Consider the following 72,089-nt stretch of genomic DNA (forward strand, 5'->3'; position numbering starts at 1 on the left):
CATATATGTTTTATCCCCTGAGAAGAAGACTGGTCAGACGCAACAGTATCTGCATGTTACGTATCTGCATGTTACGTATCTGCATGTTACGTATCTACATGTTACGTATCTACATGTTACGTATCTACATGTTACGTATCTGCATGTTACGTATCTACATGTTACGTATCTACATGTTACGTATCTGCATGTTACGTATCTGCATGTTACGTATCTACATGTTATGGATCTACATGTTAAGTATTGTTGCGTTTTGACCAGTTGTTCCTCCCAGGGAATTCAAGTTGCTGTTCACTCCCAAGCTCTTTTTATGACACATAACGCTGAGTAGAAGAACCACCAGAGACAGAATAGGTATTTTGTAATTTTATTTCCAAAGCCTTTGGAAATAAACTTGAGACCAAATCCCGTACAGAAGCGCTCACTAGCACAGCTACAATGGTCTAATCCAACATACGGAAAACTTCTCTTCTATAACGTCTCTCTTGCCCCCACCCTCCTTGTCCCTTCCTCCACAGCTGGGCAAAGGGAAAGATAAGAGAAAGGGATTTATTGCTACTCCCCCTCTCTCTCTCCTCACCCCACGTCCCTTTTGTTTATTATCTAAAGTCGGCTTTAGACAAGAAGCAGAGAAGATCTCCCCCTTCACATTCCTAAAAGTTGGCACGCAGTACTTGCAGACAACCAAAAGATGACAAATAAAGAACACTAGCTGTTTTGTAATATGACTATGAAAATAAAGAAGTAACACACAAATATAGATATATGTAATTATCTGCCTCCAGTTAGCTAAGTTTGAAGCAAAGATTGTAGTACTTTGCACAGTGTTACATGTTTTAAAGCATCATCTTGATCGATAGTTTTGAAGCCCAAATACCTTCAGTATCGTAGCGTTTTCAATTAATTGGTACCACGGTACTTTATCAGTACCGCCAGTCACTACTGGTCCCACCTTTCCTAAAAATAATGTTCATAAACAACTTAAATCCTTGTCCAGATATTTACTGACATATAATATTCATATTTAAATACTTTTTACTGCAAATGGATATCACCTCCAAATATCGTTTCTAATAATCTGTATCGGCCCTGATCTCTAATATAAAGCATGCACACAAGAGCAAAACGTCATATTTTAATCACCGATTGACGCAAAGCTGATTTCTAATTTCCTACTTTTGATCTCCACTCGGCAGCAAAGACTTCTTCACACAAATCGATTACATTTGGACGTTCTGGTGAAGCTCTGTGCTTAAAAGTCTTGACACGGCCCCGTGTGGCGTTAAATACTGTTGTGACAGCAAGACATCACCCCATTAGCTACCATGGCTCCTCGTTCCACTCGCTTAATTGTCTCCCACGCCATCAAACAGTTGGAGTCGCCATCTGTGGAGAGGAAGTGCCCGCACTAAAGTGGTGAGCACGCTGCACTCACCTGTTGTTAGACAGGTAGAGTTCACCACATGGCCTTTGAAGCATTCCCATGTACTTCAGCAGGAACATCTTCATGTTGTGGTTTAGGTTTATTTCCAACATGCATACATGGACAGTGTGATTCATCACATGTTTCACACATTCTCATTTTTTCCTTAAATCATGTCGGAAAAGGAGCAGGAAGACGTTGAGTTTATTGAACCAGTTTCCATCTCAAAGCAGTTATTAACACACATTATACAAAACCCTAAACCAGTGAAGTTGGCACGTTGTGTAATTCGCAGTGTTGGGTTAGTTACTGGAAACCAGTAACTAGTTACAGTTACTAGTTACTTTATTTCAAAAGTAACTCAGTTAATAACTCAGTTACTTACAGCAAAAAGTAACGTGTTACTGTGAAAAGTAACTATTTAGTTACTTTTTTTGTTTTTTGTTATGGCTCCCTTTAATGTCCTTTTAGCCGTCATTTCAGTACTGTTATTGCACTGGAGAATAATACAATCTGTTGATCAACTTGACAAGTATTTGCATCACCGAACTCTGCTAAGCAATGTGGTCTACATACAACACACAAAGACAAAGATATGTTTCAAAGGGTCAATTTATTTCAGGCCAGAACAAATTGACAAAACTATTTTAATTAGCTGCAACTTAACATACATAAGTAACAAACTGCATAATAACAACATGTCACAACATAGCTGTAAACCTGGCTTCACCCAAGGAAGGCACACATGACATACACAAAGCCTAACCTGGCATTTTTTTTCTCTCAAGGAATTGTGAAATAAAATCATGTCTTCATGAGATCAACACTGTACTGAAGCCCAGAACAATCTACGCATTTCCCCAGTTTTAGTTTAGAGATAAGGAAAGATTGGCCTGGCCCACTAGGATCCCTCTTTATGTTTGTGAACTTTATAGTCTATACATTTAGAGTGATGTGATAATCAAACACTCTAGAAGTCTAGAATGAAAGAGTATATAAGAGAATTGACAGAGTGTGTGTACCTTCAGTGATGAATGATGAGCAGAGGCAGAGTTTGGAGTGTTTTCTTTAGCTCGCTTTCCATATTTATGTACTCACTGTCCAGGTACGTGAAAATGTTTTCCGTGCCATTTGCTGTTTGACGCCGGTATCATGCTAAGTAGCTGCCTGAAAACGGGTGACTCCACTGTAGAAATAGCCTGCATGTCTTCTAGCACATACGCTGCAATAGCTCTATCAATGTTGCCCTGGCTAGCAGTGCCTCCGTTAAAATCCTTAAGTGGAGGTGAAGTGATATCGGAGTCTGTGTCTCTCTTTACTAGCTTCGTCGAAGCATGTTGCTTTTGTAGCTGTTTCAGCAGATTTGAATTGCTGTTTTGGGCAATATTCTCGGGCGCGGTCACTGCTGCTGCTCACTGCTCCCCTCACCTCCCAGGGGGTGATCAAGGGTGATGGGTCAAATGCAGAGAATCATTTCGCCACACCTAGTGTGTGTGTGACAATCATTGGCACTTTAACTATAAGTAGATAGGAGCTTTGATCCAAGACACAACTTACATTTAACTAAAATGTTCTTTTCTTTGTGCTCGACAAAAGAAAAGTATTGAGAATGTCTCCATGTTAAGAAACTCGACTTCTGGCTTCGCCATGATGTCTTGTTAGTTGTTATTAGAGTAGCATATGTGTGTGTGTGTGTGTGTGTGCGTGGCCCTTTAAGATATGACAGCATGTGAGTGAATGCAGTTGCTCTAGCTTGGTGGATGGCTACATGCAAGACACCAATAAAGTCACAAAGTTGCAACAAACCGCCGGCCTCATCATTCACCCTCGAGTCCGGAGCTGTAAAGACCCACTGCCGGGTAAAGTGAAGGTTGTTAGCCCCGAAGTACATAGGCCCTGGAGGAACGTCTCCCCTGCGTTCCTCAACTACGTCCCCACCCACACAAAGCGCGCCTATTCTATTCCTCGTGACACAGAAGGACGACACCGCAGCACTCCAATAAAACACACTCAGATCTTCTGTTTCTAGCCGATACTACATCAAAAATAACGTAAAATAACGCAGTAACGCATCATGTAGTAACGGTAACTGAGTTACTGAATATAAAAAATAACGCGTTAGATTACTAGTTACCGCCGAAACTAACTTTGTAACGCGTTAGTCCCAACACTGGTAATTCGTAAATAAAAACAGAATACAATGATTTGCAAATCCTTTTCAACTTATATTCAATTGAATAGACTGCAAAGACAAGATATTTAACTTTCAAACTGAGAAACGTCCTTTTTTTGTGTGCAAATAATCATTAACTTAGAATTTAATGGCAGCAACACATTGCAAAAAAGTTGGCACAGGGGCATTTTTACCACTGTGTTACATGGCCTTTCCTTTTAACAACACTCAGTAAACGTTTGGGAACTGAGGAGACACATTTTTTAAGCTTCTCAGGTGAATTCTTTCCCATTCTTGCTTGATGTACAGCTTAAGTTGTTCAACAGTCCGGGGGTCTCCGTTGTGGTATTTTAGGCTTCACACATTTTCAATGGGAGACAGGTCTGGACTACAGGCAGGCCAGTCTAGTACCCGCACTCTTTTACTATGAAGCCACGTTGTTGTAACACAGGGCTTGGCATTGTCTTGCTGAAATAAGCAGGGGCGTCCATGTTAACGTTGCTTGGATGGCAACATATGTTGCTCCAAGACCTGTATGTACCTTTCAGCATTAATGGTGCCTTCACAGATGTGTAAGTTACCCATGCCTTGGGCACTAATACACCCCCATACCATCACAGATGCTGACTTTTACACTTTGACCCTAGAACAATCCGGATGGTTCTTTTCCTCTTTGGTCCGGAGGACACAACGTCCACAGTTTCCAAAAACAATTTGAAATATGGACTTTTCCAGTTTGCATCAGTCCATCTTAGATGAGCTCGAGCACAACCAATGTCGGCAGCGTTTCTGGGTGTTGTTGATAAATGGCTTTGGCTTCGCATAGTAGAGTTTTAACTTGCACTTACAGATGTAGCGACCAACTGTAGCTACTGACAGTGGTTTTCTGAAGTGTTCCTGAGCCCATGTGGTGATATCATTTACACACTGATGTCGCCTTTTGATGCAGTACCACCTAAGGGATCAAAGGTGTGTAATATCATCTCTTACGTGCAGTGATTTCTCCAGATTCTCTGAACCTTTTGATGATATTACGGACCGTAGATGGTGAAATCCCTCAATTCCTTGCAATAGCTGGTTGAGAAACGTTGCTCTTAAATTGTTTGACAATTTGTTGACAAAGTGGTGACCCTCGCCCCATCCTTGTTTGTGAATGACTGAGCATTTCATGGAAGCTGCTTTTATACCCAATCATGGCACCCACCTGTTCCCAATTAACCTGTTCACCTGTGGGATGTTCCAAATAAGTGTTTGATGAGCATTCTTCAACTTTCTGTCTTTTTTGCCACTTGTGCCAGCTTTTTTGAAACATGTTGCAGGCATTAAATTCCAAATGAGCTAATATTTGCAAAAAATAACACATTTTTCAAGTTGGAACATTAAGTATCTTGACTTTGCAGTCTATTCAATTGAATATAAGTTGAAAAGGATTTGCAAATCATTGTATTCTGTTTTTATTTACCATTTACACAACGTGCCAACTTCACTGGTTTTGGGTTTTGTGCATGAACCTTTCCTGTTCTCATTTTGCAATTATACCTAAAACAATGAATGAGATTACGATTTACATTTTTGCACTTACTGTATTATAACAATAGTTGGGGAAAAAATTGTATTTTCATATTTGTTATATTTAAAATAGAACAATCCTGTTTGCTTCCGGCATAAAGTAGGACAACTTTTTACAGAGTTCACAACGAATCTGAGTGTTAATCCAAATTTCCCGCTGAATATAATCAGGCTTTTGACGTTATTCCTTGCCGGGATGAAGCTCTTTTGTGGAACTTGTGATTCAAGCCTACAGAAATTAGTTGTGATTGATCAACCTGAATTCCAGACTATAAACCGCTACTTTTTTCCTACACTTTGAACCCTGCAACTGATAAAACGGTGCGACTGATTTATGGCTTTTTCTCCGCTGACGGCCTTAATGCAATTAGTTTTCATTAAACATAAGCGAAGACACCGAAAATGTGTGTTATTGTTTGTGCTATGGCGCCATCTTCTGGACAAGTTCACTCACTGCAGCTGCAGCTGGTTGAATGCCTACAATTGTTTCCTGCTGTTTGAAGCTTTGAACCGGAAGTAGAAGAACCATTCAGTCTTCTAGACGTCCATAGCATTTCTACTCGAAAAGATTCTTCATTCAACACTCCAAGCAATGTTTGTAAGTTTTACAATATAACTAAAACAATTCCTACTTACTAAACCGTCCCATGTGTGATGTCTGTAGGAGTGTTTCCATGCATATTTGTACGTGCTATTGTTTTGTATTCAAGCTAGCGTCGTTAGCATTAGCTAATATGCTAACACGTTTACGAGTGTCCGTCTTGGTATGATAAACTTATAATGGCATTCTTTTTGTGTTGTTTCAGTTTCACAAATTCCTCTGTAAATTCACCAAAATGTTACCGTGGAGTTATTGAGTCTGTTTAGCTGATTGGAGAGCTAGCTTGCGCAGCTAGTGGTTCCATGACGATGACTTATGTTTTGTTTGATCAGCCGTTTTACTGCCGTGTTACAGACACCGTTTGGAAACAATGAAGATATGTAAATAAACATTTACAAAATATTTCTGTGTAAATAACTCATTTCTCAACGTTTATATGTGCAGCTTATAGTTCGGTGCGGATAAATAATGGATAAATAAATCATTTTCTACCGCTTGTCCCTTTTTTTTTTTTTTACCATAAAAACAGCAGTACTGTTTTTCCATTTACAGTAAAGTACACAAAATTTTTAAAAAAGGCAGCTCAGTTGCCAGAATTTTTACTGTAAAATGTACATTTGTTTTTTTACTGTATATAAAAAAACCTGCAATTTTACAGTAAAATTTTGGCACCTGAGCTGCCTTTTTTTAAACCATAAAAACAGCAGTACTGTTTTTCCATTTACAGTAAAGTACACACAATTTTAAAAAGGCAGCTCAGTTGCCAGAATTTTACTGTAAAATGTACATTTGTTTTTTTTACTGTATATAAAAAACCCTGCAATTTTACAGTAAAATTTTGGCACCTGAGCTGCCTTTTTTTTTTTTTTACCAGAAAAACAGCAGTACTGTTTTTCCATTTACAGTAAAGTTCACAACATTTAAAAAAAAAAGGCAGCTCAGTTGCCAGAATTGTACTGTAAAATGTACATTTGTTTTTTTACTGTATATAAAAAAAACTGCAATTTTACAGTAAAATGTTGGCACCTGAGCTGCCTTTTTTTTTTTTACCATAAAAACAGCAGTACTGTTTTTCCATTTACAGTAAAGTACACACAATTTTAAAAAAAGACAGCTCAGTTGCCAGAATTTTACTGTAAAATGTACATTTGTTTTTTCCTGTATATAAAAAAACCCTGCAATTTTACAGTAAAATTTTGGCACCTGAGCTGCCTTTTTATTTAATTTTTTTTACCATAAAAACAGCAGTACTGTTTTTCCATTTACAGTAAAGTACACAAAATTTAAAAAAAAGGCAGCTCAGTTGCCAGAATTTTACTGTAAAATGTACATTTGTTTTTTTTTACTGTATATAAAAAAACCTGCAATTTTACAGTAACATTTTGGCACCTGAGCTGCCTTTTTTTTTTAACCATAAAAACAGCAGTACTGTTTTTCCATTTACAGTAAAGTACACAAAATTTTTAAAAAAGCAGCTCAGTTGCCAGAATTTTACTGTAAAATGTACAGTTGTTTTTTTTACTGTATATAAAAAACCTGCTATTTCACAGTAAAATGTTGGCACCTGAGCTGCCTTTTTATTAAAATTTTTTTTACCATAAAAACAGCAGTACTGTTTTTCCATTTACAGTAAAATACACAACATTTTGAGGTGACATTATTGCAACTTACCAAACAAAAAACAAACTGGCAGCTCAGTTGCCAGAATTTTACTGTAAAATGTACATTTGTTTTTGTTACAGTATATATAAAAAAACTGCAATTTTACAGTAAAATTTTGGCACCTGAGCTGCCAGCTTGTTTATTTTTATTTTTATTTTTTTACCGCAAATCAACAACAGTAGATTTTTCGGTGTATTACTGTACATGCCAAAACGGCACTACAGTTTATTACAGTAAAAAAAGTACTTTTTTTTTTTCATTTAGAGAAAAATGCTGTATAAACCACAGTAAATTTCACAATTTTACCATGAAATCTATTGCTACTTTTACATTATTATTAGTATTTATTTCTATTAAAACAATGGTTTGAATGTTTGATCATATATTTTTGCATAATTAGACAATATTTAAGTTAACATAATTTGCGATTACATGGAGTACATGTTTTTTTTCTCCCCAAATAGAGAGAAATAATACATTTAGTAAGAAAAGTTACAGTACTTTATTGATACATGTTAGTTCCAGGTTTTCGAGGGCCAAATAAAATGAACACACATCTGGCCCCCGGGCCTTGAGTTTGGCACCTGTGATCTAAAAAAACCCCACAATGGCAATAATCACGTTAATTTGCAGGTCAATCTATCATCCAACTACACTCTTAGAAATAAAAGTGCTAAGTAGAACCATATAAGGTTCTTCGGCTCGTCCTCATAGGAGAACCCTTTTTGGCTCCAGGTAGAACCTTTTTATAAAGGTTCCAACTGGAACCCTTTTGGAGGGTTCTACCTAGAACCCAACATGAAGGGTTATACCTAGAACTGTGTGTGCAAGGTTCCACCCAGAACCCCCCATGAGAGGTTCTACAAAGAACCCACGCAGGGAGTTCCACTAAGAACCCTTTCATGTTTCAAGGGTTTCATCTAGAACCCACACAGGGAGTTCCACTAAGAACCCTTTCGTATTTTAAGGGTTTCATCTAGAACCCACACAGGGAGTTCCACTAAGAACCCTTTCGTATTTCAAGGGTTTCATCTAGAACCCACACAGGGAGTTCCACTAAGAACCCTTTCGTATTTCAAGGGTTTCATCTAGAACCCACACAGGGAGTTCCACTAAGAACCCTTTCGTATTTCAAGGGTTTCATCTAGAACCCACACAGGGAGTTCCACTAAGAACCCTTTCTTTGTCAAGGGTTTCATCTAGAACCCATGCAGGGAGTTCCACTAAGAACCCTTTTATGTTTCAAGGGTTTCATCTAGAACCCATGCAGGGAGTTCCACTAAGAACCCTTTCATGTTTCAAGGGTTTCATCTAGAACCCACACAGGGAGTTCCACTAAGAACCCTTTCATGTTTCAAGGGTTTCATCTAGACCTGACATAGGGGGATCTAAAAACATCCCTTTTCAAAGGTTTTCTCCGATAACCGTCTTGTCTTCTGAGGGTTCTATAAAGAACCATGTTGTATTCTACAGATCAGTTTAGTTCATATTATATTGTGGTCATTTATCATGTTGACATTGAACAAACATTCAAAACATTTTAATGAGAAAAACATTTATTTAAAGATAGTCCAACAAAACAGGAGAGGCTGTGTAGGTCCCAGGGGAGAACAGGTCAAAAGTCAGCATAGGTCCAGTGGAATCTGCAACATGACAGGCCAGACACATCATGCTGTCCTCAGTAGGTGAATTTGTGTAAATAAATCTCCAGCAAAGGTGACATGGCAGAAAGAGACACACAATAGTTTTAGTTCAATCAATCCAAGGTGCCCTTACTGCATTTACTGCGCCTTATTGTAAGCTATCTACAAACAATAAAATAATGCATGGTCCAATGAAAAGAATCAGTGTACATACTGTATGTACTAATTGTGACAGTGGAACAGAATCATGAGAAAGTGAGGGAATCCCACAAAGTTTTCACATTGATTTAAATAATGTTGAAATACTTTTCAGTGTTATGTAATAAGTACTCAAAATGTTACGTATTGTAACAATAATGGAAATCTAGAGACGTCACTATGCCAAAATCAAACAAAATGTATTGGTCCAAAATATGTATTAAATAAGGGATATTTTTTTATCAATATGTACAAACAAAGAGCAGCAGCAGGAATTTGACCATTAACAAGAACATAAAACATGAAATCCCATGCTGCAACACATCTACTCACTACTCCCCACTTCCGACACAGTTGTATAGTCTCTTCACTGAAATGGGTACAACACTGTGGTCCTTGATCCCCAACACAAATCTTTCAATGAAAATAAGAGTTTTTCTCAGTTCCTTTGGGTACTGGACAGCAAAAACAAAATAGAGTGACATTAATGCACTCATAGCATATGCTTTGTCCATGCTGCTGTCCTCAGTCAAAACCTGTATACCATCCAGGTATAGGGTTATCCTTTGTGCCTGCAAAGGGTTCCCCTCGTGTGTGTTATGGAGCATGATTGCTGGAGTAGGCACGCTTGGCTCCTATGCAATAAAAAGAGATACATGTCAGTAAATAAAGCCTGCTGTGAAAACAGCAAAATGACTCAATGTTGCCATAATATGGATAATGCCAATTCCTAAATCTTGACCTTAAATGCAGTATTTACCTCCAGTAGAGTGTATAGAAAGGATGCTGCATCCCTAATGAGTCCTGAGGAAATAAAATTATTCTGTAGTATTTTTTGTTTTCAGAAATACAGATTGTGGCTCCTATAGATACACATATAGGCCTAGATGCCTCGTCTTACTGAATCATCCAGGCAGGTATTGATTGCCCTCTGGCAGCAGTCCTTTAGGCACATAGATGCTCTTTGAACCATCTTCGTTGCCATTCGAACCAGCTCTGTGACCATTCTGCGATCAGCTTCTACAAGGAATTGCTCCTTCATCTCCCACAGAAGCTGTAAGGAGGGATGCAAAGTGTCATCTCAAAATACTTGATGATCATAAATGAAATAATACACATACAATTAAATATGGTCAATTCAATGCTTGAAGATACCAACTATTTTAGGAAGCTTCAGTGCGGGAAACTTTTCGATGATTTCCTCTGCCTTGGCAGTTGCCATGAAGGTCTTTCGGTATGCATTGGTTCGTCTCATTCTCTCCTTTAAAGAGTTTAGATCTGGGTGTACCTTAAGCATCTCTGTAGACATTTCATTGATATGAGCTTCAATGCTCCTTTCATCCTCTCTACATTCTTCACTCTCCTGAGCCTATATGCATTCAAGAAAAATGACAAGCAATATAGTAAGAGGTAACCATTAAGATGAGGTGTACATTTTTTTTAAAGTTATATAATATGGAAGAATCATCCTCTCTGTAACCTTCGTCTTGTGTTATCTTTCTGCTACCACTATGTTGGAGACCAAGGTCAAGCCCAGTCTCCCTGCTCCACCTACCCGCACATTAGTGTGTGCTCAACATGGATGTATTAGATCCATGGTGCTCACCAGCCCACCCATCCCTCCAAAGACGAGCTAGATGGCGACCGCAACGCCGCTACCGACAACGTTAAAGCTCCTTCTAACATTGACAATTTATACTATAATATTTCATTAAAATAACAACTACGATAACCTTTTTAGAATGATTTAAGATTAATTGTACAGATATATTGTAACCTATTTCGTTATGGCAGCTCTCAGCAGAGCTTTGTCAGGTATTGTATTGTTTGACCACAATACAATTTGTTTGTTTGTTTTCTACAAGAAAACAAACAAATAAGCAAACGAACAAAACATAACAAGAAACAAATGCTTAGTCCACCTTTTACCATAAAAGTCCTCAGCTAGGGTCAAGCATGCTGAAATAAGATATTATATTTAGCTCACCTTGATTCTCAGAAGTTTCTTCTGTTCTCTCTCCTGTTCTTCTTTGTTCTGTTCTGTTCACAGTAATCACTATTGGTATGTCACACCTGGTTTGTAGGCAGGGAAGACCAGACCATGTGGTGCAATCCATGGGGCAACCAGCTCTTAACTCACACATGACAGCCACCATCATGCCAGCTCCCTGGCCCAACACACCAAACCTTGCCCTTTCCCCTGGGAGATCAGGGTTCAATTCCCAGCATCAACAAACCCTGATGTAGTAGCCTAAAAGTCAGCATTACAGTGTGATTTTTGCATCAGTAAAGGCTTGGCCTCTGACATCAAAGACCGTTGTCTATCAATGAACTTATGTGCAGCTTCACAACTGGACTAAGCCAGTCAGCAGGGTACAGCAGCCATGGGATGAGTCCGATCATGGAAAAGTATGAGGAGGAGAGATACATGAGTAAAATTGTCTGTAAAATAAGTGTTTAATATTTTTTAAATTGTCTGTCACTAATCCACACATCACCTCAGTATGCATTAACATGGTCACTCTGCATCAACCAGGCCTTGAACTCACAACTTCCAACTGTATCCCTAGATCACCTGACTTGTAACAAACTTTCAAAAGTCTTTGTCCAGTGAGTCGTATAGCTCACTTAGATGCCCCAGAAAGAGGGGTTATATCCTTGCTGCAGGGATCACCTTGCTAGTTCTTTGCTGTGTGTCATTTCCTCCTGAAGAAGGGAGTAGTGTAACTAAACTGAATAAACACAATTATAACTGCTGTGCAGCGATGGGTCTGGTCCGGGCGATTTTTGGCAAATTAAGGCAATTCTGAGCAACAAACAGGAGAACAGGAAGGCAATTGACATTGTAATGTTCCTTTTGCACCAGTTGAGGCTAAAATCCACAACAATAGAACCAAAGACTGTGGTCTATCATGCTGAGCTAATTGGCAAGTGACAATTCAACAGTGGCTTCACAAATTGATTAAGCTATTCACTGTTGTGCATGCAGATTTGAAACCACTGTAAATATATAAGTTATCAAGACAAAAATCTGCCCTGCGATGAGGGGGCGACTTGTCTAGGGTGTACCCCGCCTTCCGCCCGATTGTAGTTGAGATAGGCTCCAGCGCCCCCCGCGACCCCAAAGGGAATAAGCGGTAGAAAATGGATGGATGGATGGAAGACAAAAATCTGAAAATACACATATTGCATCTAGACACAATGGAGATATTGGTAATTAGATTTTTTAATTGATTCGATTTGCTCCATAAGTTAATAACTGATGTTTAATCTATCATGACTCTAAAATGTATATGTTTGCTTCACAAAGACCATCTGGCATTTTCATGAGCTGTCATCACCACCTTTGTCAGGGCTTGAACCCAGGTTCTTTGGCACCAAGAACCAGCTCCTAAATCACTGAGCTATTTCTCAAATGGAATCACCAGCCAGACAGCAGTTGTCAAGGCAGATTTCAAAAATGGTCCTCCCAGTCACAGCTAATCTTTGCCTGAGTCAACAAGATTTGCTGATGAAGATCTTGCTTTCTTATAATTAATGGTTGTGGAAATAAATTGGTAACAGAACATTTCAGTTATAGGACTGCCATTATTTGTATGTCTGATCATAAGGTGTAAGGTAATAGACTAGTATGGTGGACCTGATGACTGAAGGCAGCCAGCTGGTTAGCTCAGTCACTATTGCCAGTGACTTTAGACTGGGTGGCAGGTGTTCAAATCCCAAGATGGGCAATTATGTTACAGTTTGATCAACAGGATCTGGGGAAGAAGAGTTTGCTTTAAAATAAACAAAAAAATTGAATATGAAAAGTATTTGTATCAGTAGTCACAAGGAAATGTATTTTGCACCATTATTGGCAAATGTTATCAGGAAGTATGTCCCTGGTGACACAGGATGCTTACCCATGCTTTCAACAATCCCTGAAGAACTCTTTCTTCCAAAAACGGTTCTCTGGATCAAAATAGTTCTTACTGGAACCCTTAGTGTTAGTGAGAACCCTTTTAAAACCAATTATTCAGAAAAGGGGTTTTAAAGGGTTCTCTGGATCAAAATGGTTCTTACTGGAACCATTAGCGTTACCAAGAACCCTTGAAAAACCCTTTCTTCAGGAAAGGGTTTTTCAGAAGCAAATGGTTCCAGTTAGAACCTCAGCCCTTGTAGAAGAACCCTTTTGGAACCCTTATTTCTAAGAGTGTACTTAAAGCAGGGGTCGGCAACCCAAAATGTTGAAAAAGCCATATTGGACCAAAAATACAAAAAACAAATCTGTCTGGAGCCACAAAAAATTAAAAAGTCTTATATAAGTGTTATAATGAAGACAACACATGACCTAAATGTCTATATTAGCTATATTAGCCTACTATCAAAATGACTGTGTGTCACAGGCTGAAGCAAATCTTCGTTGACAGAAATGTTGAAATGTAAAATTTATTTTACACATTTTACAACATTAAAAAACATCAGTAAATCAGAGGCTACTCAGAGGGTGAAATAACTCCTGGAAATGAGTGTCTTAGAATGGCCAAAGGTATAGATGTGTGTGTCCAAGTTAAAGGAAACGACAGGCTGTCTTCTTTTAATTGATTTATTACAATCTTTGGCAAGCTAGGTAATGTTTGCTGTGGTCTGGAACAATATGGCACACAAACAATGCAGCCAATATTACATACAGATAATGTGTCATGGACATGGAAAAGTAAATTATATACAACGAGGATAAAAGTAAAGGAAATTAAATGAGCTCAAATGTAGCTACAAATGAGGCATAATGATGCAATATGTACATACATCTAGCCTAAATAGCATGTTAGCATTGATTAGCTTGGCAGTCATGCACTGACCGAATATGCCTGATTAGCACTCCGACAAGTCAATAACATCAACAAAGCTCACCTTTGTGCATTCACACACAGTATAAAACATTTGGTGGACAAAATGAGACAAAGAAGGAGTGGAAGATTTTACATGTAAACAAACTGTTGCGTCACGGTCCACACTGTGGTGAGTTCAAGAACCCGCTGAAATTAGTAGGACGAAACGATGTTCACCAAATAGTGTCAAACATATTAAACAGTGGTAGTTCTAACAATTGGGAAGGTTTGAGTCATTTTTGTCTTCAAACAAAAAACATACTAAAACAAAAATAGTATTTTTTCTCCATCTTTTTCCATTATCAGTCCTTTTTTAAAAATGCTGGAGAGCCGCGGGTTGCTGACCCCCGACTTAAAGGATCTGAATCTAAGTCGAGACAATATTTCATCACTGTTGTCTGATGCCAATCCTCTTATTCTGAAAATATCGGACCTCACCTTCAAAAAACTCCTCCGCATGTTTATCATTATAGCCGTCTTTGTGTGTACCTTCAAAAACCGACCTATGTGACTATAAAGGTGCAGAACTGAACACTGCAGGGCAATAACAAAACACGTGTGTGTGTGTGTGTGTGTGTGTGTGTGTGTGTGTGTGTGTGTGTGTGTGTGTGTGTGTGTGCCTCACCATCCTTGTGTGGACATACACTTGACAAACTACCCTTTCTGTGAGGACCTTTTGACTTGTGAGGACATTTGCCTGCTCCTCACAACTACAGAAGTACAAATTTATTTTACTTTGTGTGTTTTGCATTCTGAAGTGAGGTTGCAACTCTCTACTCCCATCTAGGGATCGATATATGTTTTTCATCATTCTAGCTATAGTGGAAAGGGGGGCCCTCACAACCTACTAACCAAACATGGGTCCACACAAAGTAGGCAAGACATGTCTGTGTGTGTGTGTGTGTGTGTGTGTGTGTGTGTGTGTGTGTGTTTTCTGGCAATGCTTACTTAATGGGGACATGGCTCTGTTTACACAGTCCCCTTTAGGGGACCTCTGACGGTACGGGGACAAAAAAACAGGTACCCTAAAGGGTAACCTTTTTAAATGATAGTCAGATCCATTCTGAAGATGCCTAAGTGATGTTTAAGCTTTGGCCCATAAACATACTTGTGTAGAGGGGAGGAGTATATTTACAGCTAGAATTCACCAAGTCAAGTATTTCATGGATGCCACCCGATCGCCTCCCTAGGAAGGTGTTTAGGGCACGTCCGACCGGTAGGAGGCCACGGGGAAGACCCAGGACACGTTGGGAAGACTATGTCTCCCGGCTGGCCTGGGAACGCCTCGGGATCCCCCGGGAGGAGCTGGACGAAGTGGCTGGGGAGAGGGAAGTCTGGGCTTCCCTGCTTAGGCTGCTGCCCCCGCGACCCGACCTCGGATAAGCGGAAGAAGATGGATGGATGGATGGAAGTATTTCATATATATATATATATATATATATATATATATATATATATATATATATATATATATATATATATATATATATATATATATATACATCCTGAAAATATGCAAACAAAACTGTTTAGATAATTGATACTTCAAACTTGCATAAATAAATCTTAAGGAATAAAGTTAAAGTTAAAGTTAAAGTACCAATGATTGTCACACACACACTAGGTGTGCCGAAATTATTCTCTGCATTTGACCCATCACCCTTGATCACCCCCTGGGAGGTGAGGGGAGCAGTGAGCAGCAGCGGGAATCATTTTTGGTGATTTAACCCCCAATTCCAACCCTTGATGCTGAGTGCCAAGCAGGGAGGTAATGGGTCCCATTTGTATAGTCTTTGGTATGACTCGGCCGGGATTTGAACTCCCAACCTACCGATCTCAGGACGGACACTCTAACCACTAGGCCACTGATATAACATAACTTGGCTTCTGAGAGCTTCAAAATGTAATGAATAAAATGCTAAAGTTGTTGATAAACAAGCAATTATTTTAATAATTAAATATGGTCATTTTAAATGAATTATTATGATCATTGAAAATTAATTATTTCAAATATATTTATTTTAATGTATAACTCTATGGCTGGATGTAATAAGGAGTCAGAAAAAATACAAATAAAAATACAATTAGTTTTGATGTTTTTAGCAAAATATAATAAAAATGTATTTAGTTTTTTTTTAAAAATTAATAAATATATTTATTTTTAGATAAGATAAACATAATAATTAGAGATGTCCGATAATAAATGCGTTAAAATGTAATATCGGAAATTATCGGTATTGTTTTTTTTATTATCGGTATCGTTTTTTCATTTTTTATTTAATCAACATAAAAAACACAAGATACACTTACAATTAGTGCACCAAACCAAAAAACCTCCCTCCCCCATTTACACTCATTCACACAAAAGGGTTGTTTCTTTCTGTTATTAATATTCTGGATCCTACATTATATATCAATATATATCAATACAGTCTGCAAGACTCTGCAACATCGCGTGAACATCGGGGGCGGTACCTCTGGATTGGCAGACCGGGGTGGTGGTTCCTCTCTTTAAGAAGGGGAACCGGAGGGTGTGTTCCAACTATCGTGGGATCACACTCCTCAGCCTTCCCGGTAAGGTCTATTCAGGTGTACTGGAGAGGAGGCTACGCCGGATAGTCGAACCTCGGATTCAGGAGGAACAGTGTGGTTTTCGTCCTGGTCGTGGAACTGTGGACCAGCTCTATACTCTCGGCAGGGTCCTTAAGGGTGCATGGGAGTTTGCCCAACCAGTCTACATGTGCTTTGTGGACTTGGAGAAGGCATTCGACCGTGTCCCTCGGGAAGTCCTGTGGGGAGTGCTCAGAGAGTATGTGGTATCGGACTGTCTGATTGTGGCGGTCCGCTCCCTGTATGATCAGTGTCAGAGCTTGGTCCGCATTGCCGGCAGTAAGTCGGACACGTTTCCAGTGAGGGTTGGACTCCGCCAAGGCTGCCCTTTGTCACCCATTCTGTTCATAACTTTTATGGACAGAATTTCTAGGCGCAGTCAAGGCGTTGAGGGGATCCGGTTTGGTGGCTGCAGGATTAGGTCTCTGCTTTTTGCAGATGATGTGGTCCTGATGGCTTCATCTGGCCAGGATCTTCAGCTCTCACTGGATCGGTTCGCAGCCGAGTGTGAAGCGACTGGGATGGGAATCAGCACCTCCAAGTCCGAGTCCATGGTTCTCGCCCGGAAAAGGGTGGAGTGCCATCTCCGGGTTGGGGAGGAGATCTTGCCCCAAGTGGAGGAGTTCAAGTACCTCGGAGTCTTGTTCACGAGTGGGGAAAGAGTGGATCGTGAGATCGACAGGCGGATCGGTGCGGCGTCTTCAGTAATGCGGACGCTGTATCGATCCGTTGTGGTGAAGAAGGAGCTGAGCCGGAAGGCAAAGCTCTCGATTTACCGGTCGATCTACGTTCCCATCCTCACCTATGGTCATGAGCTTTGGGTTATGACCGAAAGGACAAGATCACGGGTACAAGCGGCCGAAATGAGTTTCCTCCGCCGGGTGGTGGGTCTCTCCCTTAGAGATAGGTTGAGAAGCTCTGTCATCCGGGGGGAGCTCAAAGTAAAGCCGCTGCTCCTCCACATCGAGAGGAGCCAGATGAGGTGGTTCGGGCATCTGGTCAGGATGCCACCCGAACGCCTCCCTAGGAAGGTGTTTCGGGCACGTCCGACTGGTAGGAGGCCACGGGGAAGACCCAGGACACGCTGGGAAGACTCTGTCTCCCGGCTGGCCTGGGAACGCCTCGGGATCTCCCGGGAGGAGCTGGACGAAGTGGCTGGGGAGAGGGAAGTCTGGGCTTCCCTGCTTAGGCTGCTGCCCCCGCGACCCGACCTCGGATAAGCGGAAGAAGATGGATGGATGGATGGACAGTCTGCAAGGGATACAGTCCGTAAGCACACATGATTGTGCGTGCTGCTGGTCCACTACTAACCTTTAACAGTTAATTTTACTCATTTTCATCAATTACTAGTTTCTATGTAACTGTTTTTATGTTGTTTTACTTTCTTTTTTATTGAAGAAAATGTTTTTAATTTATTCATCTTGTTTTATTTTATTATTATTTTTAAAAAGTACCTTATCTTCACCATACCTGGTTGTCCAAATTAGGCATAATAGTGTGTTAATTCCACGACTGTATATATCGGTTGATATCGGTATCGGTAATTAAAGAGCCATTATCGGACATCCCTAATAATAATACAATTTATCTCTAGTCTGGATGATTTAGTTCTTGTCACCCTGTTGTCCTCCCGTCTCTTCCCTGAGGATGGCTCCATGAGCTGGGCAAACGCCTGGAGATGCCCTGCGTCAACAACACGGTCGGCAGCTCGTACATCACCGCCCTCTACTTCACCCTCAGCAGCCTGACCAGCGTCGGCTTTGGCAACGTGTGCGCCAACACGGACGCCGAGAAGATCTTCTCCATCTGCACCATGCTCATCGGCGGTATGCCGGACACCTCCTATGGAATAACGTGATTAGGCAGGCACGCTGTTTATATCGTGGGAAAGCGGACGTGAAAAAAGGCTGTCCTCACTCAGGTCCGCGTGGAACTGGAGGGGGCGTGGCCTCCAGCTCTGTCAAAACTGTCGCACTTACAAATCTGATGTCATCTCTCACATCTAATGCAACTTTGACTGTCAATACTGTCCCACTGACACATATGATGTTATATTTCAAATCTGATGCAACTTTCACTGTCAATATTGTCCCACTGACACATCGGATGTCCTCTCTCACGTCTGATGTAACTTTGACTGTCAATACTGTCCCACTGACACATCTGTTATCTCTCACATCTAATGCAACTTTGACTGTCAATACTGTCCCACTGACACATATGATGTTATATTTCAAATCTGATGCAACTTTCACTGTCAATATTGTCCCACTGACACATCTGATGTCATCGCTCACATCTGATGCAACTTGGACTGTCAATATTGTCCCACTTACACATCTGATGTCATCTTTCAAGTCTGATGCAAATTTGACTGTCAATACTGTCCCACTGACACATCGGATGTCCTCTCTCACGTTTAATGCAACTTTTACTGTCAATACTGTCCCACTGACACATCGGATGTCCTCTCTCACGTCTGATGTAACTTTGACTGTCAATACTGTCCCACTGACACATATGTTATCTCTCACATCTAATGAAACTTTGACTGTCAATACTGTCCCACTAACACATCTGTCATTTCTCACATCTGATGCAACTTTGACTGTCAATACTGTCCCACTGTCACATCTGATGTCATCTCTCACGTCTGATGCAACTTTGACCGTCAATACTATCCCACTGACACATCTGATGTCATCTCTCACATCTGATGCAACTTTGACTGTCAATGCTGTCCTACCTACACATCTGATGTCATCTCTCACGTCTGATGCAACTTTGACTGTCAATACTGTCCCACTGACATATCTGTTATTTCTCATGTCTGAGGCAACTTTGACCGTCAATACTGTCCCACTGACACGTCGGATGTCATCTCTCACATATATTGCAACTTTAACCGTTAATACTAGCCCACTGACACATCTGATGTCATCTTTCACCTATGATGCAACTTTGACTGTCACCTTGGTGAGACTGCTGACGTCAGATGTGTAAGTGGGACAGTATTGACAGTCAAAGTTGCATCAGATGTGAGAGATGACCTCAGATGTGTCAGTGGGACAGTATTGATTGTCAAAGTTGCATCGGATGTGAGAGATGACCTCAGATGTGTCAGTGAGACAGTATTGATTGTCAAAGTTTAATCGGATGTGAGAGATGACCTCAGATGTGTCAGTGGGACAGTATTGATTTTCAGCCGGAGCTGTAGGCCACGCCCCCTCCAGCTCCGGCTGAAAATCGGGAGATTTCCGGGAGAATATTTGTCCCGGGAGGTTTTCGGGAGAGGTGCTGAATTTCGGGAGTCTCCCGGAAGATTCGGGAGGGTTGGCAAGTATGCCCATAAAACATGTTTACTGTGTGTGTGTGTGTGTGTGTGTGTGTGTGTGTGTGTGTGTGTGTGTGTGTGTGTGTGTGCAGTAAAGCAGGTATGACAGCAGTGCCCAGAGGACTAATGGGTGCCTGAGTGAGGAGACAAAAAGCATAATGAGATAAGAGTTCTCAGGATGAGCCCACATTACAACGCCGTTAATCCCCGCCTTTTAATATTCATGGGAGGTGACACGCCTCCCCGACTTCCTGTTTCCTATCTCTGCGGACCCCAGCTGTGTCGTTTCTGCCTTTGCATCCGTTTCACGCTGCAGGAGATTAGAGAAGACAAAGCAGGCCGGAGCTAATTGAAAACTAATGCAACTGTCTCCGTGGTAACCAGCACGGAGGCGGTGCTCTCTGCTGGCAGCAGCTGGGAGGTCACTGAGACGCAGGCCTTTGGAATGATTTGCCGTCTCCAACGCGTATGAACGTGATTTGTGTCTCTGAACGCACCCTCATTCTTTCCCCCCAGGCCTTCTTCTACATCATGGAAATAGTTGAGAGCTAACATTTATTTTCATACTTTGTTTTAACTGACCAGCATTGTTTGAAATGTTGGTACTGTATCCACTATTGCAACTTTGACTGTCAATACTGTCCCACTGACACATCGAATGTCCTCTCTCACGTCTGATGCAACTTTGACTGTCAATACTGTCCCACTGACACATCGGATGTCCTCTCTCACATCTGATGCAACTTTGACTGTCAATACCGTCCCACTGACACATCTGATGCAACTTTGACTGTCAATACTGTCCCACTGACACATCTGTTATCTCTCATGTCTGATGCAACTTTGACTGTCAATACTGTCCCACTGACACATCGGATGTCCTCTCTCACGTCTGATGCAACTTTGACTGTCAATACTGTCCCACTGACACATCGGATGTCCTCTCTCACATCTGATGCAACTTTGACTGTCAATACCGTCCCACTGACACATCTGATGCAACTTTGACTGTCAATACTGTCCCACTGACACATCTGTTATCTCTCATGTCTGATGCAACTTTGACTGTCAATACTGTCCCACTGACACATTGGATGTCATCTCTCACATCTGATGCAACTTTGACGGCCAATACTGTCCCACTGACACATCTGTTATCGCTCATGTCTGATGCAACTTTGACTGTCAATACTGTCCCACTGACACATCTGTTATCGCTCATGTCTGATGCAACTTTGACTGTCAATACTGTCCCACTGACACATCTGATGTCATGTCTCACATCTGATTTAACTTTGACTGTCAAGACTGTCCCACTTACACATCTGATGTCATCTCTCACATCTGATGCAACTTTGACTGTCAATACTGTCCCACTGACACATCCGATGTCCTCTCTCACATCTGATGCAACTTTGACTGTCAATACCGTCCCACTGACACATCTGATGCAACTTTGACTGTCAATACTGTCCCACTGACACATCTGTTATCGCTCATGTCTGATGCAACTTTGACTGTCAATACTGTCCCACTGACACATCTGATGTCATGTCTCACATCTGATTTAACTTTGACTGTCAAGACTGTCCCACTTACACATCTGATGTCATCTCTCACGTCTGATGCAACTTTGACTGTCAATACTGTCCCACTGACACATTGGCTGTCATTTCTCACATCTGATGCAACTTTGACTGTCAATACTGTCCCACTGACACATCGGATGTCCTCTCTCACGTCTGATGCAACTTTGACTGTCAATACTGTCCCACTGACACATCGGATGTCCTATCTCACGTCTGATGCAACTTTGACTGTCAATACTGTCCCACTGACACATCTGATGTCATTTTTCAAATCTGATGCAACTTTGACTGTCAATACCGTCCCACTGACACATCTGATGCAACTTTGACTGTCAATACTGTCCCACTGACACATCTGTTATCTCTCATGTTTGATGCAACTTTGACCGTCAATACTGTCCCACTGACACATTGGATGTCATCTCTCACATCTGATGCAACTTTGACCGTCAATACTGTCCCACTGACACATCTGTTATCGCTCATGTCTGATACAACTTTGACTGTCAATACTGTCCCACTTACACATCTGATGTCATCTCTCACGTCTGATGCAACTTTGACTGTCAATACTGTCCCACTGACACATTGGATGTCATCTCTCACATCTGATGCAACTTTGACTGTCAATACTGTCCCACTGACACATCGGATGTCCTCTCTCACGTCTGATGCAACTTTGACCGTCAATACTGTCCCACTGACACATCGGATGTCCTATCTCACGTCTGATGCAACTTTGACTGTCAATACTGTCCCACTGACACATCTGATGTCATATTTCAAATCTGATGCAACTTTGACTGTCAATACCGTCCCACTGACACATCTGATGCAACTTTGACTGTCAATACTGTCCCACTGACACATCTGTTATCTCTCATGTCTGATGCAACTTTGACTGTCAATACTGTCCCACTGACACATTGGATGTCATCTCTCACATTTGATGCAACTTTGACCGTCAATACTGTCCCACTGACACATCTGTTATCGCTCATGTCTGATGCAACTTTGACCGTCAATACTGTCCCACTGACACATCTGATGTCATCTCTCACGTCTGATGCAACTTTGACTGTCAATACTGTCCCACTGACCCATTGGATGTCATCTCTCACATCTGATACAACTTTGACTGTCAATACTGTCCCACTGACACATCGGATGTCCTCTCTCACGTCTGATGCAACTTTGACTGTCAATACTGTCCCACTGACACATCGGATGTCCTATCTCACGTCTGATGCAACTTTGACTGTCAATACTGTCCCACTGACACATCTGTTATCGCTCATGTCTGATGCAACTTTGACTGTCAATACTGTCCCACTGACACATTTGATGTCATGTCTCACATCTGATTTAACTTTGACTGTCAAGACTGTCCCAATTACACATCTGATGTCATCTCTCACATCTGATGCAACTTTGACTGTCAATACTGTCCCACTGACACATTGGATGTCATCTCTCACATCTGATGCGACTTTGATTGTCAATACTGTCCCACTGTCACATCGGATGTCCTCTCTTACGTCTGATGCAACTTTGACCGTCAATACTGTCCCACTGACACATCGGATGTCCTCTCTCACGTCTGATGCAACTTTGACTGTCAATACTGTCCCACTGACATATCTGTTATTTCTCATGTTTGAGGCAACTTTGATCGTCAATACTGTCCCACTGACACATCTGATGTCATCTCTCACATCTGATACAACTTTGACTGTCAATACTGTCACACTGACACATCTGTTATATCTCACATCTGATGCAACTTTGACTGTCAATACTGTCCCACTGACACATCGGATGTCCTCTTTCACGCCTGATGCAACTTTGACTGTCAATACTGTCCCACTGACACATCAGATGTCCTCTCTCACATCTGAAGCAACTTTGACCATCAATACTGTCCCACTGACACATCCGATGTCCTCTCTCACATCTGAAGCAACTTTGACCGTCAATACTGTCCCACTGACACATCGGATATCCTCTCTCACGTCTGATGCAACTTTGACTGTCAATACTGTCCCACTGACACGTCTGATGTCATCTCTCACGTCTCATACAACTTTGACTGTCAATACTGCTCTACTGACACAACTGAGGTCATCTCTCACATCTGATGCAACTTTGACTTTCAATACTGTCCCACTGACACATCTGATGTCATCTCTCACATGTGATGCAACTTTGACTGTCAATACTGTCCCACTGACACATCGGATGTCCTCTCTCACATCTGATACAACTTTGACTGTCAATACTGTCTCACAGACACATCTGATATTATCTCTCACATCTGATGTACTTTGACTGTCAATACAGTCCCACTGACACATCTGATGCAACTTTGACTGTCAATACTGTCATACTGTCCCATTGACATATCCGTTATTTCTCACATCTGATGCAACTTTGACTGTCAATATTGTCCCACTGACACATCTGATGTCAACTTTCACATCTGATGCACCTTTGACTGTCAATACTGTCTAATTTACACATCTGATGTCATCTCTCTCATCTGATGCAACTTTGACTGTCAATACTGTCCCACTTGCACATCTGATGTCAGCAGACAGCAGGCAATAAATGATAAATGATAAATGGGTTGTACTTGTATAGCGCTTTTCTACCTTCAAGGTACTCAAAGCGCTTTGACACTACTTCCACATTTACCCATTCACACACACATTCACACACTGATGGCGGGAGCTGCCATGCAAGGCGCTAACCAGCACCCATCAGGAGCAAGGGTGAAGTGTCTTGCTCAGGACACAACGGACATGACGAGGTTGGTACTAGGTGGGGATTGAACCAGCGACCCTCGGGTCGCGCACGGCCATTCTTCCACTGCGCCACGCCGTCCAATGTGACATTATATGTGTAAGTTGGATAGTATCAACAGTCAAAGTTGCATCAGACATGAGAGATAAGATCAGATGTGTCAGTAGGACAGTATTGATTATCAAAGTTGCATCGGATGTGAGAGATGACATGTCTCAAATCAGTTTTGCTCCAAAAACATTTTAGCCAGAGTCACAGGCACACGGGTAGCATTGTAATTATCGCCGCTTTTACTTTGAAAATCAAATTTTTGGTGTCTGCAAATTCTATTTACTGGTTATTTTTATGTTTGTCATTAAATATGAAATGAAAATTAAACCGTTTTTTTATTATTAGTCATTACTTTTCAACACCAAAAAAAAAAAAAAAATTTTATCATTTTTTTAATCCGCACTTGAAAATACAATTCAATCAAACCAGTCAATTTATGAAAAGAGAATTCAACTACCAAAACATACACTGATCACTTTTGTACACGTGACGTTTTAGGGACAAGCGGTCGTAAATGGATGTATTTGCAAATTTTCAAATTAGAAATAAAAAAAACTTTTCACATTGTCATTATTGGGTATTTTGTGTGGAATTTTGAGGACAAAAATTAATTTATTCCGTTTTGAAACAAGACTGTAACATATCATGTGTAAAAAGGTAAGCCCTTGGAGTACCAGCAGATGACTTTTACTCTTGTAATGTAAAATAACTAGCACGACGTGCAACCGTTAAAAATACGTCTTTATTCGAAGGAGGTTATTGAGGAATGCCTTTCATTAAACGAGTTTGTCAAGTAAAACTGTAAAATCTATTGGTCAATAATAACCTTCACAAACATCATGGCGTCATGCACCGTCAGGCAACAATTGAGCAATATTGCATTTGTGTAAAAAAAAAAGAGAAGAAGATACAATAATCAATGGCAACAAACAAGAGTGGGAATTCTTCGCCTGAGGCAACGTTGCATCACACATTAAGTCAGTAACAAACAGCATTGATGAAACGCCTGATGGACAATTAGCCAACAGCATCTTATTGACTACACAATCTTGAAAAAGCCTTTTCAGGAGTGGAACTACTGCTCAGTCTGCCTCCAGTCTTGCCTTTTCTTTGCCTTTTGTGGAGAATGCATATATGTTTAAGAGTTCTTTCTCTATTCATAGCCATGTTTGGATCAGCTAGTATTTTTCCTTTGTATATTCTACCAGTTTCTCTTGTCTTCAGAGGTCTGTTTAGTGTCTTAAACCATCGGAATGTGAATACAACCCCCAATTCTTCCTTATCAGTGTTACGAGAGGGAGAGGTGGGGGATTTCTCTGTGTGCAAGAAGTGGGCTCTTCCGTTTTGAGTGTTAGATCAACTAGAGTAGCTGATATGAATGTATTGATTAAGGTGATCTCCTGAAATGTCAGTAAAACTTGATAATATTCCTATTCTGTCTTGATGGTCCTTCTTACTCAGCATATATGTCATCAAAAGAACTTGGGATTGACCAGTAATTTAGATTCGCTGGGAGGAAGAGCTGGTCGACGCAACACTTTCCTCGCCTTAAACCCCAGTTTCTCATGTCCTGGGATTAACTGTACATTAAGATTAAGATAAGTTTATTTCAAAAGGGACAATGCAATTTCATAAAACACATGACTACACATTGTTAAAAAAGCCAGAATTAGCCAGAAGGAAAGTTTTCATCTGTAGTCCCCTGGCCATGATGTAAAAAAGGCAGTAAATTTACAATTTCAAAGAAAAAGAGAGATAAAATAAAAATTTATAACAGCATCAAAACAGGCTCATCTTTTAGTGCACATCTGATGTCATCGCTCACGTCTGATGCAACTTTGACAGTCAATACTGTCCCACTGACACATCGGATGTCATCTCTCACATCTGATGCAACTTTGACTGTCAATACTGTCCCACTGACACATCTGATGTCATCGCTCACATCTGATGCAACTCTGACTGTCAATACAGTTCCACTGACACATCTGATGTCTCTCACATTTGATGCAACTTTGACTGTCAATACTGTCCCACTGACACATCGGATGTCATCTCTCACATCTGATGCAACTTTGACTGTCAATACTGTCCCACTTACACATCTGATGTCATCTCTCACTTCTGATGTAACTTTGACTGTCAATACTGTCCCACTGACCCAACTGATGTCATCTCTCACATCTGATGCAACTTTGACTGTCAATACTGTCCCACTGACACATCCGTTATCTCTCACATCTGATGCAACTTTGACTGTCAATACTGTCCCACTGACACATCTGATGTCATCTCTCACATCTGATGCAATTTTGACTGTTAATACAGTCCCACTGACACATCTGTTATCTCACATTTGATGCAACTTTGATTGTCAATACTGTCCCACTGACACATCTGATGTCATCTCTCACATCTGATGCAACTTTGATTGTCAATACTGTCCCACTTACACATCGGATGTCCTCTCTCACATCTGATGCAACTTTGACTGTCAATACTGTCCCACTGACACATCTGAGGTCATCGCTCACATCTGATGCAACTTTGACTGTCAATACTGTCCCACTGACACATCCGTTATCTCTCACATTTGATGCAACTTTGACCGTCAATACTGTCCCACTGACACATCTGATGTCATCTCTCACATCTGATGCAACTTTGATTGTCAATACTGTCCCACTTACACATCGGATGTCCTCTCTCACATCTGATGCAACTTTGACTGTCAATACTGTCCCACTGACACATCTGAGGTCATCGCTCACATCTGATGCAACTTTGACTGTCAATACTGTCCCACTGACACATCCGTTATCTCTCACATTTGATGCAACTTTGACCGTTAATACTGTCCCACTGACACATCTGATGTCATCTCTCACATCTGATGCAACTTTGATTGTCAATACTGTCCCACTTACACATCGGATGTCCTCTCTCACATCTGATGCAACTTTGACTGTCAATACTGTCCCACTGACACATCTGAGGTCATCGCTCACATCTGATGCAACTTTGACTGTCAATACTGTCCCACTGACACATCCGTTATCTCTCACATTTGATGCAACTTTGACCGTCAATTCTGTCCCACTGACACATCGGATGTCCTCTCTCACATCTGATGCAACTTTGACTGTCAATACTGTCCCACTGACACATCTGATGTTATATTTCAAATCTGATGCAATTTTGACCGTCAATACTGTCCCACTGACACATCTGAGGTCATCTCTCACATCTGATGCAACTTTGACTGTTAATACTGTCCCACTGACACATCTGTTATCTCTCACATTTGATGCAACTTTGACTGTCAATACTGTCCCACTGACACATCGGATGTCCTCTCTCACATCTGATGCAACTTTGACCGTCAATACTGTCCCACTGACACATCTGATGTTATATTTCAAATCTGATGCAACTTTGACTGTCAATACTGTCCCACTGACACATCTGAGGTCATCCCTCACATCTGATGCAACTTTGACCGTCAATACTGTCCCCCTGACACATCTGTTATCTACATCTGTTATCTCTCACATTTGATACAACTTTGACTGTCAATACTGTCCCACTGACACATCGGATGTCCTCTCTCACATCTGATGCAACTTTGACTGTCAATACTGTACCACTGACGCATCTGATGTTATATTTCAAATCTGATGCTACTTTGACAGTCAATACTGTCCCACTGACACATCTGAGGTCATCTCTCACATCTGATGCAACTTTGACAGTCAATACTGTCCCACTGACACATCTGTTGTATTTAAAATCTGATGCAACTTTGACCGTCAATACTGTCCCACTGACACATCTGAGGTCGTCTTTCACATCTGCTACAACTTTGACTATCAATACTGTCCCACTGCCACATCGGAGGTCATTTTTCACGTCGGATGCAACTTTGTTTGTCAATACTAGGCGTTGATAACATGACATCATTTTCTCCTTGTTTATTTCTGAAAAACTTTTGGATTTACTGTAACACTGATGAATGATATGCTAAACATGCATTTGTAAAAATAAAGGCTTCCACTCTATTAGCTGCCTCCCCAAATCTACGCTTGAGATTCATCCGGCCACTAAATGAGTACGTATGGTATTTATCTTCGTGAAAACTGCGCATCTAAGCCTTGCTGAAACCCCTCCCCCCCACTTCATTCATTTATTTTGTGTCGCCCCTGCAGGCAAAAAGCAGGGCGCAGCATTGTTGAGGAGGCGGAGCCCTGCACGTCACTTGCTGCACAACACTGCTAGTCACGTCGCAGCGCGTCAGCGTGTGTACCTTTTCTGTGTTTTTTACACTTTGGAAAAGTGCTAACTCAACATGAGTCCCGGAAAGACAACAGACCAGCGTGGAAAGAAGAAGGGAATGGCAGTAGATTAAATTTTTTTTTAAATTAAATAATATATGCAAGGAGTACATTAATGGCGCTCACAAGTATGGAAGAATTGACAAAACAGGTTTCGTACCACGGCAAGTTTTAATTGTGATGAGACAGGACTTTTCTGGAAAAAGATGCATATATATATATATATATATATATATATATATATATATATATATATATACACATGTGTGTGTGTGTGTGTGTGTGTGTATATGTATATGTATGTATGTAAATATATATGTGTGTATATATATAGATATCTATATATACATATATATGTAAATGTATAGATTTAGATATATATACACATATATTTACATATATACATATATATGTATATGTATATATGTGTGTGTATATATGTGTGTATATGTACATATGTATATGTATATATGTGTGTGTGTGTATAAATTTAAAAAAAAAAATATATATATATACACATATATATATATATATATATATACATACATATATATATACATACACATATATATATACATATATATATATATATATATATATATATATATATATATATATATATATTTTTTTTTTTTATTTATTTATTTATACACACACACATATATACATATACATATGTACACATATATACATATATACACACACATATATACATATATATATAAGTATTAAATGTTTGGGTAAAATTGTATTCAACAAAACCAGTTTTCTTTTAAGTAATATAGAAATTTATCACAGCTGTTTTTTGTATTTTATGGAGGAATATAGTTAATCATAGAACTGGCTTCCAATGTTATTAAAAAAGTATTGAATTTGAATCGAATCATTACCCCAAGAATCAAATTGAATCGAATCTTGTGGTGCCTAAAGATTCACAGCTTTCTCTCTCTCTCTCTAGCACCTTATTGAAGTTGTAAGGGAGTGAGGTCTGGCCCCCGTGACACTAGGGCCGCAATCAACAACCCGCGGCCCTGTGGCTCTTTAGTGCCACCCTAGTGGCTCCTTGGAGCTTTCTCAAAAGTGTATGAAAACGGAAAAAATGAGGGGGAAAAAAATATATTTTTGTTTTAATTTGGTTTCTGTAGGAGGACAAACATGACACAAACCTTCCTAATTCTTAGAAATCCCACTGTTTATATTGAACATGCTTCACTGATGAGAGTATTTGGCCAGTGTGGTTTTGTACTGCTAGTTTCAGCAGTCCTTGAACTCACTGTAGTCTGTTTACATACACAACTTTCTCCGACGCTGCCACAGAAAGTTTTTTGCCACTCCTTCTTTGTCTCATTTTGTCCACCAAACGTTTTATGCTGTGCGTGAATGCACAAAGGTGAACTTTGTTGATTTTATTGACTTGTGTGGCGTGCTAATCAGACGTATTTGGTCAGTGAATGACTGCCAAGCTAATACATGCTAACATGCTATTTTGGCTAGTTGTATGTACATATTGCATCATTATTCCTCGTTTGTAGGTATATTTGAGCTCATTTAATTTCCTTGACTTATGTCCTCTGTGTATTTAATTTATATTTGCATGTCTCATGACACATTATCTGGATGTAATATTGGCTGCATTTCTCATAGTTGTTTGTGTGCCATGTTGTTCCAGACAACCCAGCTTGCAAAGATTGTAATAAATCCATCTAAACCAGTAATTTCCAGGAGTTCTCTCGCCCTCTGAGAAGTTTTACTAATGTTTTCCAATGTTGTAAAAATGTGTAGAATAAATATTACTTATCACTTATATAAGACTTTTAAAATAATTTGGATAGTAGGCTAATATCGCTAATATAGACACTTAATCATTTGTTGTCTTCATTATAACACTTATACAAGACTTTTTTTAAAGTCATTTTGATAGTAGGCTAATATAGTTAATATAGACACTTCTTTTCTTTCTTTCTTTCTTTAGTTTATTTCGAACATGAACACACTTACTACATCATAATACATCACACAATTTCATATCATTTCATTTTACATCATGCCCGAAAAGGAGTAGGAAGAAGCAAAGCTTATTTAATCCTACCCCTTTCCCACTTCAGAGCATTTACAAATATATAGAATCATTTACTGACCTTTTTATATAATAAAATAACATCTATGAATTAGTATACAACAGTTTTGTAATATGTAATTAATTAATTAATTCAGTCATTATTAACATACTGAGATGAAGAATATCTTATTTTCAATAAGGTTGAAAGTATTTCTCATAATTCTTCTTCTTTGTACTTTGTAAGCACTATTATTTTGAACAACCTCTTAAACTGGATCATATGAGTACAATTTTTAAATTCTTTACTTAATCCATTCCATAATTTAATTCCACATACTGATATGCTAAAAGTTCTAAGTGTTGTACGTGCATATAAATGTTTTAAATTATTTTTTCCTCTAAGGTTATATTTCTCCTCTTTAGTTGAGAAGAATTGTTGTACATTCTTTGGTAGCAGGTTATAGTTTGCTTTGTACATCATTTTAGCTGTTTAAAATTTTACCAAATCACCGAACTTTAATATTTTTGACTCAATAAATAAATGTTCTCTATATCCAACATTATGTATTATTCTAACTGATCTTTTTTGTAACACGGTTAGCGAATGTAGCGCACATTTGTAGTTATTTCCCCATATTTCTGCACAATAACTCAGATATGGTAACACTAGCGAGCAGTAGAGAATATGAAGTGATTTGTGGCCCAGGACATATTTTGCTTTATTCATTATTGAAATGTTTTTTGCCATCTTATGTTGTATGTTTTGTAAATGAGATTTCCAGTTCATTTGATCATCTATTAATACTCCCAAAAATCTAGTTTCTTTTACCCTTTCTATGTCTACTCCGTCTATTTGTATTTGTGTATGATGCTCTTTTCTACTATTACCAAATAGCATTATTTTAGTTTTACTGAGATTCATTTCTTCTGTTATTATTTGTAATATCTTCTGTGTGCTCTCTCCTGAACAGGAAGCAGTTGTGTCGTCTGCAAATAAAACTAACTTTAATTCCTTCGTAACCTTACAAATGTCGTTTATATAAAGATTAAACAATCTTGGTCCCGGTATTGATCCCTGGGGTACACCACAGGATATATCTAGCCGTGTTGACATATTTTCACCCATCTTCACATATTGCTTCCTGTTGGTTAAATAACTTCTTACCCAATTCAAGACCAAACCTCTGATGCCAAATCGTTCTAATTTTCGTATTAAAATATCATGATTAATGTGTTGTCTTCATTATAACACTTATATAAGACTTTTAAAATCATTTTGATAATAGTTTAATATAGGACTCTCACACTATTATGTTAGATCCACTATGGACTGGACTCTCACACTATTATGTTAGATCCACTATGGACTGGACTCTCACTATTATGTTAATAATAATAATAATAACTGGGATTTATATAGCGCTTTTCTAAGTACCCAAAGTCGCTTTACATGTAGAACCCATCAAACATTCACACCTGGTGGTGGTAAGCTACTTTCATAGCCACAGCTGCCCTGGGGTAGACTGACGGAAGCGTGGCTGCAATTTGCGCCAACGGCCCCTCCGACCACCACCTATCATTCATCATTCAATTCACCGGTGTGAGTGGCACCGGGGGCAACGGGTGAAGTGTCCCGCCCAAGGACACAACGGCAGCAATTTTTGGTAAGAGGCGGGGAGCGAACCTGCAACCCTCAGGTTTCTGGCACGGTTGCTCTACCCACTACGCCATGCCGCCCATGTTAGATCTACTATGGACTGGACTCTCACACTATTATGTTAGATCCACTATGGACTGGACTCTCACACTATTATGTTAGATCCACTATGGACTGGACTCTCACACTATTATGTTAGATCCACTATGGACTGGACTCTCACTATTATGTTAGATCCACTATGGACTGGACTCTCACACTATTATGTTAGATCCACTATGGACTGGACTCTCACTATTATGTTAGATCCACTGTGGACTGGACTCTCTCTCACTATTATGTTAGATCCACTATGGACTGGACTCTCTCTCACTATTATGTTAGATCCACTATGGACTGGACTCTCACTATTATGTTAGATCCACTATGGACTGGACTCTCACACTATTATGTTAGATCAACTATGGACCCGACTCTCACACTATTATGTTAGATCCACTATGGACTGGACACTCACAATATTATGTTAGATCCACTATGGACTGGACTCTCACTATTATGTTAGATCCACCATGGACGGGATTCTCACTATTGTGTTAGATCCACTATGGACTGGACTCTCACACTATTATGTTAGATCAACTATGGAATGGACTCTCACACTATTATGTTAGATCCACTATGGACTGGACTCTTACAATATTATGTTAGATCCACTATGGACTGGACTCTCACTATTGTGTTAGAGCCACTATGGACTGGACTCTCACTATTATGTCAGATCCACTATGGACTGGACTCTCACTATTATGTTAGATCCACTATGGACTGGACTCTCACACTATTATGTTAGATCCACTATGGACTGGACTCTCACAATATTATGTTAGATCCACTATGGACTGGACTCTCACTATTATGTTAGATCCACTATGGACTGGACTCTCACACTATTATGTTAGATTCACTATGGACTGGACTCTCACACTATTATGTTAGATCCACTATGGACTGGACTCTCACACTATTATGTTAGATCCACTATGGACTGGACTCTCACTACTATGTTAGATCCACTATGGACTGGACTCTCACACTATTATGTTAGATCCACTATGGACTGGACTCTCACTATTATGTTAGATCCACTATGGACTGGACTCTCTCTCACTATTATGTTAGATCCACTACGGACTGGACTCTCACTATTATGTTAGATCCACTATGGACTGGACTCTCACTATTATGTTAGATCCACTATGGACTGCACTCTCACTATTATGTTAGATCCACTATGGACTGGACTCTCACTATTATGTTAGATCCACTATGTACTGGACTCTCTCTCACTATTATGTTAGATCCACTACGGACTGGACTCTCACTATTATGTTAGATCCACTATGGACTGGACTCTCACTATTATGTTAGATCAACTATGGACTGGATTTTCACATTATTATGTTAGATCCACTATGGGGCGGGGGGGGGGGGGGGGGGGGGGGGGGCTCTGTACCGAGGATACACACATTCATATGCATATACACACACATACTCTTAACATACAAATATATATACACATATAGACACACACATTCATATGCATATGAACAAGGGGATGGGTGAAATGCAGAGGGTAATTTCACCACACCTAGTGTGTGTGTGACTATCAGTGGTACTTTACACACACACACACACACATTCATATACACACACATATTCATATACACACATATATATATATATATATATATACACACACACATATTCATTCCTATACAGAAAACACACAAACACACATTTATATATATATGATTCACTGTTAAAAGTGTCCCTTAATGAAAAGGAGTTTGTCTCGCAGCAGAATGTGGACCCCGCCTGTTTGACACGAACACAAAAGTGGGGGCCGAGGGCTGAGACAAAGGCTGAAGGTGAGATTTAAGACTCCACCTTAGGTCTACAGGTGAATCACAGAAGTCACTTCCTGCCAGCCAATGTTCCAGAATGTGAAGAAAAATGCATCTGTTGAAAAAAGTCATGCTGGTCCTAGAAAAGGTGAAACCTTGAGTGAGGTCTTGGGTCAGTGAAGAGCTTAAGTAGAAAAAAATGGCCCCGCTTGGAGTGAGGACCTTCCACAAAGAGGGGCCACTGGGTGAGAGGATTATACCACGCAATGGCGGACCCCAAATGGACAATCTGGGGTTAAGCTTCAGGTGTTGATATGAAAATGGTCACATTTATTCTGTGGTTGACCCTCACCTTTGACCTTTCTGTGAGCGTGCAGCTCTTGATCAAATCAATAATAATCACTTCCTGTACTCGTTAGACTGGAACTGCAAGAATCTAAGTCCTCCAAGGACGTACACTTTGAAATCTGGCATAACTTGAGGGAGAAGTCGCACAAAAGTCCGTGTTTGGAACAGCCAACTGTATTTTAAAATGAATAACGCACATTGTTTGGCTTTTTCTTTGGCTTTTGGATAAAAAAGTGATTTTTCATCATTTAGGCAAGCTGACATCCTTATTTTATGTCCCTGTTATGGCTGAAAACTGTCTGAGGGTTTCATGCCGGTCAGTATAGATATTTGTTGATTTTTTTATGACTTATTGTATGGAAAACAAGGACCAGGAGAGAAATATGACACTGTGGAGGGAGAGTGTGATCAGCGCGCTGGCAGGAGCAAAGCTCAACACCTCTGCCGATGGTGTTGACGGCGAGACACAGCTGGCAGGTGATTAGATTTCACAGGTGGTACGTGGTAATCTAATCATCTGTTGTCTTTAACAGTGAGCGGCCGGGAGCGGAGAGGGAGAGAGGATACGGACGTGGCTGAGAGGTCACGTTCTACTGGAGAAAAAACTTGTGTTAAAACAATTGTTCATTAAAACCTGCACGCTTGCGACTTCCACAGACACGTAAACATTTTAATTTGAAATGAACTTCCTCTGCTTGTAGTCCCTCAGCAATGAATTCAAACAGGACAGGAAATGTCAACACAAGCGTGAAAAAGTTGACCATTTTGTTTACATTAACAACAAGCTCTTAAAATGAAGGTAAAAAATAAGGAATATGTAAGAAATGCTTCATAAAGTGTAAGAAAATAAATAAACAGTATTCTCTGCGGCAGTGACGTGCAGTCTTTCATCATGGAAAGAAAAAACATGTAAAAAGAAAACATTTTTATTAAATTGTTATATGTATCCAGTGATTATACTATAAAGTTATTTTCCATTTAACTTCACCAGTTTTAGATTATTTTTATTCAAAATCGCTGAATTTTCACATTTGCCGTTCAAATACTGAGAAGAGACGGTGCGGTGAACAGCAGCCAGTTGAGGCACGTCACTCAGTTGTGCCTCAACATGGATTGCGGACTCGTTAACTGCTGGCTTGCTGTGCAGTGAGACCGTATTGCTATATGAATTATATTATACATTTCCATAGTTTAGTTAGCTGAGGTATATAATGTACAGTGTATTTTGTCAACAACTGTATGTGTGTAACGTATTTCTTGTGCTAAGCGATCATAAAACGGCTGCAAAAGCCGCACTGGCTGAGGCTCCAGTAATCCCGCCTCCTGCACCCCCGCCGTAGATTGCAACCCCTGACGGGAGTGTTATATCAACTAAAGCCCACACTTAAAATTTCCACGTGCAAGATTGAATCTATTTAAAAAAGTTATTTCATAAGAAGCCAAAACGTGCAAAAACAATAATGTTCGTGTTGGAGGAGTTATGAATGACTGCAGGGCCACAACATTAGGTACACCTGCAGAGTGCAGGTGTACCTAATTCACAACTCCTCCAACACAAACATTATTGTTTTTGCACTTTTTGGCTTCTTATTAAATAACTTTTGTAACCTATTTTTATGGGCTTTCCTCTTTGTGATGTTAAGTTCCTGTTATGCGCTGTTATACAGTATATGCCTTGAGCTCTTATTTTGAAGGCGCTAAGAGCGGAAGTGATGACACGTTGGAGTGGAGCGGAAGTTTTTGAAAGAAGGTAAATAAAGTGGTCCTTGTGTAAACTGGAGCCTCCGTGTTTGTTATTTTGTAGTTTCATACAGTATAGGTGACATTTATAAACCCTCGGTTACATTTTTTTAAATAGATTCAATCTTGCACGTGGAAAGTTTAAGTGAGGGCTTTAGTTGATATAACACTCCCGTCAGGGGTGCATTAATCCAGCACAACAGCGGCGAATGGACTTAAATTATAAGTAAAGGTAAGACCATAATAACGTTTTTTTTTTATTAAATGTGCTTTTTTGTGTGCTACAGTTTGTATGTGTAAAGTTAAAGTTAAGTTAAAGTACCAATGATTGTCACACACACACTAGGTGTAATGAAATTTGTCGTCTGCATTTGACTCATCCCTTGATCACCCCCTGGGAGGTGAGGGGAGCAGTGGGCAGCAGCGGCGCCGCGCACGGGAATAATTTTTGGTGATTTAACCCCCAATTCCAACCCTTGATGCTGAGTGCCAAGCAGGGAAGAATGCTGGTATGAGCTTTTAAACATAACCCGTTAACTGCTGCCAATCAAATGGTGAATAAGATACACTGTAAAAACTCTTTCAGTGGTATTGTCCATTCTACTTTATTTTTAAAAGTAGATTTATTCCAATAAATCAATTTATTTTTATTTTTAGAGTTTTTGAGTTATCTATATGTAAAAAGTGTGAATGTTTTCGTAACTTAATTTTTTATGTGATAAAATTAATTTTATTGGACTTCCAACATAAATTGATTTAGCAAAACTCAGTTCAAAGGTTTATATCAGACCTAAAACGTCAGGACCCGCCCACCTGCATGCAGCTGTGGAAGAACAAGCCCAGACACGTTTCTTCACGGAGAACAAGGAAAACACTTGACAGAACTCATGTAAGTAACAATTTATATTGTTCAAAGTCAGTATTTGCCAGGATTTAAATGTATACATTTTCAAAAGCATGGTTCAATGTTATATTTAGTTTACTACTTTTCCCGCCGACCGCCATTTCGAATGTGCTCTTACCTCCAACAGCTCATTAACTTCAACCAAACATTGTTTATAGCTGTGAAGTTTATAATTAGCGTTTTCTTTGCGTGGTAGTTTAATATTTTATTCTTCAGTTTATAAGCAGCCACATTAAAGCTGCTTAACTAGCTTGCATTCAAAGTTGCTAGCAGCTAGCTAGGTACACTTGACAGAGCTATCTGAAGTCCCCTCAGACCTGCTGTCCATGCACACTCCTAGGCAAAACGCTACTCTTGTAAGAATAACACTCATTGTGTAAGTCTCAATCTCAACATCCCCCCCCCCCCTAAAAAATCTCACCAGTAGTCACCATTTAAAGGGTAAATTTTCAAATTTTTCTTCCGTGGGGGCATGCCCCCAGACCCCCTACTGTTGCTAGGTTACCAACTTAGACCACCGTGGCTACAAAAAAATCTAGAGGAAATACTGCAAATGAGTATATTAGGGTGTAAAAAAAACAGATATAAAGGGCTCTCATCAGGCTTATATATCCAAGAGGTTAGACATGAACCATAACTTGTCTTTTTTGTTCTCTCTCTCCAATGACAGATGGGATGGCCCTGTAGTTGTGCAGCACTGTTGTACCAACCAAGAGTGACATTTTAAAGCATTACAGACTGCACCATGGGACCTTTGGACACAGCCATTCCTTGCATTGCATTCATGTAGGTTGCCCATGCTCTTATACATCCCTTTGCTCTCATCTGTCAAGATGCTAGACTTCTCCTCTCTGACACCACCGCCAGAGAGTCTAGCTCCACTCCCACCACGTTACAGGCCTTCTCTACCAACTTGTCCAGTCTGTTTGCGTCCCTCGCTCTCAGCCCGCTGCCCCAGCAGGCCACGGCGTACAAGAAGGCGCCTGCCACCACCGACTCGTAGAATATCTTCTATTCTATTCTATTATCATTCTATTTTTCCTGACCAAGTTTCCATTGTGACTTGGACATGACATACTAGACTCACTTTTTGCCTGAAAATGTATACTAATACCCTTAATATCAGTAATGGTCAACATTTGCTGTCTTACAGATTAATGAAGCGTTCCGAAGGTGCACTGCTGTTCCACTGGAATCAACATTTATGTCCCAACTGGACAGGTACACTCCAAAACTCCTGGAGCTCTTCAGTGCAAAAGGAGGAGTGACTGCAGCGCATCAAGAACTTGTTGATGGAACTGACACAGGTGGGTTAAAAGTGGTTTAAAAGTTTAAACTGAATCTGTAATCATGCTCTAATAACGGTATCACAGATTTGGAGTAAAATTGCCAACAAAATTCATTTATTTATTATTCTTCTCTTAACTCTAGGACCCAAGTGCCTCTGCAGTGAAGAAGAGAAATGTGACTGTGAGATGCCTCATAGAGTACGTGGGAGAGAGTGGACAGGAGCTAATCTCTGACTACTGTAAGTATTGTTTAAAAGCAGGTTTGGATCCGTCTGATGTACAAGCTTAAATTGGGTTTACTTTTATGTGAACTGACTGAACCAGCACTTGTCAGGTGGAGGTCCAGCATGCAGCTAGTTGGCAAGAGACCCAGGATAGCCAATTAGCATAGCACCACATAGTGATGCCTTTCTGTCTCGTGTTTCTGTTTGCCCTAAAAAAACAATGCAAACAAAAAAATACTCCCCTTAAACAAGCATTAAAACATTTACTCTCTCTCTCTCTCTCTCTCTCTCTCTCTCTCTCTCTCTCTCTCTCTCTCTCTCTCTCTCTCTCTCTCTCTCTCTCTCTCTCTCTCTCTCTCTCTCTCTCTCTCTCTATATATATATATATATATATATATATATATATATATAACATATTACTGTTTGTTTGTTTGTTTTAATTTCTGGTGGTTCTATTCAGGTTTTTTATATGCAAATTAGAAATGCCAATAAGAAACATGTGGCTGGAAATGCATCTATTGTACCAAGTTTAATGTGCAAGATCTCAAATTAGAATTCAAAAGTTTTCAAAATGGTCATCACAAAAGTAATCATTATCTGAATTAAATCATACAACTTATATTACTGTAAATATAAAATTAGATGTTTGTTTTTTTAATTACTGTTTTTGTATCTCAAAGGGAACTGCAGAGACCGCTGTTCATGAGGACCTGGAAATGAAGAATATGAGCATCTACATCTGTCGTGAGCCAAATGCAGTAGGAATCATCATTGAGGGAGTACCAGTCCTTACTCATCTTGGAAACCTGGTCAAAGCATGCTGCCTACTTCTGGGGTTGACGTATGCACTTAATCTTGAGTATCCATCCAAACTTTCCAAAACATTTGAGGTGTTTCAAAGACTTTTTGTGGGACTTGACACACTGCGCCCAAAACCAACCCCCAAATTCATGACTCTCAAAAACAAGCTTCTAGCTTAGGCAGTGAGCCATGACTGTCAGCTTGCACTTTTGAACAGCTATTTTCTTGTGTCTGTTCAAAATCATTATACATTGTTCATTGAGTGGAATTCTTCAGAATGTTGTAACGGTTTGTCCTGTTCAGGTTTTATACAAAGCTCCAGGTCATCGTTTCTGGTGTGTAAATTAAGTTTTTTTTATGTTTTATACACACTAAATTGCCCCACTGTGAAGCTCCAGCTGGTCAGAAGGAGGAATCTGTGAGTTGTTTAAGTTAAAATGTTTCAAAATATACACACTGAAAGACACTACAGTGAAGGTGTTCTGCTTGTGAATTGTTACAGAAGTACAGATAATCTTAATGTTAAATTGTTTTAGCAAGAAACTGTACTGTGAATGTTCTAAGTAAAACTTGAGATGCTGAGGTCATGCATTCTTTTATGCACTAAATACTGATGTTCTTGACTGTTAATACTGTCCAGCTTATTGACAGGTTTGGATATGGCTTGTGAAAATGTTTTAATATGTATACGGTTAAAAAAAAGAAAACTACTGTGAAGGTGTTCTATACAGCACTTTAAAAAGTTGAGGTCATGCATTCTTGTATAATATGGATGTTGACTGTTAAACTGTCCAGCTCATTGCCACTGTTTTTATATGGTAATGATTTAATAAAGGTTGGAATTTGATATGTCTTGATTTTTTTATTATTATTCTAAGTAATTATTTTAAGCAGTTTCCATTTTCAAAACAATGAAAGGGTAAGTTGGTCAAAATTAATAAAATTGAGTACAAAAATTATTTTTTCATTTAAATGTTACTTATTTTAATTAAGTCTTGTGTGTTTAATATGCTGATGTTTTTTACATTGATTTTACTAAATTTCTTGGCTTTTTCTGTAAATGCAACTTAATCTTTTTGCATAAATCGAAATGCATATTATTAAGTTCTACTTACTCAAAATACCAATTAGTTGACTAAACTAACAAAAATTGCTTGGAAAATGTTGCCTTATTTTTATTGAGTTCGATCTAGGCAACAGTTTTTACAGTGTACTCTTTAGGGTTCATATGTTTGTAAATCTGACTGTGATGAAGTCAGTGCCTCACCAGCCATCAACCTCACCGCACGTCACTGCTCTGCGGGTAGTTTCAGCTGTGTAACATTTATTTGGTATGTTATTCTTATGCAAGTATGGAAATTAATTTATGCTACGCAGTAATTATTCAGATATTGTAACAAATTATTTTTTATTTTAAAGTAGCACATTTGTTTTTCTTTTGTTTATGCACTCCTACACTTTAGTTCCTACCTGTTTCCATATACCCAAATAGGGAACGGACGAGGGCAGAAAAAAAAAAAAAAAAAAGGGTGCAAGGTGCAAGGACTACGTTTTGCTTGGAAAAATCCAAAAAAGTGCCCCACTGTTAGGTGACTTCTCCTCTTTTATCCACAATTTCTTCATTTTGACTTTCTCTTCTCACTCCATGCAAAGAATCAAGCGCCAGACAACAAGATAACGCAACCAAACTTCATTCTGTCACGTGATTGGCTGTTGGCGTGTCCTTCCCACTGATCACTTCCTGTTTTGCTGGGTTATATACATACATAAACACACATCCTTTCATCGGATACATTGATGTCGATTACATGTCTATCGAGATATATATTGATATTGTATCATCGACCCAGTACTAGTCCCAGTACTCGTCCCAGTACTAGTCCCAGTACTAGCAGAGTGTTTTCCTATTTTAGTGTGAGTGATTACACGTGTCCGACATTGCAGAGTTTTAAATGCCTGATGCAACTTTGCCTTCATCATTACATCAAAGACTGGCAATCTCAAAACATACTGACTGTAATTGGACTTGTTAATGTAACCATGGCAACAACCTGACCCTGGAACACGACTGCTTTTATTTTCCTTATTTTTTTCCCCCCGGGAACAACAATTCCAGTATCTTGACAAACCGTATCAGCATCCTGGGTTGTGTTGCAAAAGTTTGGTGTGCATTGTCACTTTAAATTCTCCTCAAGACTTAACTGGCTGGCATTGGGGGCGTCGTCATCGTCTTCATCATCATCATCATCATTAGGTGTCAGTCAAAACTATGATGCAAGTTGTTTCTTCCCTTGGCCACATGTTATTGCATACTATTGCACAGCAAACATCAACATTAGACTCAAAGAGCTCTTCAGGGTTACAAAGTAACTAAATACAAATACTCTGTTATTATACTTAAGTATATTGTTTGTGCATCCATCCATCCATCCATCTTCTTCCGCTTATCCGAGGGTGGGTCGCGGGGGCAGCAGCCTAAGCAGGGAAGCCCAGACTTCCCTCTCACCAGCCACTTCGTCCAGCTCTTCCCGGGGGATCCCGAGGCGTTCCCAGGTCAGCCGGAGACAAAGTCTTCCAACGTGTCCTGGGTCTTCCCCGTGGCCTCCTACCGGTCGGACGTGCCCTAAACACCTCCCTAGGGAGGCTTTCGGGTGGCATCCTGACCAGATGCCCGAACCACCTCATCTGGCTCCTCTCGATGTGGAGGAGCAACGGCTTTACTTTGAGCTCCCCCCGAATGACAGAGCTTCTCACCCTATCTCTAAAGGAGAGCCCCGCCACCCGGCGCAGGAAACTGATTTCGGCCGCTTGTACCCGTGATCTTGTCCTTTCGGTCATAACCCAAAGCTCATGACCATAGGTGAGGATGGGAACGTAGATCGACCGGTAAATTGAGAGCTTTGCCTTCCGGCTCAGCTCCTTCTTCACCACAACGAATCGATACAGCGTCCGCATTACTGAAGACGCCGCACCGATCCGCCTGTCGATCTCACGATCCACTCTTCCCTCACTCGTGAACAAGACTCTGAGGTACTTGAACTCCTCCACTTGGGGCAGGGTCTCCTCCCCAACCCGGAGATGGCACTCCACCTTTTTCCGGGCGAGAACCATGGAGTGCTGATTCTCATCCCAGTCGCTTCACACTCAGCTGCGAACCGGTCTAGTGGGAGCTGAAGATCCTGGCCAGATGAAGCCATCAAGACCACATCATCTGCAAAAAGCAGAGACCTAATCCTGCAGCCACCAAACCGGATCCCCTCAACGCCTTGACTGCGCCTAGAAATTCTGTCCATAAAAGTTATGAACAGAATGGGTGACAAAGGACAGCCTTGGCGTAGTCCAACCCTCACTGGAAACGTGTCCTACTTACTGCCGGCGATGCGGAACCAAGCTCTGACACTGATCATACAGGGAGCGGACCGCCACGATCAGACAGTCCGATACCCCATACTCTCTAAGCACTCCCCACAGGACTTCCCGAGGGACACGGTCGAATGCCTTCTCCAAGTCCACAAAGCACATGTAGACTGGTTGGGCAAACTCCCATGCACCCTCAAGGACCCTGCCGAGAGTATAGAGCTGGTCCACAGTTCCACGACCAGGACGAAAACCACACTGTTCCTCCTGAATCCGAGGTTCGACTATCCGGCGTAGCCTCCTCTCCAGTACACCTGAATAAACCTTACCGGGAAGGCTGAGGAGTGTGATCCCACAATAGTTAGAACACACCCTCCGGTTCCCCTTCTTAAAGAGAGGAACCACCACCCCGGTCTGCCAATCCAGAGGTATGTTTGTGCATATCTGTCCTTCGTTATTCATCATTCTGACAATTCACTCCAGCAGCACTGAGAGCGGACTCAGCCGAACTGCTAATGTTGCAATTTTCAATGCCAACAAAGAAATTGACTCAAAAAAACGCTCCACTTTTCCCAAAATACTAATCTACATTGACTATGCTATTGACATGCTACTAAATTAGCATCAACGATTTTACATGGCAATCTAAATGTGTTAATGAAAACTACAACTGAGATGCACGTTACAAACAGGTGGGGTGTAATTTTACAATACAGTGCTAACACTTTGTAGGGCGCAACAGACGGCACAGACTGAACTGATCAACACCGTAAACTACACACTACTGCCTGTTCCTGACCGCTCCTTCCCTGCCATGTCTGGTGTTGGCTCCGCCATCAGTGTGTGAATGTAGAGCGCTTTGGGTGTCCTTCCAGGTTGAGTGAAGAACTATATAAATACAGACCATTTACCATGTCCTGAGTTGGTTTTGTTGTTGTTGTTGTTGTTCTTAGTTCAGTTTAAATTCATCTTACCAGCACTCAATCAATCAATCAATGTTTATTTATATAGCCCTATATCACAAGTGTCTCAAAGGGCTGCACAATTCACAACGACATCCTCGGTTCAGAGCCCACATAAGGGCAAGGAAAAACTCACAACCCAGTGGGATGTCAATATGAATGACTGAGAAACCTTGGAGAGGACCGCAGATGTGGGTGACCGGGGGATCACCCACATCTAGGGGGGACCGGATGCAATGGACGTCGAGTGGGTCCAGCATAATATTGTGAAAGTCCAGTCCATAGTGGATTTAACATTAATAGTGAGAGTCCAGTCCATAGTGTGGCCAGCAGGAGACCATCCCGAGCGAAGACGGGTCAGCAGCGCAGACATGTCCCCAACCGATGCACAGGCGAGCGGTCCACCCCGGGTCCCGACTCTGGACAGCCAGCACTTCATCCATGGCCACCGGACCTGTGCCCCCACTTCCACAAGGGAGAGGGGGGCAGAAAAGAAACGAAACAACAGATCATCTGGTCTAAAAAGGGGGTCTATTTAAAGGCTAGAGTATACAAACAAGTTTTCAAATGGGACTTAAATGCTTCTACTGAGGTAGCATCTCTAACTGTTACCGGGAGGGCATTCCATAGTACTGGAGCCCCAATAGAAAACGCTCAACAGCCCGCAGACTTTTTTTGGGCTCTGGGAATCACTAATAAGTGATTCCCTCTCCCACTCCTAGTCCATCTTTGTTTACATTCTTTTTGCACAGAGCACCTCAGCTCACACACTTATTTCTGTTTGATTCGTGTCTCCACCTGCTACTGCCACTAATCGGTTCTCTTTATATGTCCTTCCAAACCCTGCCAGGATTTTTGTTGGCTTCTTTGCTATACTTAGACTTCCTTGAAAATCATTGGAAATCATTTCCGTCACGCTAGGCTAAAGCCAAGTATGTTTGTGTGCCTCGTACTGGAATTAAACAAGCATTCTTTACCTGCAAGCTTCTTTTCCATCCCGGTGGACACGACCTTCGCAGACATGCAACGTCTTGGACTTGCAACTTAAAGTTTTACTTCCAAATGCGCTTTAAAACAAGATATAACAACCTGACAGCGGTTATAATCAGCCTGTTTTTAAATGTTGCGAAAAGAACCTAAGATTTTATTATCAAAAACAATTCATGTTTGTTAACCCATACTGCATCTTGCTGATTGTATTGTACCATCTGTCCCGGCAAGAAATCTGCGTTCAAAGAACTCCGGCTTATTAGTGATTCCCAGAGCCCAAAAAAAGTCTGCTGGCTATAGAGCATTTTCTATTCAGGCTCCAGTCCTCTGGATTGTCTCCCGGTAACAGTTAGAGATGCTACCTCAGTAGAAGCATTTAAGTCCCATCTTAAAACTCATTTGTATACTCTAGCCTTTAAATAGACCCCACTTTTTAGACCAGTTGATCTGCCGTTTCTTTTCTTTTCTACTCTGCCCCCCTCTCCCTTGTGGAAGGGGTGGCACAGGTCCGGTGGCCATGGATGAAGTGCTGGCTGTCCAGAGTCGGGACCCGGGGTGGACCGCTCGCCTGTGCATCGGTTGGGGACATCTCTGCGCTGCTGACCCGTCTCCGCTCGGGATGGTTTCCTGCTGACCCCACTATGGACTGGACTTTTACTATTATGTTGGATCCACTATGGACTGGACTCTCACTATTATGTTAGATCCACTATGGACTGGACTCTCACTATTAAGTTAGATCCACTATGGACTGGACTTTCACAATATTATGCTAGACCCACTCGACGCCCATTGCATCCGGTCTCCCCTAGAGTTTCTCATAGTCATTCACATTGACGTCCCACTGGGTTGTGAGTTTTTCCTTGCCCTTATGTGGGCTCTGAACCGAGGATGTTGTTGTGGCTTGTGAAGCCCTTTGAGACACTTGTGATTTAGGGCTATATAAATAAACATTGATTGATTGATTGATAAAGAAGTGAAAATTGGTCAGGTTAAGTACTGGTATCAGTTACCAGGTACCATATCAGTTAAAATGTGATGTACTTCTGATTAATTAAATCACGCTACTAACGATCTGGAAGCAATATCGACCTTGGTGGATACGATCGACCCTCAGGGCGGGAACCCAGAAAACACCAGAAAGGGGAGCGTGCAAAAACGAGAACGATCCAAGTCAATAGTCCAAACTAGATGAACAAGCTTTGGGTGAAACAAGAAACAAAAACAAATAAACAAGGTCTGATGATTGAGCACGAAAAAAAAAAAAAAAAAAGTACAAAATAACCGAAGCAAGACAATTTATAGTCGGACTCGATGTGTTGGAACGCAGAAGACAGATCCTTCGCCAACAGGTGAGTCTAGAGAGGCGGGGCTAATTGCAAACAGCTGTGCTCAATCACTCACCTTCCCCTGGGAACCATGGCAAGGGACACGGCAGAACAAAAACAGGGCAGCGAATTGGCCAGCAGGGGGCGGACATGTAACACTTGGTGTGGATACCATCGATATTTAGATGGATACTAATTTGTGGTTGTGGAAGCTCTCTTCCAGTGGGTCCTCCTGACCACCAAGCATTTCTAGGCGAGCCCGTTTCATAGTTTAAAATACAGTTTTATTTTGCGGATCAAGTGTCCGGGTTGCTTTTTAGCAATTGTCTTTTTCCGCTCTGGCTCTGGCTCGTGCTCTCCCTCCAGCTCCAACCACGTCTCTCCTCCCGGTTGCTGCTTATACAGAGCGGCAGGTGATTAGATAACAAGGCCCAGGTGAGCCATCTACGCACCTGTCGCTGACTTCGAGGCCGGTCCTGGCACACCCCGCCTCGCTGCAGGCCCGCAGGCCACGCCCCCCTCCACAGTGGTGATTATGAAGCAGTACGTAGTATTTTATTTGGAGATAAGTGTTCTTTTATGAGTTTGTGTGTGTCTTGGATTTTATAAATATTGGTAGTCCATTTGAAATCATTTTAGTTTTTAGTCGTATTTGTTGTACTTATCACTTCCGTTTTTACTTTATACTTACCTCAAGTTATACATTTCTGCATATCATACATTTTCCTGTAGTGAGGCGCTCATAATAGTTTTACTTCAGTAATGTTTCCAAGTACAAAACCCAAAACCACGTTGTGTAAATGGTAAATAAAAACAGAATACAATGATTTGCAAATCCTTTTAAACTTATATTCAATTGAATAGACTGCAAGATATTTAATGTTCGAACTGAGAAACTTAATTTTTTTTTTCAAATAATCATTAACTTAGAATTTTATGGCAGCAACACATTGCAAAAAAGTTGGCACAGGGGTATTTTTTACCACTGTGTTACATGGCCTTTCCTTTTAACAACACTCAGTAAACGTTTGGGAACTGAGGAGACAAACAAGGATGGGGCAAGGGCCTATAACAATCCAGATGGTTCTTTTTCTCTTTGTTCCGGAGGACACGACGTCCACAGTTTCCAAAAACAACTTCAAATGTGGACTCGTCAGACACCAGAACACTTTTACACACTGATGCTATGGTGGTGTTTCTGGGTGTTGTTGATAAATGGCTTTCGCGTTGCATAGTAGAGTTTCAACTTGCACTTACAGATGTAGCGACCAACTGTAGTTACTGACAGTGGTTTTCTGAAGTATTCCTGAGCCCATGTGGTGATATCCTTTACACACTGATGTCGCTTTTTGATGCAGTACCGCCTAAGGGATCGCATTGCCGCTTACGTGCAGGGATTTCTCCAGATTCTCTGAACTTTTTGATGATAATACTGTCAGAATAATTGTATCTAAGTTATCACAAAACTTTGTGTTACATTGAGTTCAGCTCTCCCTGCGTGAGGACAAAAGCTGTCTTTGATCCTACCAAGCAAAAAGGCTTGTAAAACCCCACTGTGTAGGATGGGAAGTGACATGAGGGTGTCGGTTTATTTGATGTATTGTAATCCACAGGAAGATTTTGTCTTTACCCGAGATCTACAAAGCGGAGAGGAGGCAGGGCCTGACCTCCCTCCAGGCATATTTTCTTTGAACTGTTTTACGACCTTTTTTTAACTGTTTTGTAACCAAAGGCGATGGCTGTTTACGACCCCCCTCCCTTAGAAACTGCTGTTGCCATGTAATCAGGGAAAGTCCAAATAAAAGAGGAGGCGTACAATCTTTCGTCAGAGCGTGGGACGACACAGTACAAGGGTAAAAGGTCTACGCGTTTCTCCTCAATTGAGCTAAATTGAATTCTGTCTCTGTTTAATTCCTTGCTTCTTGTCTTGTTTAATTGATGTCATCAGTGTTTGAACCAGACAAATACGGACCGTAGATGGTGAAATCCCTAAATTCCTTGCAATAGCTGGTTGAGAAATGTTGTTCTTAAACTGTGGGACAAATTGCACACACATTTGTTGACAAAGTGGTGACCCTCGCCCCATCCTTGTTTGTGAATGACTGAGCATTTCATGGAAGCTGTTTTTATACCCAATCATGGCACCCACCTGTTCCCAATTAGCCTGTTCACCTGTGGGATGTTCCAAATAAGTGTTTGATGAGCATTCCTCAACGTTCTCAGTCTTTTTTGCCACTTGTGCCAGCTTTTTTGAAATGTGTTACAGGCATCAAATTCCAAATGAGCTAATATTTGCAAAAAAATAACAAACTTTTCCAGTTCGAACGTTAAGTATTTTATATTTCCAGTCTATTCAATTGAATATAAGTTGAAAAGGATTTGCAAATCATTGTATTCTGTTTTTATTTACGACTTACACAACGTCCCAAGTTCACTGGTTTTGTACTTTACATGAGACTGCCAAGACGCTACTCACAAAAAGTAACTGCTATTCAGCACTTTAGTGCAATTCCAGCCTGAACTTAATCTTTTGAGCGTACAACTTTCAGTACGTTTTACACAACATCATTGTGAGCTGTGCTGTTATGTTGCTGACCCCTCTTTCTCTGTTTTCTCTCCCCGCCCCGCGGAGATGCAAACAAACAAACAAACAAGGGCGCCTTTGGGAATATATCGCCAAGGGCCGACTGCGCTGCTTGCAACGTGACCCCAGAATGCAGAGACCAGAGACGGCGTGCAGGTAATACGATGTTGTGTTTTGCTCAAAACAAAAAAAACTATGCGGCTGGGAAGTGCAGGGATAGCAAACGTCCTTAGGTAGCGAGGAAAGGTTTTATTGTAATTTTTGTACCAAATAATACATTGCAAAAATTGGTCTGAATCAAGATTTTGTGTTGAATTGAGAATCGATTCTGAATCGAATTGACACCCTAATGCAGGGGTCGGCAACCACAAATATTGAAAGAGCCATATTGGACCAAAAGTACAAAAAAAAAGCAAATAAATAAAAAAGAGCCGCAAATAAATAAAAGTCTTATATAAGTGTTATAATGAAGGCTACACATGACGTAAGTGTCTATATTAGCTATATTAGCCTACTATCAAAATGATTTTAAAAGTCTTATATAAGTGTTATAATGAAGACAACACATGATGTAAGTGTCTATATTGGCTATATTAGCCTACTATCAAAATGACTTTAAAAGTCGCATATAAGTGTTATAATGAAGACAACACATGATGTAAGTGTCTATATTAACTATATTAGCCTTCTATCAAAATTACTTTAAAAAAAGTCTTGTATAAGTCTTATAATGAAGACAACAAATGATGTAAGTGTCTATATTAGCGATATTAGCCTACTATCAAAATGATTTTAAAAGTTTTATATAAGTGTTATAATGAAGGCTACACATGATGTAAGTGTCTATATTAGCTATATTAGCCTACTATCAAAATGACTTTAAAAGTCTTATATAAGTGTTACAATGAAGACAACAGGTTATGTAAGTGTCTATATTAGTGGATCTAACATAATATTGTGAGAGTCCAGTCCATAGTGGATCTAACATAATAGTGTGAGAGTCCAGTCCATAGTGGATCTAACATAATAGTGTGAGAGTCCAGTCCATAGTGGATCTAACATAATAGTGAGAGTCCAGTCCATAGTGGATCTAACATAATAGTGAGAGTCCAGTCCATAGTGGATCTAACATAATAGTGAGAGTCCAGTCCATAGTGGATCTAACATAATAGTGAGAGAGAGTCCAGTCCATAGTGAATCTAACATAATAGTGTGAGAGTCCAGTCCATAGTGGATCTAACATAATAGTGAGAGTCCAGTCCATTGTGGATCTAACATAATAGTGAGAGTCCAGTCCATAGTGGATCTAACATAATAGTGAGAGAGAGTCCAGTCCATAGTGGATCTAACATAATAGTGTGAGAGTCCAGTCCATAGTGGATCTAACATAATAGTGAGAGAGAGTCCAGTCCATAGTGGATCTAACATAATAGTGTGAGAGTCCAGTCCATAGTGGATCTAACATAATAGTGAGAGTCCAGTCCATAGTAGATCTAACATAATATTGTGAGAGTCCAGTCCATTGTGGATCTAACATAATAGTGAGAGTCCAGTCCATAGTGGATCTAACATAATAGTGAGAGTCCAGTCCATAGTGGATCTAACATAATAGTGAGAGTCCAGTCCATAGTGGATCTAACATAATAGTGAGAGTCCAGTCCATAGTGGATCTAACATAATAGTGAGAGAGAGTCCAGTCCATAGTGGATCTAACATAATAGTGTGAGAGTCCAGTCCATAGTGGATCTAACATAATAGTGAGAGAGAGTCCAGTCCATAGTGGATCTAACATAATAGTGTGAGAGTCCAGTCCATAGTGGATCTAACATAATAGTGAGAGTCCAGTCCATAGTGGATCTAACATAATAGTGAGAGTCCAGTCCATAGTGGATCTAACATAATAGTGAGAGTCCTGTCCATAGTGGATCTAACATAATAGTGAGAGAGAGTCCAGTCCATAGTGGATCTAACATAATAGTGTGAGAGTCCAGTCCATAGTGGATCTAACATAATAGTGTGAGAGTCCAGTCCATAGTGGATCTAACATAATAGTGAGAGTCCAGTCCATAGTGGATCTAACATAATAGTGAGAGTCCAGTCCATAGTGGATCTAACATAATAGTGAAAGTCCAGTCCATAGTGGATCTAACATAATAGTGAGAGAGAGTCCAGTCCATAGTGGATCTAACATAATAGTGAGAGTCCAGTCCATAGTGGATCTAACATAATAGTGAGAGTCCAGTCCATAGTGGATCTAACATAATAGTGAAAGTCCAGTCCATAGTGGATCTAACATAATAGTGAGAGAGAGTCCAGTCCATAGTGGATCTAACATAATAGTGAGAGAGAGTCCAGTCCATAGTGGATCTAACATAATAGTGAGAGTCCAGTCCATAGTGGATCTAACATAATAGTGTGAGAGTCCAGTCCATAGTGGGGCCAGCAGGAAACCGTCCCGAGCAGAGTGGAGTTTATACTCCAACAGGCTCCTTCAGCTTCCTTCCCGTACTGTGCGATTCAAGAACTCCTTCATTCCGCACTCCATCCAGCTGTATAATCACTCGCCATACAGCAATAGATGACATCTGTCTGTTACTTGTGTCAGGTTTGTCACTGACAGTTTGGTTATGTTTTGGTTTTCCCTCTGTCTTTATTTCCTGTAAGCGCTCTTATTTTGGTTCAGTTTCCTGCTAGTCTCCCTGAGCGCTGTTCCCCTCAGCTGCGGCTGATTGGCACCTGGCCACACCTGGTGTCAATCAGCCAGCTGCTATTTAGACCTGCTTTGACCTCCAGTCAGTGCTGGATTATTGTCTACCTGTGATCGTCCATGTCAGTGGAGCTGTAAACTGAATGCTGTGGACTGTTTGTTTTTTCCAGAGTTCCTGTTTTCCTGGTATCCTGTGTCCTGTCTTCAAGTACCTGGTTTGTGTTTTCTTTATTTTCGACATCAAATCATGTTTTCCTGCACAAAGCCTGCCTTCTCTGCATCTTGGGGTTCGTCACCAACACTCTCTGACAACCTGACACCTTCTATGTTAGCTCTTTCTGTTTGTTTTTAATGGCTATTTTCTATTTTCTGCTGGATTTACTCTCTATTTTACGCTGCAGCTGTCACATATACTGTAATATTGTCGTCATGTGCGTACATGGTAATTGTTATATTTTGTATATATGATATAGACATAATATAATATAATATATCAGTATATATAATATACTGTACATATATTATGTAAATATTACGCATATATGTTATATTTTTTATCGCTATATTTAGTCTATTTATACCTGCATTGTCCTTTCCATCCTTACACTTTCCATCATTGTAACTGAGCTACTGTGTGGAACAATTTCCCTTGTGGATCATTAAAGTTAGTCTAAGTCTAAGACGGGTCAGCAGCGCAGAGATGTCCCCAACCGATGCACAGACGAGCGGTCCACCCCAGGTCCCGACTCTAGACAGCCAGCACTTCATCCATGGCCACCGGACCTGTGCCCCCCCTCCACAAGGGAGAGGGGGGCAGAGGAGAAAAGAAAAGAAACGGCAGATCAACTGGTCTAAAAAGGGGGTCTATTTAAAGGCTAGAGTATACAAATGAGTTTTAAGATGGGACTTAAATGCTTCTACTGAGGTAGCATCTCTAACTGTTACCGGGAGGGCATTCCACAGTACTGGAGCCTGAATAGAAAACGCTCTATAGCCCGCAGACTTTTTTTGGGTTCTGGGAATCACCAATAAGCCGGAGTTCTTTGAACGCAGATTACTTGCCGGGACATATGGTACAATACAATCAACAAGATAGGATGGAGCTAGACCGTGTAGTATTTTATACGTAAGTAGTAAAACCTTAAAGTCACATCTTAAAGGCCTACTGAAATGCGATTTTCTTATTTAAACGGGGATAGCAGGTCCATTCTATGTGTCATACTCGATCATTTTGCGATATTGCCATATTTTTGCTGAAAGGATTTAGTAGAGAACATCGACGATAAAGTTCGCAACTTTTGGTCGCTGATAAAAAAGCCTTGCCTGTACCGGAAGTAGCAGACGAGTAGCGTGACGTCACAGGTTGTGGAGCTCCTCACATCTGCACATTGTTTACAATCATGGCCACCAGCAGCGAGAGCGATTCGGACCGAGAAAGCGACGATTTCCCCATTAATTTGAGCGAGGATGAAAGATTTGTGGATGAGGAAAGTGAGAGTGAAGGACTAGAGGGCAGTGGGAGCGATTCAGATAGGGAAGATGCTGTGAGAGGCGGGTGGGACCTGATATTCAGCTGGGAATGACTAAAACAGCAAATAAACACAAGACATATATATACTCTATTAGCCACAACACAACCAGGCTTATATTTAATATGCCACAAATTAATCCCGCATAACAAACACCTCCCCCCTCCCGTCCATATAACCCGCCAATACAACTCAAACACCTGCACAACACACTCAATCCCACAGCCCAAAGTACTGTTCACCTCCCCAAAGTTCATACAGCACATATATTTCCCCAAAGTCCCCAAAGTTACGTACGTGACATGCAGTGTTGGGACTAACGCGTTACTCTAACGCCGTTAGTTTCGGCGGTAACTAGTAATCTAACGCGTAATTTTTTATATTCAGTAACTCAGTTACCGTTACTACATGATGCGTTACAGCGTTATTTTACGTTATATATTCATTTAGTATCGGCTAGAAACAGAAGATATGAGTGTGTTTTATTGCAGCGCTGCGGTGGAAAAGAAAAGGCGTGCTTTGTGTGGGTGGGGGCGGGGGGGACTCCCATACCGCAGTTGAGGAGCGCAGGGGAGACGTTCCTCCAGGGCCTATGTACGTATTCAGGGCTAACAACCTTCACTTTACCCGGCAGTGGGTCTTTACAGCTGAGGGTGAATGACGAGACCGGCGGTTTGTTGCAACTTTGTGACTTTATTGGACACAGCCATCCACCAAGCTAGAGCACCTGCACGCACTCACTGTCGCCACTCGCTCACCTCTCTCGCCCACTCACTCACTGACGTTACTCACCTCACATGCTGTCATATCTTAAAGGGCCACACACACACACACACACACATACGCTACTCTCATAACAACTAACAAGACATCATGGCGAAGCCAGAAGTCGAGTTTTTTAACATGGAGACATTCTCAATACTTTTCTTTTGTCGAGCACAAAGAAAATAACATTTTAGTTAAATGTAAGTTGTGTCTTGGATCAAAGATCCTATCTACTTAAAGTTAAAGTTAAAGTGCCATTATGTTGCAGCTATTTAAAATTGTTTTGTCAATTTGGCCTGAAATAAATTGGCCCTTTGAAACATATCTTTGTCTTTGTGTGTTGTATGTAGACCACAATGCTTTTTGAGTTCAGTGTTGCAAATGCATGTCAAGTTGATCAACACATTGTATTATTCTCCAGTGCAATAACAGTACTGAAATGAAGGCTAAAAGGGCATTAATGAGAGCCTTAAAAAAAAGGGGGAAAAAAGAAGTAACTAAATAGTTACTTTTCACAGTAACGCATTACTTTTTGGTGTAAGTAACTGAGTTAGTAACTGAGTTACTTTTGAAATAAAGTAACTAGTAACTGTAACTAGTTACTGGTTTTCAGTAACTAACCCAACACTGGTGACATGCACATAGCGGCACGCACGTACGGGCAAGCGATCAAATTTTGGAAGCCGCAGCTGCATGCGTACTCACGGTACCGCGTCTGCGTATCCAACTCAAAGTCCTCCTGGTAAGAGTCTCTGTTGTACCAGTTCTCCACAGGCCAATGGTAAAGCTTGACTGTCATCTTCCGGGAATGTAAACAATGAAACACCGGCTGTGTTATCCGACACACCAGTCAAGGGGTGCATTCTACGGTGGGGGTGCGTTATCCGGCACAACACCTGCCGCAATACACCGCTTCCCACCTACAGCTTTCTTCTTTGCTGTCTCCATTGTTCATTGAACAAATTGCAAAAAATTCACCAACACGGATGTCCAGAATACTGTGGAATTTTGCGTTGAAAACAGACGACTTAATAGCTGGCCACCATGCTGTCCCAAAATGTCCTCTACAATCCGTGACGTCCCGCGCAGGAGTCATCATACCGAGACGTTTTCAGCAGGATATTTCGCGCAAAATTTAAAATTGCACTTTAGTAAGCTAACCCGGCCGTATTGGCATGTGTTGCAATGTTAAGATTTCGTCATTGATATATAAACTATCAGACTGCGTGGTCGGTAGTAGTGGGTTTCAGTAGGCCTTTAAGTGCACAGGAAGCCAGTGCAGGTGAGCCAGTATAGGTGGAATATGATCAAACTTTATATATATATATATATATATATATATATATATATATATATATATATATATTTTAAAAGTATATGTGTGTATATGCATATGAATGTGTGTATGTATCTTTATGTATATCTAATTATATATTAAGAGTACGAATGTATATGTATGTGTATATGTATATATGATTGGATATTAAGAGTGTGTGTATATGCATATTAATGTGTGTATATGTCTATATGTATATATAATTGTCTATTAAGAGTATGAATATGCATATGAATGTGTCCATGTATATATAATTGTATATTAAGAGTATGAAAATGTTCAAATCCTACCTTGTTTACGTCCGTGACAACCTCCCTTAAGGTTTTGTAGTCAATCAGACATACCAAGCAGCTAAAATGCGCCAAACATGGATAAGTGTGGAGAGAGTGGTTTCTATTTTTCCCATCATGCATTGTAATGGTTTTAATGTTGATTGGACTTTTATTTTTTCATAACATCCACAAAAATCAATGAGCAGCTTTTGTGCTGGTTGATTTTTTTTGTTTTTCCTTCATTATGGGAGAAGGTTGTTCAGATTGGGTTGTACAAGTAAATGATGTGCTGCGAACCCTTGAAAGTACAATTAATGGTAGAGTAACAACCAGATAGTGGAAAAATGGCACACATTGGACCTCTGGCTATTTGAATATGATAGAAAACATAACACATATTGCTTATTGAAGTCATGATGAATTGCGGGTGCTGCATTTGGCCCGCGGGCCGTAGTTTGGACACCCCTAGTATACTTTTTTTTTTTTACCGCTTCATCTTGCACCTCAGTTTTAAGGGGTATTGTACGATGAAGAAGTAACGAGGAGCATTGGAATCCAGCCTAAACGTTTATGTCCTCCACACAATTGGAGCGTGCAGGACACGTCTCTATTTGGGTCAATCAGTGGCCATTATGGATCAGGTCCACACCACACACTCAGTCCGAGGGCCAACAGCGGGCTCCGTGTGCTCAGGCACAGGCTTGTTGTTGACGGTGTTGTCTATCCCTCCAAGAGCCAGTCAGGCATATCTGAGAGGTGGGACCATCCTCCATATTTATGAAATTGGCTCTGTGTGAAATGGATTTTTGCCTAATGGATCCCTGCTTGGGTGCTCCTCCTGATACCGCCACCTCAGCTTATTGGCACTCCAAGGGCGGAAAGGGAAGAGATAAATAAACCTTAAAATAATGGAGATAATAAATAGGACTTAAATGAGAGAAGGGAAAAAAAAGCTAGAGTCACCATGTGCCGTATTTTCCAGACCGTAGGGCGCACCGGATTATAAGTTGCACTGCCGATGAATGGTCTGTTTTCGATCTATTTTTCAAACATAAGGCGCATTAAAGGATTCCTATTATTATTATTTTTTCTAAATGTAAAACACTTCCTTATGGTCTACATAACATGTAATAGTGGAGGGGGCGGCACAGGTCCGGTGGCCATAGATGAAGTGCTAGCTGTCCAGAGTCGGGACCAGGGGTGGACCGTTCGCCTGTGCATTGGTTGGGGACATCTCTGCGCTGCTGACCCGTCTCCGCTCGAGATGGTCTCCTGCTGGCCCCACTATGGACTGGCCTCTCACTATTATGTTAGATCCACTATGGACTGGACTCTCACTATTATGTTAGATCTGCTATGGACTGGCCTCTCACTATTATGTTAGATCCACTATGGACTGGACTCTCACTATTATGTTAGATCTGCTATGGACTGGACTCTCACTATTATGTTAGATCCACTATGGACTGGACTCTCACACTATTATGTTAGATCCACTATGGACTGGACTCTCACTATTATGTTAGATCCACTATGGACTGGACTCTCACTATTATGTTAGATCTGCTATTGACTGGACTCTCACTATTATGTTAGATCTGCTATGGACTGGCCTCTCACTATTATGTTAGATCCACTATGGACTGGACTCTCACACTATTATGTTAGATCCACTATGGACTGGACTCTCACACTATTATGTTAGATCCACTATGGACTGGACTCTCACTATTATGTTAGATCTGCTATGGACTGGCCTCTCACTATTATGTTAGATCCACTATGGACTGGCCTCTCACTATTATGTTAGATCCACTATGGACTGGACTCTCACACTATTATGTTAGATCCACTATGGACTGGACTCTCACTATTATGTTAGATCTGCTATGGACTGGACTCTCACTATTATGTTAGATCCACTATGGACTGGACTCTCACTATTATGTTAGATCCACTATGGACTGGACTCTCACTATTATGTTGGATCCACTTTGGACTGGACTCTCACACTATTATGTTAGATCCACTATGGACTGGACTCTCACTATTATGTTAGATCCACTATGGACTGGACTCTCACTATTATGTTGGATCCACTATGGACTGGACTCTCACACTATTATGTTAGATCCACTATGGACTGGACTCTCACACTATTATGTTAGATCCACTATGGACTGGACTCTCACTATTATGTTAGATCTGCTATGGACTGGCCTCTCACTATTATGTTAGATCCACTATGGACTGGCCTCTCACTATTATGTTAGATCCACTATGGACTGGACTCTCACACTATTATGTTAGATCCACTATGGACTGGACTCTCACTATTATGTTAGATCTGCTATGGACTGGACTCTCACTATTATGTTAGATCCACTATGGACTGGACTCTCACTATTATGTTAGATCCACTATGGACTGGACTTTCACAATATTATGCTAGACCCACTCGACGTCCATTGCATCCGGTCTCCCCTAGAGGGGTGTGGTCACCCACATCTGCGGTCCTCTCCAAGGTTTCTCATAGTCATTCACATTGACATCCCACTGGGTTGTGAGTTTTTCCTTGCCCTTATGTGAGATCTGAACCGAAGACGACGTTGTGGATTGTGCAGCTCTTTGAGACACTTGTGATTTAGGGCTATGTAAATAAACATTGATTGATTGATTGATCTTCAAGCCGCTTTCTGACAGTCTTATTTACATGGTTGATTGATTGATTGATTGATTGATTGAGAAGTTTATTGACATCTTAAATAATTTAATCCATGTAAGGCTTTAAAAAGCCAAATGGATGGCACAAAAAGCCAAAAGGCTTGTTTCTATTGTGGTCCATTAAATATTCATCACATTTGATACATCCAATAATAAAGGATATATAACCTGTAACATGTATATAAAAAAAAATACGTAAAAAATATGGATAAATTGTATAAAAATTTATAAATTGGATAAATTATGTACATATACACAACATCGTTGTTGTAGCGTGCAAGGACGGGGGTGGAAGAAGTGTCAAAAGATGGAGCTAACTGTTTTAATGACATTCAGACTTTACTACAATCAATAACGGAGCAGCATCTCCTCATCCGGTAAAAACAAAGAAAAAATGTCCGACCGAAACTCTCTAATAACTAATGTTCCTTGGGTGAATAATGTAAACTCACTACACCGGTATGTTTTAGCGCTTTCCTGGTGAGTTTACTGACAGATATAAGTAAGAACTTTACACTACTTTATATTAGAAATGGCAACAGCGGCGGATGAATGTCCCATAACAAGAAGATAGAGAAAAAGAAGCTTATTATTAGCGACTACGGACTACAAAGGCGGACGTGCACAATTTTTCAGGATTTATGCAGATCCCAAATACACATCAGCAGGTACCAGAAGGTAAGAAACGTTGCTTTTGCTTAATATTGCGAAACAAAATGCCTTACCTTATACACACACCATAATAATACTCGTATGGTGAAGCACAGTACAATCCATCAAGCGGTGTGGCTTCATAGCTTACCAAAGTCGTACTAAAACATTTTGATGGATTTTTGAGCGCTGTGTTTATTGTTCCATATTTTCAATGGAACATATAAAATGTTGGCGGTGTTTACTTAAGTCGTATTGCCATCGTAGTGCAGTCTACACATATCTCTTATGTTTGACTGCCATCTACTGGTCACACTTATCATTACACCATGTACCAAATAAAATTGCGTCGAAGTCGGTAAGCAAAACCAGAATTATTCCGTACATTAGGCACACCGCGAGCTGTCGATTTTTGAGAAAATGAAAGGAACATTTTCGAAAAGAAAAATACTCCTATAGTCATGTTTGTTATTTTACAGAAAGCCAAGCTAGCGACGTGTCACAAATTGTTCCAAGTTTCTACAAAGCTCCACTGCGCCATCAGCGCCGTAACAAAATACGAAAACCAAAGTTCTGTAGTTGCAAACACCAAATCTGAGGGATGGAGGAGGTTTTTAATTTCAGGTCTAACTAATTAATTAGCCATGTTAAAGCTGACGTCTGGAAAATTTTACAACAGCGTTTCTCTGCACAATCGGTACTGGAAAAACACGATCGGTCCTTGTTGGGGCTGGGCAATTATGGCAAAAATAATAATCACGATTATTTTTGATTGATATTGAAATCACAATAATATGATTATTCATTCATTGGAAAACATGAGTATTTATTATACCACCAAAACTCAACCTTCAATATAAAAACCCCCGATATAAACTAGTAACAAGTTAACAAAATAATAGTAAAAATGATAAATTAACATTACAATAGCAATATAATAAAACAGTAAAATGTAATTTATTTGAATTACACGTCTACTTTTTTATACTTATTTTAACAGCACAGTTTTTTGTTGTTGTCATAAATGTATTGAAATGCAAAAATCCTCAAATGTATTGGTGCAATATATCTTTGAATGATTTTCACCAGTATTTCAAATTAAAGCATAATAATTTTGTTCATGTAATGTGAATGTACATTTTGTGTAAGGTACTTTTTAGAAACTTTAATTTTGCCCAGCTGCTGTTCTGAGCTTGACCAGTAAGGAGACAACTTGAGGCTGTTTAAAAAAAAAAAAGGGAAAAAAAAGAGCCTCATCATAATCCAAATTAGCCGCACCGTTTTATATGTCGCGGGGTTCAAAGCGTAGGTAAAAAGTAGCGGCTTATAGTTTGGAATTTTCAGTATATGTCTAGAATCCCTCAACTATAACAGGGAAGCGTAAGACGATAGTGCAGAAAGCAGATTTATCCAAACGTGTTCAGCTCCAAATCCAAATTAAACCCAAACTTCAGACAAGCAATGACAAAATATAATAATAATAATAATAATAATCACAATTATTTTGATTGATTTTGAAATCACAATAATATGATTATTCAATCATTGGAAAACATGAGTATTTATTATACCACCAAAACTCAACTTTCAATATAAATGTAAAGAAAACAAAGGATAAAACTAGTAACAAATTAACAAAATAATAGAACGATACATTAACATAACAATAGCAATATAATAAAACAGTAAAATTAAGTTTTTCCAGTTTAAGTGGTAGAAAATGGATGGATGAATAACGCTTTTACCTTTTCATTTATTTTAACACCATAGTGTTTTTGTTTTTTGTCATAAATGTATTAAAAAGCAAAAATCCTTAAATGTTTTCGTGCAATACATATTTGAATGATTTTGACCGGTGTTTCAAATTAAAGCATAATTATTTTGTTAATGTAATGTATGTTTTGTGTAAGATACTTTTTAGAGCCTTTAATTTTGTCAGCGCCGCTGCAGTTTTGAGTTTGACGAGTAAAGAGAAGACTTGAGGCTGTTAAAAAAAAAAATTCTCTCACCATGGCCGTCAGCGGAAAAAAAATAATCCAAAATTAGCCACACCGTTTTAGAAGTCGTGGGGTTCAAAGCGTAGGAAAAACGTAGCGGCTTTTAGTTTGTAATTTACAGTATATGTCTAGAATCCCTCAAATATAACAGTAACCTGCCCTGGGAAGCGTAAGACGAAGGCACAGAAAGCAGATTTATCCAAACGTGCTCAGCTCCAAATCCAAATTAAACCCAAACTTCAGACAAGCAATGACAAAATATAATAATAATAATAATAATCACAATTATTTTGATTGATATTGAAATCAGAATAATATGATTATTCATTCATTGGAAAACATGAGTATTTATTATACCACCAAAACTCAACCTTCAATATAAAAACCCCCGATATAAACTAGTAACAAGTTAACAAAATAATAGTAAAAATGGTAAATTAACATTACAATAGCGATATAATAAAACAGTAAAATGTTGTTTTTCCAGTTTAATTTATTTGAATTACACGTCTACTTTTTTATACTTATTTTAACAGCACAGTTTTTTGTTGTTGTCATAAATGTATTGAAATGCAAAAATCCTCAAATGTATTGGTGCAATATATCTTTGAATGATTTTCACCAGTATTTCAAATTAAAGCATAATAATTTTGTTCATGTAATGTGAATGTACATTTTGTGTAAGGTACTTTTTAGAAACTTTAATTTTGCCCAGCTGCTGTTCTGAGCTTGACCAGTAAGGAGACAACTTGAGGCTGTTTAAAAAAAAAAAAAAAAAAGGGAAAAAAAAGAGCCTCATCATAATCCAAATTAGCCACACCGTTTTATATGTCGCGGGGTTCAAAGCGGAGGTAAAAAGTAGCGGCTTATAGTTTGGAATTTTCAGTATATGTCTAGAATCCCTCAACTATAACAGTAACCTGCCCTGGGAAGCGTAAGACAATAGCGCAGAAAGCAGATTTATCCAAACGTGTTCAGCTCCAAATCCAAATTAAACCCAAACTTCAGACAAGCAATGACAAAATATAATAATAATAATAATAATAATCACAATTATTTTGATTGATTTTGAAATCACAATAATATGATTATTCAATCATTGGAAAACATGAGTATTTATTATACCACCAAAACTCAACTTTCAATATAAATGTAAAGAAAACAAAGGATAAAACTAGTAACAAATTAACAAAATAATAGAACGATACATTAACATAACAATAGCAATATAATAAAACAGTAAAATTAAGTTTTTCCAGTTTAAGTGGTAGAAAATGGATGGATGAATAACGCTTTTACCTTTTCATTTATTTTAACACCATAGTGTTTTTGTTTTTTGTCATAAATGTATTAAAAAGCAAAAATCCTTAAATGTTTTCGTGCAATACATATTTGAATGATTTTGACCGGTATTTCAAATTAAAGCATCATTATTTTGTTAATATAATGTATGTTTTGTGTAAGGTACTTTTTAGAAACTTTAATTTTGTCAGTGCAGTCAGACCGCTGCTGTTTTGAGCTTGACGAGTAAAGAGATGACTTGAAGCTGTTTAAAATAAATAAATAAATAAATAAATAAAAGCCTCTCATCCTGGCCGTCAGTGAAAAAAAAAAATCCAAATTAGCCGCACCGTTTTATAAGCCGCGGGGTTCAAAGCGTAGGTAAAAAGTAGCGGCTTATAGTTTGGAATTTTCAGTATATGTCTAGAATCCCTCAACTATACCAGTAACCTGCCCTGGGAAGCGAAAGACGATAGCACAGAAAGCAGATTTATCCAAACGTGTTAAGCTCCAAATCCAAATTAAACCCAAACTTCAGACAAGCAATGACAAAATATAATAATAATAATAATAATAATCACAATTATTTTGATTGATATTGAAATCACAATAATATGATTATTCATTCATTGGAAAACATGAGTATTTATTATACCACCAAAACTCAACTTTCAATATAAATGTAAAAAAAACTAAGGATATAAACTAGTAACAAATTAACAAAATAATAGAACGATAAATTAACATAACAATAACAATATAATAAAACAGTAAAATTCAGTTATTCCAGTTTAAGTGGTAGATAATGGATGGATGAATAACGCTTTTACTTTTTCATTTATTTTAACACCATAGTGGGTTTTTTTTCGTCATAAATTTATTAAAATGCAAAAATCCTCAAATGTATTGGTGCAATACATATTCGAATGATTTTGACCGGTATTTGAAATTAAAGCATAATTATTTTGTTAATGTAATGTATGTTTTGTGTAAAGTACTTTTTAGAGCCTTTAATTTTGTCAGCGCAGTCGACGAGTAAAGAGACGACTTGAAAAAACAAATAAATAAAATAAAAAATAAAATAAAATAAAAAAGCCTCTCATCCTGGCCATCAGCGGAAAACAAAATAATCCAAATTAGCCGCACCGTTTTATAAGCCGCGGGGTCCAAAGCGTAGGAAAAACGTAGCGGCTTATAGCTTGGAATTTTCAGTATATATCTGGAATCCCTCAACTATACCAGTAACCTGCCCTGGGAAGCATACGACAATGTTCAGCTCCAAATCCAAATTAAATCCAAACTTCAGGCCAGCGATGACAAAATGTTGGGGGAAAGGAGGTGGAGGAATGTGTGATGGATGAATGGAGCTGTAAGTCCCATCTCTCTCTGCCTTGTCTTTCCTCATCCATTCTCACCGTGTTGACAGCAGTCTGCCAGGCGGAACAGCGCCGGCCTATCGGGTCGTTCGTATTCTCAGCCCCCGACCCCCAGGACCGGGGCACACATGCAGCCACAGACCATAGCACATCAGAGTCAAGATGGAGGATTCAATGGTTATCGATGCCTGATTAATGTTCTCTCAGCATAGAATATCGATCAACTCACGTTTTGGTCTCTATATTTATCGTCATACAGAGCAGATGTTAAAACATGTACATGCAAAACCCGCCAATAAGGATCGTCTTTGTGCTGATGGTGGTCAAGTGTGGCGTTGTAGCTACCACTGTACGCAAATGTACGCGTTGCTGTTTCGACATTGCTGTCTTGCTGCTTCATCCGTCCTACTTACTTACAATATGCAGTATCAGCACTATTTTTACTGGCGCCGTGATTGTCAGGTGATGACATCTATTAAACAAGACAAGAGGCAAAGAATTAAACAGAGACATAATTCAATTTGGACTCAATTGAGGAGAGTCGCCTGTACACTGTACCTTTGTTCGGTATCTCAGCACGCTCTGGCGAAAGATTGTACTCCTCCTTCTTTATTTTACTTTCTCCGACCACATGACCACAGCTGCTTCCAGAGGGAAGTGGGTCATAAACAGCGCTGCCTTTGGTTACCAAACAGTTCAAAAGAAGAGGTCGTAAAATAGTTCAAAAAGACGTTCGTAAAACAGTTCAAAAAGGAGGTTCAAGAAGAGGTAGCCTGGAGGGGAGTCTGGTCCTGCTTCTTCTCCGCTTTGAAGTCCTTGGGTTAGAACAATATATTTCTGTTGATTACCATACATGAAAGAAACCCCCCCTCCCCCATACACAGTGGAGTTTTACGAGCCTTACTCTTGGTAGGTTCCAAAGACAGCTTTTGTCTTCTCAAAAGCTGTCTTTTGAAACACAACGTTTTTGCGATAACTTGGAAACAGTTATTCTAACAGTGATCACAGAGAGCAAACTAGCCTATCCTGCTATATTGACATTTCGAGCTGCTGCATCGCCTCTGAGTTGGTGAAAGTTAATTCTAGACTAGATGAGGCGATTCCTGAAGGAATTGCGTGCAAATGCTCCAATGCTGAAGTTGAACTGAAATGCTGACATAATGTAGTATAAATGTAACAATAGTTTGACTGGTTTGAATGTCGAAGACTTTGAATTTCCAGGAAAACCTGAATTTGGTTTGGAACTTGGGAAAGTGTTAGAGTGTCCAGGATGAGTGCAATGTGTTGACAAATGTGGGAATTGTGCAACTTGGGAAAATGTCCCCTTCATTTCAATAAGAACTTCCTGGAATTTTGGGAAAAGCGGGATTAAAAAAAAAAAAGATTAATAGCATGAATGTCCTGAATGAGCTGAATTGGTTGGTGTTGGAATTGTTTAAATCGGTCAGGAAATGTTGAAGTAGTAACAGTTTTTTAATTGAAAAATGGTTGTGGGGGAGATGTAGCCAGCGCTGCCTGCAGGAGCAAAAGTCACCGCCTCTGTCCATGGTGCTGAGGACAGAGCACCATCAGACGGGGGCGTGGCAGTGCTGACGGCGAGACACAGCTGGCAGGTGATTAGATTTCACAGGTGGTACGTGTTAATCTAATCATCTGTTGTCTTTAACAGCAAGCAACCGGGAGCAGAGGGAGAGAGACGTGACTGAAAAGTCCCGTTCTGCGAGAGAAAACTTTTGATAAAAACATGTGATCATTAAAACTCTGTTAAAACCTGCACGCTTGGATCCTGTGAAGTGTTTGTCAGTGGGACCGCTAGGAAGCGACTTCCACAATGGTATTACGGAGTATTGGGAAAATTGGGAATTTTTCACGTTCTTAAAACAACTTGGTATTTGTCCTGACTAAGAGGAATGTTTTGAAAGTGGAACAGTAGAAATGGGTTGAAAAATGTGAAAGGAGTCATCGCACAAAAAAAGGTTGGAAATAAGGTTAGAAAAAACAGGAATTCCTGGAAATTTGTTGAACGTGGAAAAATAGTTGTTTAAATTTCCAGGATGAATTGAATGTGTTGGAGGTGAAATGGTTTGAATCGGTTGAAAAATTTGGGAATTGTTGAAGTTTGAAAAATGGATAATTCATTTTGAATGGGAAAAGTGTCCCTAAAAACTGGGAATTCTAGGAATTTTTTTCATCGAGTTTGAGTTTGAATCGGATAAAAAATGTGGGAGTTGTGGAACTTTGAAAATTGTCCTATTTTTGTCAATGGGAATTTCATGAAAATTTGGGAAAAGCAGGAATTTTTTTTGAAAATGCTAAAACATTTCAACTTTCTGAAATTGGTGTTGGAATTTTTCAAAACGGCCGAGAAATATTGAAGCAGTAACATTTTTAATTGAGAAATGGTATTATATAATTCCTGGAATTTCGGGAAAACTGGGAATTTTTCCAGTTCAAAAAACAATTTGTTGTTTTTTTACCTGATTAAGAGGAATGTTTTGACAGTGGAATGGTTAAAGTGGGTTGAAAAATATGGAAGGAGTAGTCGCCAGAAAAAAGAGTGAAAATAGTGTTTGGAAAACTAGGAATTCTGGGAATTCCTGGATGTTTTTGAAATTGTAAAAATAATATTTTGAATGTCCAGAATGTGTGGAATGTGTTGATGTTGGAATGGCTTGAATAGGTTGAAAAATGTGGGAATTGTGCAACTTGGGAAAATGTCCCATTCATTTCAATAAGAACTTCCTGGAAATTTGGGAATTTTGGGAAAAGCAAGATTACAATTTTTTTTAATAATAATAGCATGAATGTCTTGAATGAGCTGAATTGGTTGGTGTTGGAATTATTTAAATCGGTCAAGAAATGTTGAAGTAGTAACTTGTTTTTTAATTGAAAAAGGGTATTACGGAATTTTGGGAACACCGGGAATTTTTCAAGTTCTTAAAACAACTTGGTATTTGTCCTGACTAAGAGGAATGTTTTGACAGTGGAACAGTTGAAATGGGCTGAAAAATGTGAAAGGAGTCATCGCAGTAAAAAAAGGTTGGAAATAAGGTTAGAAAAAAACAGGAATTCCTGGAAATGTGTTGAACGTGTAAAAATGGTTGTTTAAATTTCCAGGATAAATTGAATGTGTTGAAGGTAAAATGATTTGAATCGGGTGAAAAATGTGGGAATTGTTGAAGTTTGAAAAATGGATAATTCATTTTGAATGGGGAAAGTGTACCTAAAAACTGGGAAATTGAGGAATTTTTTAAAATAATTGTTGAAAAGGAGCACACAATTCCTGAACAGACTGAATATTGTGAAGTTGGAACAGTTTGAATCGGATAACAAATGTGGGTGTTGTGGAACTTTGAAAAGTGTCCTATTCTTTTCAATGGGAATTTCATGAAAATTTGGGAAGAGCGGGAATTTTTTTTGAAAATGCTAAAACATTAAATTTTCTGACATTGTTGTTGGAATTTTTCAAAACGGCCGAGAAATGTTGAAGCAGTAACTATCAGAATAATTGTATCTAAGTTATCACAAAACTTTGTGTTGCCATGAGTTTCCGGCGAGAGGACAAAAGCTGTCTTTGATCCTACCAAGCAGAAGGCTTTAAAACTCCACTGTGTACGATGGGAAGTGACATGAAGGCGTCGGTTTCTTTCTTCTATTGTAATCCACAGGAAGATTTTGTCTTGACCCAAGATCTACAAAGTGGAGAGGAGGCTGGGCCTGACATCTTTCCAGGCACCTTTTCTTTGAACTGTTTTGCAACAAAGGCGATGGCTGTTTACGACCCCCCTCCCTTAGAAACAGCTGTTGCCATGTAATCAGGGAAAGTCCAAATAAAAGAGGAGGCGTACAATTTTTCGTCAGAGCGTGGGACGACACTGTAGAAGGGTACAGTGTCTACGCGTTTCTTCTCAATTGAGCTAAATTTAATTCTGTCTGTTTAATTCCTTGCTTCTTGTCTTGTTTAATAGATGTCATCAGTGTTTGAACCTGACAGTAACATTTTTAATTGAGAAATGGTATTACGGAATTCCTGGAATTTCGGGAAAACTGGGAATTTTTCCAGTTCAAAAAACTATTTTTTTTTTTTTTCCTGATTAAGAGGAATGTTTTGACAGTGGAACGGTTAAAGTGTGTTGGAAATGTGGAAGGAGTAGTCGCCAGAAAAAAGGGTGAAAATAGAGTTTTGAAAACTGGGAACTCTGGGAATTCCTGGAACGTTTTTTAAATTGTAAAAATACTATATTGAATGACCAGGATGAGTGGAATATATCGAAGGTGGAATGGTTTGAATCGGTGGAAAAATGTGGAAATGGTGGGTGCTTGAAAAATGTCCTGGCAAACCGGTAAATCTGGGGATTTTTAGAATTTGTCAAAGGGAAAGCCCGCTATTCCCGAATAGGCTGAACGGTTTGAAGTTGGAACGGTTTGAATTGGATGAAAAATGTCGAAGGTAGAGCGCGCCAAAATCTGTAGAAAAAGAAGAATGATAGATTAATTTTAAATTTTTGCTTTGGAGCATTCACACAATTATAAATCATGTCTCTCACCTGGATAGTAGAAGGTTGTGAACATAAACCCTTAAGTTGGTCAACTTTGACATCCAATTTAGACCCAAGTATAACGAGAAAGACATGAAAAAACACTTTTTTTCCCAACCCTTTGTGAGGATTATGATGGATTGTTGATGTAAAGGGGAATATATAAACATCTCGTCAGTGAGAGCAGACATTGTACAGTAAGTGAGTGTTTTTTTATTTTTGTATATCTTGTTTAGCCCTTAGCGATGCTTAGTGTTTGACTAAAGCTGCATCTGTTTCGCACACAGCTTCTAAAACTTGCAGATCATCCTCCTTATATTCAGGCTCAAAAATAGAAGTTTCTGGGTCAAAATTTGTCCCAAAGTAGTCTTTGTTGTCTCTCATCAAGTCTTCCATGATTAGTAGTCTTGTTGTTGTTATTGTTGAAGGAAACGTGAACGTTGTGATGCTTCTGTGAAATTAATACACCGCCGAATGCTTAAAATGACCAATAATGTAGTATTAATAGCAAGTATTAGCGATGTTGTTATTATGAGTTCTAACACAGAGGAACTATTTTTAGCTGAGCTAACTAGCTTATGCTGCAATATTGACATATTGAGCTGCTGCATCGCCTCTGAGTTGGTGAAAGTTAATTCTAAATTATAAATCATGCCTCTCACCTGGATAGTAGAAGGTTGTGGACATAAGCCCTCAAGTTTGTCAACTTTGTGTTGTGGTTGGAGGAGGAAGTTGTGACAGCACACAACCACAAGGGGGCAATATTGCTCTATGTATTTATTATATGTGCATATATAAACAATATAATAAATAATGAACAATATAATTTAATTAAACAACAAAGGAATGGCGTGTGTGAACTAGATCCAAAAGGGGTGTATGGCGGACTATGTGTATGAATAATTAGCGGTTGAGTATTACCATAATTGTTGGATGAGGAAGCAGACAAATCCAAAGGGGCTATAGGAAAAAGGGGTCCGTGATCCAAGTGAGGTCCGTGGGGCAGAGAGAGGCATCAAGAGGTCCGTGTCCAGAGCAGGGGTCGAGGATCAAGGGAGGCAGTCCAAGGAAGCGAAACGCACAGCTCGAATCCAAGGCAACTGAAGGAAAACAGGTACGCCAACAGAAGGTTATGTTATGTTATGTTATGTTTTGGCCTTCAAAAGCCTGCACAACCTGCTGGTTGTGCAGGCTTTTGAAGGCGGGTCTGATAATCAGCTCCAGGTGTGCAGATTGCCGGTGATTGATTGCAGCTGTTTACTACCGCTGGTCTGGGGCGCGATTTGCGCGCTCTCTGAGCTGCGCTCGGTGCAGCGCACAGGTGAATGCGCACCGATGCGCACCCCCGGACCGTGACACTTTAAAACCGAACTCAAGAGAAAGACACGAAACAACACTTTTATTTAACCCTTTGTGAGGATTATGATGAATGGTTGATGTACAGGGGAAGATATAAACATCCCATCAGACTTTATCCCAGTGAGAGCAGACATTGTACAGTAAGTGATTGTTTTATTATGTTTGTATATCTTGTTTAGCACTTAGCAATACTGCTACACATTGCTTAGTGTTTGGCTAAAGCTGCATCTGTTTAGCACACAGCTTCTAAAACTTGTAGATCATCCTCCTTATATTCAGGCTCAAAAATAGAAGTGTGTGGATGATAATTGTCCCAAAGTGGTATTTGTTGTCTCTCATCAAGTCTGCCATTATTAGTGGTGTTGTTGTTGTTGAAGGGAAAGTGAACTTTGTGAAATTAATACGCCGCCGCATGCTGAAAATGATCAAAATATGTAAATGTTACATGTTATTAGGAATGTTACCAGATACTACATACTGTATATACTTACAGTGTATATACAACGTTGATGGAGGTTTTTAGATGTTTTTAGAGCACTTCACAGGCAGACTAGAGCAACTCTTATTGTTAGCTGACTCTTGCTAGCGTTTATATACGTGTTGGAGTGCATAAAAAAGAAAAAAAACATGTGTTCTTGATATCTCTCATCTAGTCTGCCATGATTAGTTGTCTTATTGTTGAAGGAAAAGTGAACGTTATGATGCGTCTGTGACATTAATAGCGAAATATGTAAACATTACATGTTATTATGAATGTTACTAGATACTACATAAATACTTACAGTGTGTATATAAAACCATGGATGTTTTTGCATGTTTTTAAGAGCGCTTTATAGGTGGAATAGAGTGACTCCTATTAGCTTAATTGTTAACTGACTTTTGCTAGTGTTTATCTACAATTTAGAATGCATAAAAAAAGAAAACACATGTTTTTGTCTTAAATTAGAATTGTGAATGATAGACACAATTCCTAAAAATGTAATGCTTCAGTCGCATGCAGCTTTCTCACAGGAATGAGGGTATAAAATCATCCCTTTCTCATTTTCCAAGACCATAGAGTGACTCTGTCTTTTGGAATCAAACATGTTCTGAGTTTTTAAAGTATGCTGTAACACTTCCGACATTTCAGTTAGCCTTCTCTCCTAAGTTTCTCCCAACTCCTCCTCGTCCTGTCTCACCGGTCCTTCTTCGCCATGCCGTAGACGTCACCAGTAATCTTGGCCACCGGGTGAGCACAGATTGTGGGCTTCAGTGGCGCAGCGTAACCAATAGGTGATTGGATTCAGAATAATTCCCCCTAATGACGAGGCCAGCTCAAGGCTGTTGCTGCTAATTAGAACACAGTACGTGCGAGGAACCGAACACGGCGTCGCCTCCCAATGCACCGCTGGAGGCCGGGAAGCAGAGAGCCTCACTCAAGGACGAGCACACGGTGCAAAAGCTGCAGATGAAGCATGACGGAGACAAAAGCACAACAATAAAGATGAACAATAACAAAAGATTATTCGCCCGACATGCACACAAGTCTTAATGTTGTAACATTTCCATGACCGGCTCATGTGTCCGATAGCCCTTTTCCTGCAAACAGTACAGTTAAATATTCACCACTTCCATTTAGAATTGCCATAAAGCTGACATACACAAATATCAGGATTCAGGATCCTTTATTATTGTCCATTCTTAACATGTACAAGACACATAAGAACTGAAATTACATTTTCGGCACAGTCCCACTAAGAGCAGACATATGTCACAGGGAGACAAGACGGGACCGCCGACGATTCAGCCACTTACGGCGCTCCTTAAAAAAGGTGGGAAAACAGGACCGCCAACGGATCAGCCACTTATGGCGCTCCTTAAAAAAGGCAGGAAAGTGGGTAAGAGTAAAAAATATCAGTCAAAGGCTGGACCCTCGGTAGGGGGTCCAGACTGAGTCCAAGGGAAAACAATTAAGTTACATATAATCACAACAACTCGCAACAGAGTGGGGCGGGGCCTGCTGCTATAAAGCGCTACTCAGCTGTCCATAACCCCGAAGGGGAAACAAGCGGTGGTGAAGGCGTGGGATGGGGGTGGGGTGTGTGTTTGTTAATATGCCCATTGTCTTTGGGTGTAGTGGTGTTGTGTATATAGGCCCGGAGCCGTTCTGCATGCAATGCAAGCAAAGTTCGATTTCCAGGTGTCGTTGAGGAGGGAGGGAGGTCAAAAGCGTCCATCTTTGAGGAGTCCTCGGGGATGTTTACAAAACAGCCTGCTCTTGTTGTTGCTTCAAGGCCATTCGAGGGAGTCAAATCGTATATTAGGATATTTGTTTTTCCGCGAGCAGACATTACAATGGCTTGTCTGTTCTATTCGTCCTTGTTGGCTCTCATATCCCATTTTTCCCTTTCAGCTTCTCCATGATGTGATCCATCTTGCGATTCAGTTCAGAAATCGCCCCAGACTGTGATCCCACAGCCCGGCCCAAACCTTCCATTGCGACGAACAGCCTTTGGGCTCCTTGAGTGGCTGCCATCGTCTTACGAATTTGACGATACACCAGAGCAA

At 40.0% G+C, this 72,089-nt stretch overlaps 1 long non-coding RNA gene across 2 annotated transcripts; it reads left to right on the forward strand.

Moving 5' to 3' along the window:
• Positions 1-38,165: 38,165 nt before the first annotated feature.
• Positions 38,166-40,535, forward strand: LOC140679341 (uncharacterized). 2 transcript variants are annotated; one of them, XR_012050797.1, is made up of 4 exons: positions 38,166-38,258; positions 38,626-38,779; positions 38,904-39,000; positions 39,666-40,535. It is a non-coding gene; the product is annotated as an uncharacterized lncRNA (long non-coding RNA). The 2 variants fall into 2 exon arrangements; XR_012050796.1 differs by lacking the exon at positions 38,166-38,258 and having other exon boundaries at positions 38,265-38,779.
• Positions 40,536-72,089: the final 31,554 nt, after the last annotated feature.

The sequence above is a fragment of the Nerophis lumbriciformis genome, linkage group LG13, assembly GCF_033978685.3.
Source record: "Nerophis lumbriciformis linkage group LG13, RoL_Nlum_v2.1, whole genome shotgun sequence".
In the NCBI taxonomy this organism is placed as follows: domain Eukaryota; kingdom Metazoa; phylum Chordata; class Actinopteri; order Syngnathiformes; family Syngnathidae; genus Nerophis; species Nerophis lumbriciformis.